The sequence below is a fragment of the Equus quagga genome, chromosome 6 (genome assembly GCF_021613505.1).
Source record: "Equus quagga isolate Etosha38 chromosome 6, UCLA_HA_Equagga_1.0, whole genome shotgun sequence".
Classification (NCBI taxonomy): Eukaryota; Metazoa; Chordata; class Mammalia; order Perissodactyla; family Equidae; genus Equus; species Equus quagga.
This window is the reverse complement of record NC_060272.1, coordinates 23,803,611-23,875,699: the sequence shown is the minus strand read 5'-3', so window position 1 is coordinate 23,875,699 and position 72,089 is coordinate 23,803,611. Positions and strand designations below refer to the sequence as shown.

Below are 72,089 nucleotides of genomic sequence, written 5' to 3'. Positions count from 1 at the left end.
ACTTTTCCCAGGCATTTGACAATCCTGTCTAATTTACTTTATACACATGCCCTGTTCCATCCAATATCTGGACGTCTCTCATATGAACAGGGAGAACTCATGTTGTAGGGGCATCTCATTTTTCAGTCATTTTTGACTTTCTGGGTCACCAGAGGTCAAATTTATAATAGCTAATAAATCCACAATACCCTATAATATTATTGTGATATAAGCAGTGACAAGGAGCTCTAGGCAAATATTTATAGTTTAACGAGAGATTTCTGGAAGCAATACTTTAACATAAATTATTGAATTTTTTGGTCTTATGATCTAAGATGTTGGGGAAAATATCTGGAGGCAGCGGACTTTTTCGACCTAATTCCAGTGTTCACCTTTACAGCTTATTTATTTTGTATACAGTAACATTGGCATGATATTCTTCACTTGGCGAGAAAGAGGTGTGGTAACAACTAGAGGCCACAGAGTGTTCTCAGTTTGCATCCTTCCTTCATTGATAAATGAGGAAAATGAGGTTCCATGGGGCAGTTTCATGCAATGGATACGTCTTAGGATGAACAACTTTCCAAATGATTATCCAGCTAAAAAAGTTCATCCAATAAGAAATCTAAAAGGAAAAAGTCTATCAGCCTTAAGTGACATTTTTAATCATTGTGTGACATTATATTTAGCACAAATGTTTTCCAGTTATAAATACATTTAATAAAAATGGAATGACAGAAAAAGAACCTGCACATGCAACTATAGCTAGCAGCTTTCCCCATAGAACACCTCAAGACCTAACAACTGTTGACTCTCTGACCTCTCAGAAAAACCCACTATAGGAGGGCTTCTGGCTCCTGTTGGTTTGGGGCGACTGCTGAAGCTGCAAATCTAACCGATGGTGGTTAAAGTTCATCCAGGCACCCGGCAGGCCAGATGAACTCACTGCATCCACTGACAGCCAATTAAATGCTATTTGACTAAATATTTGTATCTCTGTGCTTTTGCTATGAAAAAAAGTCATAAGCATTCTGATATCTACTATGGGTTCAGAAAATCAACAACTTGCTTAACGTTACACAGTTAGTATACAGTAAGGAAGACAAAAATCTTCCAATTTGAACTGCTACTGGCTTACTAACATACCCTACTGCTCTTCATTAGGTGCAGGGCACTTTTTGTGTCCTGAAATTTCTATTCCTTTCCTCTCTATTCCGAACACTCGGATTCTATTAGAAACTATGCCATCTACAAGCTGTTTGACTTTTGACATGTATCTGGATCTCAGTTTCATCATCTATAAACTATGTTAATCGAAATACGTATCTTACTTACATCTGTAAATATTTAAATCTCAAATATTCCTTTTCCTTCCTTCTCTTCATTATATTGGTAGATTTTCAAAATACCCATATCAGCCTCTCAATGTAACTATTGATCTACAAAAAATACAGGGAGCATTTTAAATATCACCACAGAGGGCAATCAGTGCAAGCCCCATCAGAAGATCCACATTCTTCATCAGATCTTTTGCAGGAAAAGACCAGGAGAGAGAGAGGCAAAGAGAGAGATAGAGTCAGACAGACAGACAGAAAGACAGAGAGAGAAAGGAGAGAGACAGAGACAGAGAAAAGAGAGAGAGTGCGCACTAGGAGAAGGAACATACAGATTAAAAGAGGCTTAAAATATTAACAAATTGTTATATCCGAACATTACTTGGATTTTAATTTGAAAAACAACAATACAAATTTGTGAGAAAATCAGGAAACTGAACTTTGGTTACTTGATGACATCAAGGAATTATTGCTAATTTTTGTGTGAGATAATTCCGTTGTTATACTTTAAAACACGAATCCATCTTAGAGATGCATGCTGAAATATTTGTGAGGAAATGAAGTGATGTGTGGTTTTTACTACAATATAAATCTGGAGGTTGAATAGGTAGGAGTATAGATGAAAAATTAACTATAAAAGTTATGAAAATCATGAAAGGTCATGAGTTATGGGTAAATGTGTAAAATTTTCAATAATACATGTTAAAATATGCTTACATCCTTAAAAGTAAAGTATTGTTAATAAAGATAATATGTGGAATTTTTACCCTAAACATGATTTCAATCTAGTTTAATAAATGATGAATCTGATTTATATATGCTAAAACAGACAGCTTAAAAAACAAAGTCCTTTGGCACAAATAAAGCATTCATATAAGTCGGCATTTTAAGTGTTTCAGATGTCATTGATCATATATCAAACATGCCTTTTTACATGTCCTATTTATTTTTCCCTTTGTTAATCTGTTTATTCTTAATTTTCTCCTCCTCTGAAAAGGCCAAGGAATCCTTTACTGCTTTTAGAATATAATCAGAGAACTTTTACTAACACAACTTCAGGATATAAAGTGTAATCACATATTCGTACTTAGCCAAACCAAGGAAAGCCTACATTCTTACATTCACATTCATTCATTAGAAATTCATAGATCCCTAGGAGACCTACAGGCTAGTACAGAAATGCAAACTGGTTTTGTTCTTTTTTTTTTTTTTTTTTGAGGAAGATTAGCCCTGAGCTAACATCTGCCACCAATCCTCCTCGTTTTGCTGAAGAAGATTAGCCCTAGGATAACATCCCTGCCCATCTTCCCCTATTTTACATCTGGGACGCCTGCCACAGCATGGCTTGATAAGCAGGGCATAGGTCCATGCCTGGGATCCTAACCGGCCACCCCCAGGCTGCCAAAGCAGAACGTGCAAACTTAATCACTGTGCCACGAAGCTGGCCCCTGGGTTTCATTCTTATTACTTAAATTCTGGCATAGTTTCCACAAATATTTTTCAGAGGAAAACGAAAACCTTCTATTTATAAATAACACTAAAGCTTCACTTTCATATAAAAATCCATCTAAAATCTTAATTTTTCTAATTTAATTTATTAACAGCTTTATTTATACATTTCATTTGGATATGGTTTCTTAGATGTAACAAATTGAAGAAATATGAATCAACAGATAACACTGATAAACAAAAATATGCCATTGATACCAATTACTTGTTCTGGTGGTTATACATTTTTTGTGGCAATAATATATTTTCAAATTTTCAGAAAGATGGCTTTACTCAATGTTTTAAAAATTATATATTAGATAGAAAATCTCCAAAATTATAAATTCTAATTAATCTATATTTTCTGAAACATATTGTCACGTTATTCTGTAATTTTCATATTAACATTATTGCTCATATTAATGGTAAGATGACAATATTCATGTTGGAAAATGTATTAGGGACTCATGTATATTAATTCCTAAAAGACAAGCCAGGCTAATGTTGCAACCATCCCATGGATTGCACCTGCTTGTCTTAAGGAATAATTATGATGGAAGACGTTTATAATTTATATGAAACTTATTCTGAAAGCGAAATTATTCACTTTTTTGTCTAGTAATTTACATATGCTTTTTATGCAGTTGAAAACCTCAAGAGTTTTCAAGAGGTATTGCTGCTTGCTCAGGAATACAATATTAATCATAAGATTTTTATGTTATTGACATACACTATGAGCTAAGAATTTTAACTAAAAACATGGAGAGAAATTGAGAGGACAGATGCTTACAAATTTGTATCATTTTCCATAAATTTTTAATTCAAGGAAACCTTAAATTAGGACCACATTAAGTCATAGGAAATATATCAAGTAATATCAGGTGTTTAGAATTGTTTAAAAATTATTGTTTATTTTTTAAAAGAAGTCCAAAATCTAGCTGTCAATGTATTCTAATATCTGATTTTTAGGCCTCAAAAGTATTCTAAAACAAGTCTTACATGATAGAATCCACTAGGAGTCACCTCTTTAGATTCATCCATTAAGACTGTACAACATCCGGGTTCATTGCCATGGCTATTGATGGGGGTTCAGGGCAGGCTGCCCCAAAATATGTCACTTTGGCATATTGATTATTTTGAATTAAAGTTACTTAAGAAATAGCCAATGCAAGAAGGATACTCCGACCCTCCTTTGTCCCCCTGAAAGCAGGAAACTTCACCCCATGTGAAGGGTACCCTCCCTACCCCTGGATGGTAAAAGGCAGCTAGGGAATTCAGGGTCCAGGGCTGAGAAGGCTGCATAAACAAACCTTGTTACTTCTCTAATTTACTAATTTACTACCCCAAGCCCAAACCTCTTCGTTTTGTCAATTCTTCACAAACTGTTTCCTTGTCTAAAAGATATAAAACTGCCTGCTTTAGTCACTTCTTTGAGCCTTATATGCTTGGGGCTTCTGCATGTACAAAATTAATTTTTTTTCTCCTGTTAATCTGTCTTATGTCAATTTTATTAGACTAATCAAAGAACCTAGAAGGGAAGAAGGGAAAAGTTTTCCTCCTCTACACTATTGTGTTGGGGGTATTGTGTTAGGGACATAATTGTCCAGCATTCACACACAACCTGATTAGCAAAAACATTAATCCTCAAAATGGTTTCTTCTCTGCCATAATTTGTTCCTAAGCCACTATCTGGTGTGTAATCACTTGGTATCATCTAATTAACAAGAGAAAAACACAACATTAGGTTTGAACAATGGAGAGAGCTTTTAGGCTAGAATACAGAGGAAGTAGATTTGAGTTCTGGAATCGTTATTGGGCAAACCGTTCAACCTTCCTGAGTCCTCACTTTTCTCTGTTGTCAAATAGTGATGAAAATATTCAACATTCATAACTTGACTGCTGATTTATTGAATTTTCATCCAACAAACATTTATTGATCCTTTATCATAAGCTGCTTATATATGATACTTGATTTTGGAGACACAATTTTCATTAAATTTTAAAGTTGAAAGAACTTATGTTAGAATAAGGCACTAAGACCAATAAATCATTATGCGCTGGTGTGATAAGCGCAATCACAGGGGTATGCGCAGTTTCTCTAAAGCAAAGGAAAAGCAGATGTAAATTTTATGGAAGGGAAAGAGAATGTCTCCCCAGGGGAGGTGATCCTTTTAGGTTTAGAAGGATATTTGAGCAGAAGAGTTACCTAGATAGAAACATGGCAAGAAGACTCAGACGAAGAGGAGAGCATGTGAAAAGACAAGAAACCTGTCCTTCAGAGCCTGAGTATTAAGTCCTAGCCTCGACTCAGCTTAGACATTTAGGTATATGTTTTTCTCAATTCCAAGGCACACATTTTTTTTCACATTTTTACATCAAGGAAATAAGGGTGCATTTTACAGTCAATGGTGTCTTGTAATCACCATCAGTCAGATGGTTATTGTTAGAAAGTTCAGTAAAAACTTCCATTGATATTTTCCATTAGGATCAAGCAAGAAGCAAGATCGATACATCTTAGATTTGGTGAAATACAAATAGAGATAGAGATGGAGATGGGAGAGGGAGATGGAAATGGGAGAGAGGGAGGAAGAGAGAGAATAGATATGTGTTGTCTCATGGTGAATTTCTATTGGATTTTCTACTATACTTTTCTTCCTTCTTGTTTACACTGGTTTACCTTTCAGCTACCATCCACAAATAACTTTTAACACATCCTGATGGACTCGTGTGCTATTTTCACCTTAAATTATTTATGGAGAAGAATTAAGTGTACTCTCAACAAAGTATTATGCTTCCCTGTAAAATAAATCATAAATTAACTTAAAATGCAAGCTAAAATTCTATTCCTTCCAGAATGGTGATTTACAAGGATATGTATAATCAACAATTGACACATCCCCTGATGCTCACTGTGCATCAAATGTTACATGGTTCCAATCCGGTTAAAAGCAAGGGCTCTGCTTTCCTAAAATACTCAACTCTAGAATTTATTCTACATTGAATTTGTAGCAGGATAAAATAGAACATAGGATATTCTGGATCTTCTATTGGTTCATAAATTGTTGGAAGACTATTTTTTAATGAGTAGAGGAAGGCTAATCAAGATTTCCTTTTAACTTACAGTCTTAAAATTATTGTCTTTTCTCATATTAGCTGAACTGTGAGTAAATAATTCACTACGTTTTAAGTATTTCTTTTTTTGTACGTTTCTCCAACAGACTGTGAACTCCCTGAAGGAGATGTCTTATCCTCCTTAATACTATTTGTTTCTGAAAATTGACAAAGGACTTTTCAACATATTAAGTGATTGGTAAATGATTGTTAAATGTTTAGTATATCAGAGAATTGAATTTCTGAAGATATAGACACACATAAGCAGTGTTACTTGATAAAGAGCAGGTTAGAAATTGAGGGACTCATAAGTTAAGACTGAGAATAAAGATATTTTTTCATTCATTTCACAAATAAAACTCATAAACACATATTAGCAGTATACATCTAATCAAACTACTTAATATGGAAAGTATCTAAAGATATCTGACTCAAATGGATGTAGCAGTCAAATACATAGATATTAAAATATAAAATTTCACAAACTTTAATTACAAAAAAGGATTGAAATAAGACAAAATTACAAAATATAGTGCATGAACCATTGATTATGTAGCTTGGGCAGTGTTCTCATGAACAATTATATATAAAACCTACTTGTATTATTCACATAACAATTTAATACAATGGAATACTACTCAGCCATAAAAAAGACAAAATTGTCCCATTTGCAACTACATGGATAGACTTTAAGGGTATTATGTTAAGTGAAATAAGCCAGACAGACAAAGACAATCACCACATGATTTCACTCATATGTGGAAGATAAACAAACACATGGATAAAGAGAACAGATTAGTGGTTACCAGAAGGGAAGAGCAGTGAGGACTGGGCAAAAGGGGTAAAGGGGCATATATATATGGTGATGGATAAAAATTAGACTATGGGAGGTGAGCATGATGCAGTCTATAGAGAAAGTGATAACTAATAATGTACACCCAAAATTACACAATGTTAGAAACCCCTATGACCTCAATGAAATAATTGAAAAGAAAAGTTTAAAATTCAAAAGAAAAGGATAAGGAAGTAACCTGATAATTTAATATTTATATTGAGGAAATGAAATAATTATATGTAATAATGAAGTACTTATATTTGAGGGGGATGCTAAGTGTCATGAATGCTAAGAAAAGTTCCTCTATAATTTGCACTCAAAAGCAAATGCAGGAACTGAGGTCGGATTAAGGATGAACTGTGGGTTTTGAGGATAAGCGTAGGAACTCCATATTAAAATCAGATGAGGCAAAATGTAAAATCTCTGCAGGATGCCTTCTTCTCGGTTAGGCAGTATCATCCAGCACTTTAGGAATATCACGTTAGAAAGAGTAAATAGTTATCACGCCTAAAGCAAATAATTTTTTGAACATTTCTCAAATTTGACCAGTGAATTTACCCAAATTTACTTCTTTTATAATCATTTTTTACTCAAATTGCATTATCTTTTTTAATATGAGTGCCATAGATTATTTTAAAATAATAAAACCTTTGCCTACTGACTCTGCTTCCTCTTAAAGAGTAAATTTCTGGGGCCAGTCTGGTGACCTAGTGGTTAAGTTCACGCACTCTGTATCAGTGGCCTGGGGTTCACAGGTTCGGATGCTGCGTGTAGACCCACACCCCGCCCATCAAGCCATGCTATGGTGGCATCCCACGTACAAAATAGAAGACGATTGCACAGATGTTAGCTCAGGGACAATCTTCCTCAAGTAAAAAGAGGAAGCTTGGCAACAGATGTTAGTTCACGGCCAACCTTCCTCACCAAAAAAAAAAGAAAGAGAGTAAATTTCTTTCTATAGTCTGCATGTATTGGCAGACATCCAGCTCTCATTTTGTATCACACAGTCAGAAGAATTTTCAAACAAACAAACAAACCAAAACTCATTTCAGAGTGTTTTATTTTGTGAAAGTATTCATCAGTCTCTCTTAACACTTACACTGCAAATTCAGGAAATCTGGAGGGCAGAGCACTTTAGAACCACCTATTGCTCAAGCAGACAAGGAAGGGCTTCTAGAAGTAATTACTCTAACAGCTGCCAGAAGGTTTCTGCAGCCTTTTAAGCGGGAACAGAGCAGCTTTAACGGCCATCTACAACCTGCCTGGTCAACCAATCAGGATTTACACGGCTACGAATTTCTCAAGGGTTTCTACTGGCAGAAGCCCTCTGGGTGACTGGAAGCATCCTTGGGCCCCCCAAAATACAGCTACTGTGGCCCCAGGATCTTCCTCTTCAGTACACTCAAGTGTGCCCTGGGTTATTCTGCATTCTGCAAGAATACGGCTGGGGGTGCAGGGAGTAAAACTTTAAACAGTAAAATAAAAATGTGTATGCAAATCCTTCCACTCAGGTCTTAGAAAATATCAAGGAAGAAATAAAACAGGCTTTGGGACTGTGTCTAAACATGCCATCTGAATATTGCCCCAATATGGAACCTTGGTACACATAAGCAAAGCAACATAAATATTTATAAACATCTAAACTCCCCAAATGTGGTAAAATCTGAATCACTGGATTTTCTCCCAGCAAAAAGTGTCTATTAACTAACATTTGGATATAATAATAATTGTTATTTGAAATGATGAGCAGATGTAGCAGATGATAATATTCATGTGAAAGTCAGTCAACAAATAGCCTAGCTGCTGGGAGATATAAATATTAGTACAATATAGTTGCTACCTACCATCAAGGAAATTCCAGCTTAGTGAGAACACAGGAAGAGTTTATTTGTGTCTATGTAGTGTCTTTTGAAACCGGCAGCAAAAAAGAAAAACAAGAAAAAGCACTGTTTTCCGGATGACATTCATGGTGAGTGCATTTTATTATGCTCTGATATTTGGAAACTGGATATTCCACATGTGGTATATACATTTATCATTTTCACTCACTCTCTGCTAGTACGTGTGTGTATGTGTGTGTGTGTAAACAAGGCCATCCATCTCCAAAGCTATGAGAGCAAAGTTATTATACAGCTTGCTGTCATGTGAAAAGTAGTATCTGTAAGTCAAATACACCAAAATTAACCTTTGTGGAATCAAACAAAATACCCATGGTCAAAATATTTTCTTCAAGAGGGAGAAAGTTTTTTCTCATATGTGACTTTCAAGGTTATAATCTTGGGCTTCAAAACTGCACTTTAACAAAAGTACTTGTTTAATAGAGGCATTTACAAAAAGTAAACATATTAAATATCAGAATTCGAAGTTAGTAAGATTGTGTGCTTAAAATACAAATTCAGGGATAACAGTAGTCATTTGAAATACACAAGCAAAAAGATATACATATGTGTATGTATGTATATATTTTAAGTAACAATAAAACCATAATATTTCTGATATACATTTGCATACATACTGAAAAAAATTAACATAATATGGTAGATCAATAATTTGAATTAATGGTATGCATATATAATGTCCTACATACATGATAAACTAAGTAATTTACATTAGAGTTTAATATCTCTAGTAACTTAAATTGACTGTCCTATATTTTTCTATAAAAGTAACCTTCACTTTCATATCTAAATATTAACTGTGGTGTTACAGACTTATTTTAAATATATCCAAATTATATATTCATCATGAAGACAGTTATAAGAATTGCTTTATAATTTCTTTAGTGTATCAAAATATTTCACATTCACACCTGACAATTTCCCTTACAATACCACTACAGGTTTTGATTATTTATGATGTTGTAAAGCTAAGATACAAGACTGTAGTTTCTCCTCTATTCTGTCCTCCAGATCTTTCAGAGCAACGTCCATGCATGAGTTTTATAAAATTCATCACTAGGAACTGCTGTCTGGCAAGCACTCCCATTTTCTTATTCCAGCAGCCAAAAAGAGCTGGCAAAATCTGCAAGCCAGCAACCACTTAATCTATGGCAGACTCCTGGTGCCATAAATCCATAACCAATCAGGATCAGCTGATAAGAAACGCAACCTGGCTAGAACGACGTCTATTCTGGGAAAAAACCTTGCTGCCATCCTATGTGGCCATCTCCAATTTTTTACTTTACAGCATAGACTCAAACTATGTTGGTGCCTGTGAAAATTAATAATATAAGAATAAAAAAAATAATATCTAACACTCATTTAGTGCTTACAACGTACTGGGATGTGTGCTGAACATTTTGCATGGATTATCTCATTTAATCCTCCCAAAAAATGTAGGGATTATCTGACGTAAATAAATTAACCAATACTTTAAGCAGTCACTAAAAGGCAGCGATGGGACTGGGATCCTGGGCAATGTTTATCGAAACCTTTGTTTTTAATCACTGCCCTATCTGTGGAAAAGTCCATCAAACGCAATTAAGAGCAACAAGGCAAGCCAAAAGGACTCATACCTCTGTGTTTGAAAACATGAAATGAATGTATTTTAATAAAGAATTACTGGATAAAAATCCAATGAAAAATATGTCTTAGTTTATACCTATTTTTTTCCTAAACAATGATTTGGAAGAAAAAAAAAACCACTATACACTTCAGAATTTTGTTCAATCTCCTTATATAAAGTATCTACCCCAAACACCATTTGGAAGAAACATTCTGCATTTTGATAATGCCTTCTGTTACAATGTTATTAAATTCACAAAAAAACCTCCAAAATACAATGTCCTTATAGTGCATTTATTGATATCAGAAATGTACAGCTATGAGTCACCTAAGAGGAATACGAGTACCCTAAGCATGACCTAACATGCATAAATTAACATGCATGTAACCAGAAATGCGGGATGCTTTCGCCACAGGCCAACTTTTTATATCCCCATAAAGTTAACCAACCTTTGGCTTGATTTTTTTCTGTCAGTGAACAGACAGGTTAAGACTACAGCTTAATAAGTTATCTACTGCTTACCTTGTCTAACAAAGTTCTTCAATAAACCAAGCTGACTTTTTTTATGATAATCCGTTTAGTACATGAAGGTCTTATGCAAATGACATGAAATGCTGGCAAAATAACATAGAACTTGTGCTTGTTAGTGTTTTATTTTTATTTCGTGCCATTCAGAACGTTAATTATCAAGTTAACTCACATTTTTGTTCACTCTAAAAATGTACACTGACCAGTGAATCAGAAAACTGGGAGACCTAATTCTCCAATAACCAGATGTGCACTTTGATTAAAACATGTACGCTGTCTAGGTCCTTTAAATTAGGTTGTAGGACTCCGTAATCCACAAGGTCTCTGCCAATTTTAAAATTTAATGAAACTACTTTCCATTTTTCTTCATTATTTCTCATACCCACAACTCCAAGAACACGCTCAAAAACTGACATTTATAAAAAGCTTCTAATTGTTTTTGCTTTTAGATGTGATAAAATCTATTTCTCTTGAAGTAAATCTTCAATAATTGACCAGATTTTAGGAACCTGATCTTTACATTTAGGACTACTGATCTGCTAAGTGACTCAGCAATTAAAAACTGATACAATTTCAAAAGGGTTTCTTCATTCAATCATAAAGCTGAACAGTTACCCAAAGATGAGCTAATGCACTTATTTCCATTTGGACCTCACCTAAACTATTACAGAAACAGAGATTTATAGCTTTGTTTAGAATTTTCCAGATATTTTCAAAAAGCATATTAAGCTTTTTTTTCCCCAAAGTAATTCAAAGTCTGGGTGACTTATTACCTCCATATGAGCTTAGAGAGTAATATAAGGCTAAATATTTTTGGCATAGTAATCATTTGTCCTGAAAACACTTGATAATAAATTGAGACACATTACCCTAAGTTGAAAACCTTGCAAATATAGCTTGTTTTTCTATCACTCTGCTCAACTGGATTATACATTTCAGAAAAAAAAAATCAGTCTATTCCTTTTATCAAGTATAAATGGAAACAAAATACCTGTTCATGCATGCATTTCTCCAGCTAAGTATGTCCTCACGCACTCACACCCAGGACAGCTTTGCACAATTTGGTTTATTTCTGTGATCCTAAATCTTACACACCTGCTGCTAGCAGGTGTCTGCAGGTGTTTTCCTACAAGAAGTTTATTGACAGTTTATTGCAGCAAGAGTACTTTCTCTGGTAGTGACAATTAGCTGCCAAACCACTGCAGGCTCAGTAACATAGGACGATGATGCTTCATGTGCCATGAATGCATAACTATTTATCATCGGTCAGGCAAAGATTAATCATGCTTCTGTGATATCTTTTCCATGGAAGAACTAGTTATCAAATTCTGGTTTCCACAGATATTGTCAGTGTACTGGAATCAATGCAGCTGTACTATGAGTCTCATGGACATTTAACTTCTGACAGCTGTGAATGCTTCTTTGTGAATGCAGACATTGCTCTTTGACTCAGAGTTTCTGGAAGAACTCCAAGATGCATTCTCAAGTGCTGCTGCAGGCTCTCCGAGTGCATATTAGGAGAAGGTGGTCAGAAACCTCATGAACTGCTAACGTGGACAGATACTGTTATTTTTTCTGTACGCATATTTATTTCAACATAATTATAAAGAGATTAAGTGATAGTCAATGATGAATCTAATATTTATAAACTTTCAATATTGGACAGTTACACTTATGTCAATTCAGTTCATGTATAATTTTACTTACATTGAGGAAATACTGACATATCCAAACACTCAAATATTTTCTTTGAGTTTTATGGAGGTATTCATGTAACATCCATAGCGAAATTGGACTATTTTGACTTGGCCAGTCAATAAAATTAAGGGCGGACACTTAAAGATAATAAAATAAAATGTAGCTATTTGTAATGGATGTTAGCCATTTGTGATTAATTTCATGAAACAAAGTGGTTTATCAATTATCAAGAAATTAATTTAGTCATGAGATTATTTCATTGTACGTATTATTTTGAAAAAGTTTAGGAAATGTGTCATGCCATTTTCAATTTTTAATTATTTATATAACAAGTTCATGTCACAAAGGGCTATGGGGTTGTATCCGTAAACTTATGCGTGAAAGGGGTGATATGATTCCTCCCCAAAGGAACCATTTTACTCTCTTACTGTTGACTTTTTAGGAGGTATATAATGCTTGCTTTGTTTCCTGGTTTATTAAATATAAAATAATTATAGTCAAAATTCCAAAAATAGAAAAAAACTATTATTAGAGACATATTCTACTTTAGGCAAAAGTATACTGTATGTATTCAAAAAGTACTGTTTTATGAATCTCCTGTATTCAAGTTACTGTGACAATAATTGCTGTAGTTAATGATGTCTTTGATGTCCTTAAGGTTCATCAATATAAAGACATTTCATTTAGAAATATTTTTCATGATTAACTTAAGATATATTTTATTATTGTAATACTTAAAAGAGCAGTAATATGTACTAGTAATTTGAAATGTATTTGTACTGTTGACTTTCTCAGAATACATTTGATATTGTAGAAATGATGAACCACTTAGAACATATCTTTATTGAAGCTAATTACTAAATATTGATATACATTATTTTCACTTTTCCCTTAAACAGAAATAAAAGTCCAAAAGTGTGTTTTTGAATTACCATGATGAAGTCAAAAGATGGATACTGAGAGTGCCTGTAATTCATATCATAGTCTGCATCTTCTATGCACTGTCTGCATGAAATGTGGAATATCAACAACTACCTTGAAACTCAGTTTTCCCATTTGTAAGAAAAAAATAACACCTCATGAAATTGTTGTAGTAATTACATATAAGAAGGAGACAATCTACATAAAATAGCTAGCAAAAAATAAATGATTATATGTATGTTGTATGTATGTATACTTTTTTTTACCTTTGATTTTGAATTATAAATGATGTATAAATTGCCTGTTGATGCTTGTGTCAACTGTGGCTGGTAAATCACATTATAAATTGAAAAAATCTGGGCAAACAGATGATTATTCTTTGAGACAAATCAATGTAGGCCTCCCTTTCTCTATTTCTAAATGCTACCATATCAATACTATAATGAAATACTTTTAAATGGAAATACTTAGAAATAAGGTCATGCATATCTTCATTCAAGTAAGCGGCAGTACAGTCATTGACAAAATCTGTCTACATAGCAGTCACTGCTCATATAATAGAGTAATTAAGGACACAGATTGATTGTACGATGAATTGTTCATCTTATCCTGATGATTCAAGTCCAAATTGGGTATGTGTTCATTAGGATATGTAACAATCAATTAAAATTGCAGCATACATTGTATACGTCTTATGACAATAACTACAAACCTAGTGTCACCATAAAGCTTCATTAGCTTGCTAGAACGTGTTTGATCACGGGAAAAAAAGTGCGTGATGTCATATTAAACAAAAAGGAGCTGCCACAGATCTGTTTTCCACAAATGGTAGACTATTAACAAGTTAGCACTTGATTATCAATATTTATTTAAAGAAAGATAGCTTTACCTTTTAGGATAAAGTGAATAATTTAAAGTCTACAATTTAACGAATATGTTATTTTTCTTGCAAGGAGATTACATTTTAATACTTATCATTTGATTAACCAGTGTGGTAGTCATATGATCCACTGAAGAGAAAGCGCGGTAACGTCTTCATACTTAAAATATGTAATCTACTCCAAGAGAGGTCTTCATAAATGCAAGTGCACAGCTGGTGCAAAGCCAGAGTCACGAACAGAGCTGAGATCTCTGAGATCCACTCTGCTGCCCTGGATCAGGTGGCTTCCTACTTATTTTGGACTTAAGCTCTCAAACAATTAATGCTCCTATTGAAGCTATATTGATTTTGCCCCTGGAAGAAGTATAATAGTGGAAATATTTGTCATTTTATTAATAATATTTTAAATACATTGATTAAAAACAAACAACATTTAATCTCAAAAGTTACAGTAATTCCTTGTAACTGAGACTGGTTACCAAGCTATTACACCTTTGTTTTAAAAAATATAAATATGATCTTATTTAAACTGAGATTTATTCAGATCTTCATGGAAATTAGAGGCCATATTTGCATTCTACAAATTCGTTAATTACAACTTGCTGTCCAAACTCTGTCCACTCTAATTGTACAAAATACCACTAAATTTCAAAATAGTCCTTTTGTATTCAAATAGTGGAGTGCAAGAGTTCAAGTGCAGTTTTATTACTGACTGACAGATTTCTCTGCACAAAAAGCCTATTCTAGATAATTCCTGAAGCAAAACACCCACTTAGGACTTTCTTTTCCAGTTCTACTAACATCCCACTGTGTAATCTAGAGTAAAGCACTTTGGAGAGTAATTCATCATGCATAAAAAGGCACTTATCTTCTAATAAAATTCTATTGATATAAAATAATTTACCTTTCCTTCTTTATAGGAGTGTAATGAGGATGTAATAAGGAATTCTGAAATGCCTGCAAAATGCCTTGAAATCTTTAAAGAATGGTAGAGGCCCTCAACTGAATGCAATTTAAAAGAATTGAATGGAGACCCTCAACAGAATGCAAATCACGCCTCTTGCCAAATGTGAATCATAATTGCCCTTATTTATTGAGGGTGTCATAATCACCATCATTACTTATGAGTGCAGCTGTTCCTAGTGATTGAATTTCCAAGGTATCCCAGAAATTGCACAAGAAACACAGTTTCAGCCTTCTAGGGACTTACAGTCTAGACCCACACTGTCCATATGGTAGCCACTAGCCACATGTGGCTATTTAAATTTAAATAAATTAAAATTTAAAAAATTGCAATTGTATTTCCTGTGTCACATCAACTACATTTTAACTGCTCAACAGTCACACAAACAAAGAGAACAGATTAGTGGTTACCAGAAGGGAAGAAAGTTGGGGGGTGGGCAAAAGGGGTAAGGGGGCACATGTATATGGTGACAGATAAAAATTAGGCTATTGGTTAATGACGATCATGCAGACAGAGATACTTCCATCACCACAGAAAGTCCTAGTGAAATGCACTCTTGGAGAGGCTTGGTCAATATATGCTACAAGAAATATTATTCAACTATAGAATTTATGCGAGTATTTTTATATATTATATTCCATTTATTTTGACTAGAGAATACAGATGATTTGTCAGAAAATCAAAATGTCTCTGAAATCACCCAACTAGCCTGATATGAATCAACTATATATCTCAAACATAACAGGGTCTACCGCAATTTAGGTACGAAATAAATATTTGTTGGATGAATAAATTCATAAATGACAAGTATTTCTTGTATATGCAAAGAGTTTTTTGGAGATCACTTTTCTCACTATTGAGGGGTAACAAGTAGAAAAAATTCTCAATAAGCAACGATAATCTAGTCCAGAAGAAAATGACAACTTTAAGCAGGAAATAGAACACTGTGCTAGATCAGGTGCTAGACAATGTAAGAGAATGTTTAGATACGCAAGTCTTCAATATTGGTTAGAGTGGAGAGAGAAGATTTTTTTGGAGAAGAAGGGTTTATGGTGAATCTCCAGAACAATAGATAAAAGAAAAGTGAAGAGACAGTTAGATGAAAGGACAGTGCAAACCAAAGTTTTGGAGTTGAGGGAAAGGCTGATTTATTTTGAGGGGTAGAGAGATTATGGGGGTCTCCTGTTGAGTGAAGAGTTCCGGTTGATAAAAGTTGAATAAAGTATCACCAATTCAGACATTTTTATACAAGCAGTGGTCCTTCTGAAAATTTTGTGACAAAACTGTGGTTTAGGGTGATAAATTGTTTTTCTTTGAAAAACCAGAAAGGGTACAGAAAATGTAAGCATAACACGATGCCTGTTAGAACTTGTTTCCTAAAAATGATTAGAGATATGCGAGAACCAAGAACCAACAGATCCCAAGAGACAAATCACAGCTCTCACAGAAGGATACATAGAGAAGCTAATCTAGCCATGTAATGAAACTGCCTCTTTTCCAGTGGAATTGTGCATATTTCAATGCAAGTATAAGCCAGATGGCAGCAGCCTTGGTTCTATCAGGGCCTGATGATAGTTTGTATATTTAAAATATGTCACAATTACACACTCATGCATCTTCCTGCAGATAGCCGTAAAGATTTGCTGCTGACAATTTCAAGTATAATCACTTGGCTTCTTCTTTGATCTCACCCTTCACCCATTAGAGTATCAAATAAAACTAATGTCGTCAGTACACAGCATGGTGTTCTACACAGTGAAGAAAAGGGAAGCTAGATTCTATTAATTACTAATCTATTAGTTAATATTGACTGCTAGAATTGAATGTCACATATAAGAGTTATGAAGAGAAACCATTTTAATGAATCAATTTACACTCATATATTTAGACACATATTTGGTGTCTCCATTGAAAGCAATGTATCATAAAAAAATAGATTTGAGAACTATGGGATAGAATTAATTTGGTGAAGTCATTTTCAACTCTTCATCACCTCTCCTATCATTCTTCCAAATATTATCCTTTTTTTCAAGTACTTTACAAATTTTTCTTTTTATTTTTTATTGGAAATGTACATGCAAATTGAAAATTTCAAGCAGTGAAAAATAGAATGCATGGTGAAAAATAAATTTCCATTCTACTCAGGACTCCCCAGTTTTCTCCCAAGTGGCACACATCACTACTGAATTTATGATTCCTTCCAGAAAGATTCTCTCCTTTTTTTTCTCTCTCTCTTTCTTTCTAAACAATGTATATAGATGATGCTATATACACTACTAATAATGACAGAACCATATTCCTATATACAATGTTATGAAAGGCAGAAGTGTATTCCAAGGTATAGAGGGATGTGTACCACTTTTCTTTTAGTCACACATGTAGGCTGTCCTTAGCCATTTGCAAATGCAAGCATTTGTTACAATGAATATATTCTTACATATTGTTCCATACATTGTATTTTGGTCCACTTGTAGGCTACCTTCTGAAAATATAATTGTTCAAAAGATACACGCATTTTAAATTTTAGTAGATATTTCCAAGTGGTCCTCCAAATAAGGATTTTTAATACATCATTCTGGCAAAAGAATATCAGAGTGTATTTACAAGGAACTGTATGAGGCGAGGAAGAAGACTGTCTATTTTACGTATATCTTTCTTTCATGCCTCTGAGAGCATATTTCTAAGACTGTAAATAACTAATTAAGTCTATAAGTGAGTAAATAATCTTGGTGAAATTAGTCGTTTAGCTGCCCATTTGGATTTGATAAATATCACTGCATAATATGTTTGGCTGTTGTAATTCCAAATGTATCAAACTGATAAAAAACATATGCTATACAGATATTTAGTCCAGGAATTGCAATAGAGAAACAACCATAAAGGATGACTCATGTTTTCCTTTCCAGGAGAAACTTTTCTCCTTTTAGGAATATGTGGTATTTATCATTTCACTTTCAAAGATAGTAAAAATATAATTTAGGTCTGAAAAATGTATCATTTACTAAATAAGGTTGTATAGACATTAATTATTACTATCATAAAAGTAATCTATTAGAGTTAATTTGGGGGGAGTCTGGAATCTAGCATCAGAATTCTATAATCTTAATGCACCAGTTAGGCTAACAAAAAGAAATGCAAGATCTACTAGCTTTAGATTTCAAAGATGCTGATTGGTCTTTATGAAATCTCATTATTATTACCAAAGAATTTCCTTGTTTATAATCTCTGTTAGGTTGCTTCATGAGGGACTATAATCCTCAATTTAGCATTTTAATATTCTAAAGAATTCCCACAGTGATGCAGAAATGTAATAGGATGAGATATTTTAAGAAATGCATTAATACAAGAATTTCTCCAAAGAGTCCACAAGGCACACAAACAATAATTCCAAGTAATAATATATATGAATTCACAAAAATACATGGTGAATTTCAAGTGACAATTATGCTAATTGTGGTTTGAGTTTAAATTTTAATAGGCAGGTATCAAATTGTGTCCCTAATTTGCACTAATTACTGCCAAATATATTGCCACATATGAAATGTATCTATGATGGTGCTAGACCATGAGCTAATTATAATATGCATAAATACATTCTCAAACATTTGGACAAAGATTCAAAGATTCTCAGCTTTTCATATCCAGCTAGATCAAATAATGTTTAATTTAGTATTAATGACCTTAATTCTGGAGAGATCTATCTGCTCAATCATTTCATTTTCTAGCTCCCAAGTGTGTTTACGCAATCCTGTGTGTTCATCTGGGTACTGCATGAATGCATGTATACATGCCACATGACTGTATATTGTTTAGTATAGACTAAAACATAGATGCGTTTGTTCTTGTGGATGAACGTCTTGGCTCAAATTCAATCCCTGTTACATGATTCATTTATTTCTTTTCTAGGCAAATAGTCAACATTCAAAGCAAATAGGAGTCTACAGATGAATAAATGAGGCTTTTCCTTATTATCCTGAGGTTTTCCTTCCCATGTTCTTATGTTCTAGTCTCTTCATGTCACAGTATTTTCTCAAAATTCACTTTCCTGCAGAGTAGTTTATAGAGACACCTAGTGGTAAATGGTAATGGTGGCTTCTCAGGCCATCCCTAATATTGAGTTCATGGTAGAAAGTTGTCATCATTTATTTATTTGATCCACAAGAGGTAAACCAGAATACTTTTAGCATCAGTGTATCTAACAAAACTATAACCTAAATTACTTGCAAATATGTTTAATACTTCTTAGCTTAACAAAATTTATTTTATGAGGGTAATAAGTATTTAAAATGAAAATAATACAAAATCAAAAATTAAACTAAAACTTGATATTAAATGCAATTGTTAAGATTTAGGAAAGTGATAAAATAATGAACTAAAATAGCTATATTTCACCTGCTTTGAGAAGTCCAATAATTGAGTAAGCCATTCCACACTCTTTCAGAAGTTCCATAGTTTATCAACATTGAAAATTATGTCTATGATAGAATTTAACATTTTTATGCCCAAAGTTTCTAACTGTAATTAATACGCAATTTTAAAATATGACACTTGAAAGCTTTCATTTTGAAAATATGAAACTGCTTTTATACTTCAAAAAATAAATTTTCTAAAATGCTTATATCATGTTAGAAGGTAATGACTAAATAAAAAACAAAGTAAAAAGTGAAGTTTAAGTTGTCTGTTTATATAATGTACCTGTAGCAGGTAGCTATCATTCCTAGGCCAAATGTTTCTAAATTTAACAAAAAGTTCTATTATAAGATTTCATTTTCATTATCTGATATTACAGATTACTTCTTTTCTCCCTTTGATGTACATACCCCAAATTTAAACAAAATAAACAAAATTGTTTCCAAACAAAGTATGAATGGCTTAACTAAAAAATATTTGCTAAACAGATTCAGAGGAAACTTCAAGAAATATTGCAAAACCTCAGAAGACTACGATATTCATCACCTCTAGAACACTCCTAATTCAGCATGCTAGAGGGAAGATACATTTGTGGCTATATATATCAGAATCTATATTAATCCTATGTTTAATCAGGATATTATAACCACAATATTATCCCAAATGTTACCAAGAAGATAATATCAATTATGTTTGAGACAATTCCAAAAGATACAACACAATTAATCCATAAGAAAATGGATAAAATATATTCAAGTAGTAAAACCACACAGTTATCAAAGGAACAGGCACATGTGTACTCAGCCTGCATCGGGCTACTTATGATGATCAACTTTTTTTCTATACGTGGGATGATCTAATATTACAAACATTGGAAATACAACTTACAAATGTAAAGACCCTCTTTTGGGGAGGGAAGTGTCTGGTTTCATGGAAAGAGCCAGGAGTACTTACTGTAGAGATGACGTTAGTGGAGTTTGGCAGGTGACTCTTCAAGAAACTCGTTTTCTATCCACACTGCATTTATTTAGGGGTTTCCAGCTTTTTAATACACATCAAATATATTCACATTCTCTCTGAAAGTCGTTCGCATTCCCTTGTATCGCCCAGACATACCTATAAAACTTAATTCTCAAAAAAAAAAAAAAATTAGAGCCCTTGTTTGCGGCTAGGAAGAACCACTCCCTCTTCCAGGGTCCTTCACAGTAAGTACATGAGACAGCAGCAGGGGCTGTATTATTCTAGACGGCAGGAGGGAGGCAGACGATCAGCACAGGGCTGGAATCATCTGTCCCTGACCGCCAACAAGCCTGGCACTGGTGGGGTTATTTCCACTCCTCCCTTTTTCAATCTGAGGATTGCACAGTCCCACGCTCGTGTTACGCACATGGTCCAAGACTCCTCTGTCTCCCACGAATGTGACATCCAAGGGGGGCTCTGGTTGCGCCGCCCGAGCCCAGAGACGCCTTCGCCCTCGGCTGCCATCTATTGGCCACGGAGCGCCCGCTTCGCCCCGGGCCCATCATGTCTGCTGCAGCTTGGCTCGCACCAGCCGCGCGACAATAAACAAGTGCACTGGACGGAGCAGATGTCTCAGAGACCCCTGCGATGCTTACCGTGTTGCCACCTCCTCAGCGCCCAGGAGGGAAGACGCGACTTTCTCTGAGTTTTTAAGAGCCACCGGGCTGCCGGGACACGCCACAGGCGTAGAACAACGCTGTTCCTGCCCCCCAGGCTCCCCAAAGGATGTCAAAGAGAGAGAGTTCCAAATAATGACGATCCTGCGCAGCATCTGGGGAAGGAATAGAGAAAAACCCCTGCAAACACCGAGAGCGATGAAACGGCCCAGAGGATGCAAGAGCCTTACAAATATTAATTAGGGGCCGCGGCGGCGGGCTCGGCTCGGGGACAGCGGCGGCTGGATCCCAGCGCGGTGGTCGCCGCTGCGCTGGGGGCGGAGGACGGCGCAGGAGCCGCAGCCGCCGCCGGAGCAGCCGAGGGGCCGGTGCCACCTTCGCTCGCCCCCTCACTACCATGTACAGTGTGCGCTGCAAGAAGAAGGCGGGCGATGCATGCACACCCCCGCGCCCCGCTCCCTCTGGCTCGTCCTCGGGCGTGCGCCACTGACCAGGGGGGAATGTGGTGAAGACGGCGAGGAGAGCCGAGGGGGGAGGGGAGGGCCGGCCGGCGCGAACCCAGGCCGGAGGGTGCGAGGAGCCGGAGGCGGCTGGAGGGGGCGGCGGCCGCTGCTGGCTTGGAGAAAGTTGCCCCCTATGCAGATGGCAACTGTAAGTACTCGCCTGGGGGGCGCGGCGAAGAGTGCCGGGGTCCCGGCGATCGCGCGGTGGCGCGGGTGGGAGCGAGTGTGCGAGTGAGCGTGAGTGTGAGCGGGTGCGAGCGCTCGGCGGGGCTGACCGTCACGTTGGCGCGGCCGGCGGGGCCAGGCAGCCCTCTCCTCGTCCCCCTCCTCGGGTTCCGCGCCTCCCCCCTCCAGGAGCTCCCTCCCCGCCCCGCCCGGCTCCGGTTCCCGGCCCCAACCGCGAGGCGCCTCTCCAGCCGGTCCTCCGCCGCCCCCTCCCCCTCCCTTCCCAGCCGCCGCTCGCGATCGCCCCCCTCTCTCCCCGCAACCCCGCTGCCCGCTCCGACTACCGCGGAGAGCGCCGGGGAGAGCCGTTTGGGGAGCCCCGGCACCCGCGGTCGCCTCCGCGGCGGCGGCCCCGGGCTGGCGGCGTCCGGGCGCCTCTTTTCTCCAGCCGCTCGGACCGCGCTGCTCGCCGCCTCCTTGCCCTGCCCGGGCATCAGACACCCAGTGCACACCCCAAAGAGCTATCTTTTGTAAGGCTGGCTATGATGAGTGGGCCCAGGAGATGTGAGACGGGGTAAGTCGGCCGTTTACTTTGCAAAAGAGGCTCCTCTGTGTGTGTGTCTGTGTGTGTGGCGGCGGGGTGGCTTTCTTCCCCTCTCCTCCCTCCCCTCCTTCCTCCCTTTTCCCTTCCTTCGCTATGGGCGGGGTGGGGGAGGGGGAGCCTCGCGTCCGGGAACTCCGGGTGCTCCTGCCTGGGCCGCCGTGGGAGCTTGTGTGCCGGGAGCCGCGGGGCTGGCCTGGGTGCTGGGCTCCAGCCTGCGCGGCCCCACGCCGCTGACTGCGGGCATGTGCAGGGCGACGACCCCGGGTCTCAATTCTTTGGGGGAAACGAATACAGTTCCCCCGCCTCCGCCCTCCAAAAGAAAAAATCTGATAATCTGAGAATGTGCAGCGCACCCGCGATTTACATCGGAGGTGCGTTTCCCAGTCAGAATGTCAGCCTTCCTCGGCTCATTCAACTTTATTTTCTCAAATTTTCGGGCTCCTTTGATGGCAAGGAGGAGGGGAAAGGGAGTGGGGTGAGAGGAAGCTCTTCGACCCTGGCTAAGCAGAACTGAATTAAAGTTGTAAACGCTCGAGTTTAATACTGGCTGGACACAATTTGCCAGGGGCTGTCGGAAGGGGTGGGAGGTGAATGGGGGCGGGGAAGCGGAGGGAGGGAGGGGGAGGGGACCCAACCCCCGCTGAATGGCTGTGCAGATTTGATCCAGTGGACAACCGAAATTTCAAGGTAAATATTTTGCTTTCCTAGGGGGTGTTTTGCCGCTTTTAAGCCGAGAGATGCTTGCCATTGCTTGGGGAGGTCGGGGATACTTGCGAGGTTTATACACTGTGATTCCGACTCGTCTCGACACGTCTGGGTGGCCACACGTGAATGATTCGCAGACACACTTGCACATGTGCGTGCGAATGCAGGGGTTCTTAATAACGCGGGCTGGAGTTGGCTTGGGGATCAAGATCGAGGTCTCCAGGCTTGAACCCGTGACTCAGAAACATCTTGGCTTTAGTTTTAGGTTGCGATTCGACATCAGCCTTCAGTGGTGGTGAGGCAAAGACAACGTTGACCAGAAAAAAGGCATTGGTTCCCCGAGCCCAGCGTTTCTACCAAATGTTCCCTCCCCCTCCCCCCAACCAACGCAAACGCACACACACTCACACACTCGCTCCATTTATGTCCTTTCCTTTATGAGTGCTGCTGTCGACCCGAAGTAGGAAGTCGAAGGAAGCCTTTAAGGGGACAAAAAGAAAGCAAGAAAGAAAAGGGGGGAGGGATCACATTGATTCTTTGAGGAGATGAAATTCGGATATTAAAGCACTGACCTATGTCACTTGCTGTTCTTCCTCCCTTCCACCTTTCTATTTTGCCCCTTCATCAGCCCAAGTACCCTTTCCCCGAGAATAGAAAGGGCGGTGGGGGGAGTAAAGCATTGACAATTAAATGCTATAAGCAACTCCAAAGATGGGGATGCTGGCGAAGTGGTAGTTCATCCAAATCTTGCTAATTCACTAGGGTTAGTTTTGCATACCATGTCAAACAGACGCGGAGCCCGAGGGAAGGGAGGCTTTGGCGCTGGTCCTTGGTTTACTTTCAGCTGATTCCGGCTAAGCGGTAGGAACGTCCTCTTTAAACTCCAGGTATCGGGAGGCGTTCCGGGATTGCGGATGCCTTCGCAGAGTTCTTTGTAATCCATCGTGCATAACTATTTCAATGGCTTAAAGATGCGGTTTGGTAGCGTCGCTGACATGATCAATGAAGAGAAGGGGACGTAGGGCGCTCTCAGGGAAGCGCTGCTAAGTGGCACCGTGCATGCAATTAGGACGCTGATGTGCTTAATAGCGTGGTAGTGGAGTCCACCATCAAAGCGAACGCGCTCTCCTTTTTCTCCATACTCAAAGCTCCTGAAGACAATTGGTGATTTAAGAGCTTCTTCTGGGTCCTTTTAATGCATTATCTTACATCCTTTTTGCCTCTGAAAAGTATTCCTTAGGTTCCCACCCTGGCATTTCCAGCGACGGTTTAGAATAGCCCAAGTATTGTGGCTCCTTGCTTTTCTGTGAAAATGGGAGAGCTTCACGGTGAACTGTTAACTGTGAAGAGGTTCTGCAAGAAAGGCAAAGGGGCTGGGTAGAGGTGAGGTGGGGAACCTTGTAAAATGGTGCTTCTTTTCTCTTAAATTAGAACCATGAAACTGAACTGACAGCCATGTTATGTATATTTATGGGTTGGTTTTGAAAAGGGGGGGAGCGAGGAAGAACACTAAAATGGGACTTTATCTAACCTGCCCTTATCTTGTAAAGAGCAGCATGTTCCTGTTGTTCTCATTAGAAAATGAAATCAACCCTTACATCAAAATGAATATCAGATTTTCATAAAGTCTGGAGAATGTTGATGTTCCACGGGGTGCGGTGGGGGGGGGGGGGGGTCATTCATATCCCCTCCTTCTGGATTTCAGAGAAATAGTAGTAGGGAAGAGACAGACTTTCTGACTGATCCCTTAAATTTTTGTCATATTCTGTTGTTTCCTTTTTTCCTCTCTCCCTTGCAGGAGGTAAAATGCACACTTGCTGCCCCCCAGTAACTTTGGAACAGGACCTTCACAGAAAAATGCATAGCTGGATGCTGCAGACTCTAGCGTTTGCTCTAACATCTCTCGTCCTTTCGTGTGCAGAAACCATCGATTATTATGGGGAAATCTGTGACAATGCATGTCCTTGTGAGGAAAAGGACGGCATTTTAACTGTGAGCTGTGAAAACCGGGGGATCATCAGCCTCTCTGAAATTAGCCCTCCTCGTTTCCCAATCTACCACCTCTTGTTGTCTGGAAACCTTTTGAACCGTCTCTATCCCAATGAGTTTGTCAATTACACTGGGGCTTCAATTTTGCATCTAGGTAGCAACGTTATCCAGGACATTGAGACCGGGGCTTTCCATGGGCTGCGGGGTTTAAGGAGATTGCATCTGAACAATAATAAACTGGAACTTCTGCGCGATGATACCTTCCTTGGCTTGGAGAGCCTGGAGTACCTACAGGTCGATTACAATTACATCAGTGTCATTGAACCCAATGCTTTTGGGAAACTGCATTTGTTGCAGGTGCTTATCCTCAATGACAATCTCTTGTCCAGTTTACCCAACAACCTTTTCCGTTTTGTGCCCTTAACACACTTGGACCTGCGGGGGAACCGGCTGAAACTTCTGCCCTATGTGGGGCTGTTGCAGCACATGGATAAAGTTGTGGAGTTACAGCTGGAGGAAAACCCCTGGAACTGCTCCTGTGAGCTGATCTCTCTCAAGGATTGGTTGGACAGCATCTCCTACTCGGCCCTGGTGGGGGATGTGGTTTGTGAGACCCCCTTCCGCTTACACGGCCGGGACTTGGACGAGGTGTCCAAGCAGGAACTTTGCCCAAGGAAACTTATTTCAGACTACGAGATGAGGCCGCAGACGCCTTTGAGCACCACGGGGTATTTACACACCACCCCAGCTTCGGTGAATTCCGTGGCCACTTCTTCCTCTGCTGTTTACAAACCTCCCTTGAAGTCCCCTAAGGGGACCCGCCAACCCAACAAGCCCAGGGCGCGCCCCACCTCTCGGCAGCCCTCCAAGGACTTGGGCTACAGTAACTATGGCCCCAGCATCGCCTACCAGACCAAATCTCCGGTGCCTTTGGAGTGTCCCACCGCGTGCACTTGCAACCTGCAAATCTCCGATCTGGGCCTCAACGTCAACTGCCAGGAGCGCAAGATCGAGAGCATCGCAGAGCTGCAGCCCAAGCCCTACAACCCCAAGAAAATGTATCTGACAGAGAACTACATCGCCGTCGTGCGCAGGAGCGACTTCCTGGAGGCCACCGGGCTGGACCTCCTACACCTGGGCAACAACCGCATCTCGATGATCCAGGACCGCGCTTTCGGGGATCTCACCAACCTGAGGCGCCTCTACCTAAATGGCAACAGGATCGAGAGGCTGAACCCGGAGTTGTTCTATGGCCTGCAGAGCCTGCAATATCTCTTCCTCCAGTACAATCTCATTCGCGAGATTCAGTCTGGGACTTTCGATCCGGTCCCAAACCTCCAGCTGCTATTCCTGAATAACAACCTCCTGCAAAGCATGCCCTCAGGCGTCTTCTCAGGCCTGACCCTCCTCAGGCTAAACCTGAGGAGTAACCACTTCACCTCCTTGCCGGTGAGTGGAGTTCTGGACCAGCTGAAGTCACTTATCCAAATAGACCTGCACGACAACCCATGGGATTGCACCTGCGACGTGGTGGGCATGAAGCTGTGGGTCGAGCAGCTCAAAGTGGGTGTCTTGGTGGACGAGGTCATCTGCAAGGCGCCCAAGAAGTTCGCTGAGACGGATATGCGCTCCATCAAGTCGGAGCTGCTGTGCCCAGACTACTCGGACGTGGTGGTTTCCACGCCCACTCCCTCCTCCATCCAGGTCCCAGAGAGGACCAGCTCGGTGACCCCCGCGGTGCGTCTGAACAGCACCGGCGCCCCCGCGGGCTTGGGCGCGGGCGGAGGTGCGTCGTCGGTGCCCTTGTCGGTGCTGATCCTCAGCCTGCTGCTGGTTTTCATCATGTCCGTCTTCGTGGCCGCCGGGCTCTTCGTGCTGGTCATGAAGCGCAGGAAGAAGAACCAGAGTGACCACACCAGCACCAACAATTCCGACGTGAGCTCCTTCAACATGCAGTACAGCGTGTACGGCGGCGGCGGCGGCTCGGGCGGCCACCCGCACGCGCACGTGCACCACCGCGGGCCCGCGCTGCCCAAGGTGAAGACGCCCGCGGGCCACGTGTACGAGTACATCCCCCATCCACTGGGCCACATGTGCAAAAACCCCATCTACCGCTCCCGAGAGGGCAACTCCGTGGAGGATTACAAAGACCTGCACGAGCTCAAGGTCACCTACAGCAGCAACCACCACCTGCAGCAACAGCCGCCGCCGCCGCCGCCACCGCAGCCCCAGCAGCAGCCCCCGCCGCCGCAGCTGCAGCTGCAGCCGGGGGAGGAGGAGAGGCGGGAAAGCCACCACTTGCGGAGCCCCGCCTATAGCGTCAGCACCATCGAGCCCCGGGAGGACCTACTGTCGCCGGTGCAGGACGCCGACCGCTTTTACAGGGGCATTTTAGAACCAGACAAACACTGCTCCACCACCCCCGCCGGCAATAGCCTCCCGGAATATCCCAAATTCCCGTGCAGCCCCGCTGCTTACACTTTCTCCCCCAACTATGACCTGAGACGCCCCCATCAGTATTTGCACCCGGGGGCAGGGGACAGCAGGCTGCGGGAACCGGTGCTCTACAGCCCCCCCAGTGCTGTCTTTGTAGAACCCAACCGGAACGAATATCTGGAGTTAAAAGCAAAACTAAACGTTGAGCCGGACTACCTCGAAGTGCTGGAAAAACAGACCACATTTAGCCAGTTCTAAAAGCAAAGAAACTCCCTTGGAGCTTTTGCATTTAAAACAAACAAGCAAGCAGACACACACGGTGAACACATTTGATTAATTGTGTTGTTTCAACGTTTAGGGTGAAGTGCCTTGGCACGAGATTCTCAGCTTCGGCGGAAGATACTGAAAGGGTGTGCAATTTCCTTTTAATTTTACACGTGGGGAAACATTTGTGTAAACTGGGCACATCACTTTCTCTTCTGGCGTGTGGGGGAGGAGAGGAGAAGGGCTTTATGGAGAACAATTTGCTGCGCGGATGATTATTAAAGGTCGCAGTCATATTTGTAGTGGTTGAAAGTGCTAAGTAGGGAGGAAGATGGCAGCCCATAGATTCTACTCTTCCTCTTTTGCTCCCTTCCCCCCCTTCTTCTTCTCCCCCTTTAAGCCATGGGTGGGTCTAAATGGCTTTTGTGGAGAGATTAGCACACCCCAACTTTAATAGAAAGTTTGTTCTCTCTCTCTTTCTCCCTCTCCTCCCCCGCCCCTTTCTCTGCCTCCCTGCCTCCCTCCTCTCTCATTCCTTTCCTTTCTTTTTAAAGGATGTGTTTGTATGCATTCTGGACATTTGAATTAAAAAACGAAAGTATTGTGATCTTGAAAAGGATCACCATAGATGTGGACAAATCATTAAAACTACAGAGCTATATGATCCATAATTGATTAGTCAAAATAACTTATTGATGAAATATACAAATATTTTATTGTAGCACCTATTTTTATATGCACATTTAGCATTTCTCTTTCCTTCACTATTTAGCCTATGATTTTCACAGAGGTGTCACACTATATTAGGAGCTGCATTTCCAAAACTGAAGTGATATCAGGAAAGCATTTTAAATAATTAAAAATATGAAAAACTTAATGGTAAAATCTTAAAGCCAATGCAACCCACCCAGTTGGATCTGTAATTTAAATTAAAAAAAAAAACAAAACTGTATTCCAATGCTTAAAACAAAAAAATTGAGGGCAATTAATTGGGCCATTCATTCGAGGGAGAATCGTGTGCAAGTTTCTGTTTTTATTAGAGAAGATTTAAAAGTATTTTTATTAGTCAACCAAAATGATGTATTGATTTGACTACTATTGTAGCCGGTTTTTGATTGTTTAACCAAACCCAGTTGCATTTGTACAGATCCACGTGTACTGGCACCTCAGAAGACCAAATGATGGACTGTACAAATCTCTATACAATGTCTGTCTCTCTGGGCAGCAAGCAATGATGATAACCACAAACAGGATCTCTGTAAGATGGGGCTACTGTTGTTACAGTCTCATATGTATTCCAGCACATGTAATTTTTTAAATAGTTTCTGAATAAACACTTGATAACTATGTCAAATATGAGGGACTGAAGTAATGATTACTTAAGGTGCAAAAAGATTAACCATGTGTGGTTGACTGAATCTCCCTTATTAACAATTTAGGGCATAATAGCTAACTTTTATGCTTGATAAAAAAATTTTCCCCTAATTATCAAATTTTAAAAGTATATATTATATATATATATAATATTACACCTTTGTTGGTTCAGGGAAATACGTTTTTCTAAATGTGTCATTTAATGTGTTTATTAATGAAATTTCATTTGTGTACTTCCTTTCCTTACTGAAGTATTCATCTAATACATGGAGCATGGTAAGTAATATATTGAATATTCATTTTTCTCTCAATACTATGTATTTTGTCATGTCAGTATTATTTATTCAGTCTACAGTTTTCCATAGTTTCCATATTTTAACTTGTGTAAAACTATCTTCAACAATTATGGGTATTTTATCGGAAGTTGATCTGTATCCTAAATGTGCGAGATGTTAGTGGATATAAGCTGTTCACCTCTGAATAAGGATTGCCAGTGAATTTGGTTAGTATTAAGGGTAGGAAATCTGAAACTTAAAGAGCCATGTGCTTCATTGCTATTGGTGGATCTCCCCATAATCTCACCTGGAATGTGTACAATATCAAGGGCTGTTCATGAACTTTATATTTAAGGAACACTTTCCGTGGCATTCTGCCACAAAGAGGCAGCATTCACCCGTAAGTAAAGTGACAGTAACTGCTTGAATTCAGATTGAACAGGTGGTAACAGTTTCCCTGAGGAATTAAAAAAAAAAAATAGTAATGCTACATGGGCCAAGCAAAGTAAGCTATCCCTCATTCTGTGCAACATTTTCTCTTCCAAAAATTTTTTTCAAAGAGGAAAGAAAGAAACTTAATAATGCCATGATGTTGTCATGAAACAAGATGTATCTCTTACTATTCATCTACCTCCTTCATATTAGACCCAAGATTAGAAAAGAAATAGAAATGCTAGCATTTGACTTCACAATTGGGGCTGCTGTTAATTTTTCTTCACAATGTAAGTTATTTTTCTTTTAAAAAGACAAAATCACTTCCCCAATATGATTATATGTAAATATGACAGTTGTATAAATTATAAAATATTAATGCAAAGTGGAATCCTCCATGTAACTAAGTTTTATTTCTTAATTGATGCATAAAAAGTAAGAGATGAGAATTACATGAAATGAAAGATGTAGTTTTGGACAATATAAGTAGCTTCCAAAGAAAGTTTCTTGATATATTTTTCAAAAATTTACAAAATAATAATATTATTTTCAAACCAGTCCTATTTCACATAATCTTGTCACACTCTCTTTAGGTGGCCCATTTATAACTCTACTCTTCCTAATGTGTTCAACAGTTTTTTAATCTTAAAAATAACCATTATATGAGTTATGAAAAGAGATTACTTCTAACTTTTAAATTATATTTTTCCCAACTGTATTAAGGGATAAAAGTGACTTCATCCTTGCTCTAATAAACTTGAAATTTTTTTAACATGTAGAATTATGAAATTGTATAGAATTGAAAATGAATTTTTCTCTCCTTATACATGGTTTCCTGCCAATACATTAAATATACAAAGGAACATAAGTTGTGTGGTTCCGAATATTGATTTTTAGTTTTTCAGTTGTTCACTGAATAAATAAATTGGATATATCAGAGGTATATGATTAAATTAAGGAACCCTGCAAATTCTCTCCATAGAATTTTGGAGAACAACAATATGTAATGTTTCAGGCATCAATTAAAGTTTGGATGCAAACTAAGCTTACTCTTTGTGCTTGTTCTATTTGATATATTGCATAATCTTATACAAATATATTTCCAGGTAGATATTGCAAAATTTTCTTTTTATCTCTATATATGCCTATGGTGTAAATACTTAAATTATCTCAGAGAAAGTAAGTACATTCCATGTAAATGTAGATAATTTGTATGTTAATATTCAAAATAATTTACAGCTAAACTATTGATTGAAGTTATGAGCTAATCAACTTTAGCATAAATTTCACACTTGGAACACATCTTTTGTTTAGGCAAGATTACCAACTTTACACATGTAATGTAGAAAATTTTGGTATCCAGATCTGTCCCTCACCACTGTTCCCTCAACCTCGAGAGGAAAAGCAGTCTAGTGTATAATGAAAATATCCACACATAATATAGAAAAACGTTAAACTTAATCTAAGATACCAGTGTCTTGCCCTACATTAGTAATTCTATCCTTGGTAATAAGCATATTATTCAGATTAAATATATATAATTTTCTTTTCCTATTCAGTTTTTTCTGACTCTCTTCCTTTTTCTTTACATCTCCCCCTTTCCTCCTTCCTTCTCGCTTCTTCTTTCTCTTCATTATTCTTCAGTAGAGCAAGGGAACGAGTAAGAATAGTTCAGTCCTTGTCTGAAATGCCAGAAACTGGCTACTTAATTTCAAGAGCTCAATGGATTGTTCCCAAAGTCATGCAACTCCAAATTAATGAAAATAAAGCAGACCACAACTATGCTTCTGATTCATTTGGAAATACGCTCTTGTTGAACTTTTCAGATGGCTCCTGATTAAGATATTTGCAGGAGTGGCAAAATATTTGGTATAACTAATTTTAAGAATAAATTTTACTCTGAAAAAGAGGAATTAAGAACAACAAAAGAAGCAATTTAAATGCTAGAAGACAGAAGCATTTAATTAATTGATTTTCAAAAGGAATAAAATGTTGTGAAAGTGGTAATCAAATTAACTGTTTAACTTACAGATAATGTTCCTCAAACCTCTTGAAGTTCTCTATTGTTTTGCAATACAAATATATGACAAAATTAAAGTAGTTGGATGGATATTAGTCCTGTACATAAAAATAATTATCTAACATCTATATCCAAAAGAACCTCGTATCACCTAATATTGCATTTGCCAACTGTGCACTTTATCATTAATTTTATTTTAATTTAATTTAATGCCTTTCTATAACTATCCATATATATTTCCTCAATATATGTAGCATGTATATGGCATACAAAAATATGTATTATCAAAGAGAGCATTGCATACTCAATTTTCTTCTAGAGTTCTTTTAAAATTTATTTCAAATTATATTTTCATGTTCTATGGTTTAGGAATGTTAGAGTGAGGAAAAGAAAAGAATTTTATGCAATATAATAGTTGAGTGTGACAATAAATACAATACTCTTTTCTTCCCTTGTTCATAGCAGACCATTTGGCTTATAAGATATACGTCAAACATTTTTCATGGTAACTCTATCAGTATTATAAAATGAATAGTTTTTATACCCATTTTTTAAAAGAACAAAGTTTAAACTTAATTTAGTTTAAGAGTAATTTAGATTACTTATGAAAAGTACTTTGGAAGCTCAAAACATACATATTTCATAGAGAATTGAGGTAATGGAAATATAGAATAATTTGACTTTCTCATTTTCTATTTACTGTCAAACTAAAAATGCGATGATATATTGCATAATGATAAGTATATCAGACATTTTTATTAGACACTAGAAAAACCATTTTATAGAAGAAAAGTAATAAAATATGTTAAATGGAAGTCTTTCACAGAGTTTTTTTCATAATTAGGTATCTTTGTCAGTGAATATGAAGGAATATTATATATTTCTACTATAAAATAAATGTATACTGTTTCAAAATTACACACATGTAATTCTAAATGTGGAAATTATGAAACAATGTTTTCAAGGATAGATTTTTTTTAATTTAACATAAAGAAATGAAACTGTGGCTTTATCAAATTGAAAGCTCATTAGTATCTTGGTCTACTTTTTTTTTTTTTTTTTTTGAGGAAGATTAGCCCTGAGCTAACTACTGCCAATCCTCCTCTTTTTGCTGAGGAAGACTAACCCTGAGCTAACATCCATGCCCATCGTCCTCTACTTTATACGTGAGACACCTACCACAGCATGGTGCTTGCCAAGTGGTACCATGTCCACACCCGGGATATGAACAGGAGAATGCTGGGCCACCAAAAAGCGGAATGTGCTAACTTAACTGCTGTGCCACCAGGCCAGCCCCTATCTTGGTCTATTTTTGACAAACTTATTTGCAGATCATTACATTTTAAGAAATATTTTCAACATATCACAATATAAATTCAATTCAAATTGTATTGTACTAGTTCAATATAGAATTATATGTATGGATGTAGCAAAATTGTGTTGCTTTTCAGTGTTCTGGAATATGCATATTTTAGGTTTTCTTACAAATTTATTCTACCACCAATAATAACCTCTAGCATTTCCAGCTAACACCTTTTTTAAGAATCTTCATGTATGGTTCATTAAAAAAAACCCTTAATATTGGATATTGAAACCAAAACTTACTGTTTATTTTCAATTTGTGATTAGGTACATGCCTATTTAAGTAAAACATGAAGGATGGCAGTAACTCCATGTTAAGTGATTAAGAAAGTTCTTTGTCAGATACTACAATAGAGACTTTGACCAGTGTGTTTTATCTATGAGAGATTCATCAGGTTCATGTAGACTAAAATTTCAAATATTAAATATAAAAACTGATATGCAAAAATGAATACTTGATCAGTAAATATCTTATACTTGTAGCCATCTATCTACATAAATTATCTGTACAAAAGTCGTGCTTTTTAACATTACAATAGAATGTTTTTCCTATTTTTAAGTCTAAAGTCGAAAAGGGCATTTCACTTCTAGAAATCCTAATAATACTGCAAAATTTATAGCTATCAAGTTTACTTAAATCCTATTTTAACATTGACTTTAGATCTCTGTTCCCAAGTGTAAAGTTCGTGGTACGTGTGTTTGTTTATATTACTGAAATCTGCCCTTATTAAAGTCCCCTTAAAGCATACAAATATACATAATACTTTTCCTTCATGTTTTTCTTTTTATTTGACATGTAGGTAGCAAATATGAAAATAAACAGTTATGAACTAGCACTTGTTAAATTGTAAATTAAATTTCATTTCACTCTAACAGTATCCCTCAATTTCATAATTATTCCAAATTTTTAAAGCTAGTGAATGGTGTATTTACATAGAAGCCTCTATATGTGATCAATCAGATCAGAAATTACTCATATATGTCAGAGAATATTCAAAATCATTCACCATACCATCATTTTAACTTGTTCGATCAGTACAATGATCTTTTTGTTAGCTGGTTATGGATAAAGACCTTCAAGTCTTAGATGAAAATTAAGTATCTCATTAGAAATTTTAATAAAAAAATGCAAAAGATCAATATTGAGTATTTGGATTCTAAATTTACAGTATCTTCTACAAAGCTAACAAAATCGTATATACAGAAAACACTTACAAAGGGTCTTTGTTTAAAATTATACATTTTATGAAATTGCTAATTTCATATGGCTTGCATAATCTTTTGACTTTAAAGTTAATGAAGAACTCTTTCTTCATTTGAGAATTTTTATCTGAGAGACGATATTTTTTGCATAGGATGCCCTTGAGTCATCTTGTTGTCCCACTATGTCTTTGGCCTACACTTTCATTTAAAAGCTCTGTGCCCAATTTTAAACATAGTGAAAATAGTCTCTATTATTATGTTTAATCTTTGCAACTCAAATCGTTTTCCTACCCCCCAAAGAATTGAAAAGAAAAAGTTGGTGTATTTTCCCCATTTGCTTTAATGAATTTTAAATGTATCCTCAGTCAAATAAACAACATTCCCTCATATTGTTAAATTAAAAATATAATTAACCCGCATCATTCCTACTGTAACAATTCAAGTACTATGTAAGCATGACTTAATGTGAATGTGAAAATGTGGCTATTAGATTGTCACTATGGACTTATCACTCATTAATAATCACCTTCAATACACGGCATCTAAATAAAAAGTAAAAATTTCTTTGAATGTGAATGTAATTAAAATTTCACACTTCGATTAACTGGGTAGCTCATATAGTTTAGAAAGTTCCACTATTGTATGCTTATAAACACTAAAGCTATGCTTGCCAAGTGGCAATCCACAGGCTAAATTCTGAAAAAATCCATGTTTTGTTTGATCAGAACAATTCTATTTCCTTTTATAAAATAATAAATTTGAATTTGAGTGCCTTTAGGCTGAATAAGCACCCCCCTCCATATTATCTTAACCTAGCAGCTTCATATAATATTATATTGTCTGATGGACCATGAGGGCATTTGCACTTTCTACCATATTTAAATAAAATTTGTTCCTTTAATATTAAAATTTATGTATCATAATCATGGGCTTTCAGGCATTGTTCTCAAGGAGCTCAGATTTATTAATGCTTTATATATAATATATGAAGTAGCAGATTCCATGTAGGTTTATATTATAAGGAAGTCAAAACTAAATATAGGAAAAAATCGGAATGAATAATTTTACAACCAGAGGAAATTGGTTTACTGTATATGAATGTTCTATTGGAGATGTAGTTGTAAGCGTTAAAGATTTACGGTGACTTGGAGTCTCCCAGAGCAGGTTTTGTAAACTGCTCTGACTCTAACAGGAGGCCCTGGACGTCCTAAGGAAGGGGAGCTGGAGTAGTAACTTAAGAAGTATGTTCTTATCGAAGGAAATTATAATCACAGCTCACAACAGAAGCTTTTCCCAGAATATCTAACTGCTGATGTACTTGAAAACAGTGCAAAATGTCAATTCAGTGAAAATATGTCAAACATCACATATTAAGAGAATCACTTCCAGGATGGAAGATATAACTTGGAAAATCTGATTCAATAGATTTAGGACCAAAAATTTTTTTAAATGGGGAGACAAAATTACCAAGACAATTTTTTCAGTGTGTTAAACAAACTAATGAGTAGAAGAAAGATATTCTTCAGTATTCCTGACTGTGCTAGTGTAAGTCATTTGTAAATTGATGTATGTCTTGAAGAAGTAATGTATAGCTAGAAGAAATAAGAGCGAATGTCACGTGATTCCTAAACTCTCCAAATCTGTTTAAGATCTTTTTTTATTTTTTTAAGACTAAACACCGACATACTTTCTAAAGAAATTTTGGATTTTATCTTCTCTATGATTTTTTTTAACAAAATGTGAATTCGCTTTGCTATATAAATATACTGTCAGCTGGATTTTTATTTTTACTGATGACTTGGTTTAGCGATCATGTAATCTTAACTTTGTCCTTCATTGAAAGTTTAATAAGCTGTGCCTGAAATAATGAAATAATAGTTGCACACTATTTGTTGTTATTTTATACCAAATGGTAGCCAGTCTCAACAAAGCAGAAAGATGATTCTAATATTCCCAATTGTGTTCCCTTTTCCTTTACAGATGGTGTGTCCTTTGGCAACTTTCTTTGTGTTTCTGCCTTATTTTCAATTTGTAAAAATTAAAACAATGTGCTTGGTTTATGAAGAGCTTAAAGAAATTTAGATTTTGATTTTCTCTACTGGGTGTATGTCAACTCTGAGTCTTTGTAAAATTAGCAACATAGTAATTAATTATCATTGCTATATACCTATGAAAGTTATGAGTATGCCGTTCAGATGAAAACATCTCTCTCTATACACATATGTACACATACACACACATGTATATCACAGTAGTTTGAAATGTATTTTTCAATTTCTTCATTAACCGTGTTTGTTATGTTACAAAATTATATGGTCACTTGTAGATACTTTAAATCTAAAAGTACAACCTCTTTGAAAAGGAAATAACTTAGTGTAGTTTATTTAACTTTACCGTACATATTCTTAACCTTCAAAATGATAACATTGAACTTTCAGTATATTTAAAAAATGTATGATCAGTATTTATTTCTCGAAAAATTGAATGCTGTTTCTAAATTAGCTGGTAATCTTTTTTCTTACATTTGCTCATTTTGTTTGCATTTAACACATTTTGGAATTCTGTGTGAGATAATTTCTGTTTTTTGGTTTTAATCCAAACAACCCTGGAAATACTTAATTTTTATTAGATAAGATTCCATAATAAATTCTATACAAAGATGTGTCAATAATATATACTATGTATAACATTTAAGTATAGTTGGCTTATTTTTTTGCAAAGTTAATTACAAAAAGTAGACTAAGCATGTGATATATCATTCATAATTTTAATATTCTAAACTAAGCAACTACTCTCCTACATAATGATTAATAATATAGACAGTGGTAATTTCCTTTCATCTGCTGTGCTATAAATTTAGTTGATAATCCAATAATGGAATTATTTCTATTCTCAATATTTTCAAATATCATTACAACTGTTATTTACTAGTCTCAGTAAAAATGAGTTCCTCTTCAAATGCTTAAAGGAATTTCTATAGATTGTTATAAACAGAGAACTCTAATATCTGGAATTTAAAATGTAGCAATGACAAATCCACTATAAACAACGTAATTAAATCATTACCTTCTCTATTAAGAAGAGAACAGAAACTCAAGTACGTTAAAATAACGTCTCAAAACGTTGAAAGTGTAGTAAACTGACAGTCATACGTAATAAAAAGGTCTTAGTAATATCACCTTACAACATTTATATTGTTCTATACAAACGTTATGTTTCTATTCAGTGCAACAGAAAATTAAATAATCCAGAATTATTTTTATCACAAGTTTTCTCTCTAATTAACTTGCCAAAATTCATCTAGATAAAGGTATAGTAGGAAAAAGATCCATTTGGAATAACCGCTGTATCTGTCACCAGATCCTAGAACTGTACGTTGTACTTAGCAGGCACTCCTCTACTGAATTAACAAACGTGTTTATAGATGTCTGCAGACTAAGGTGAATTCAGTGAATACTATAAACTTCCTAAGTTGCCGGTCACTACACCATTTACCTTGGCGTAAACTTCAAAGATGGCTGAAGTATCCACAAGAATGTTAGGTGACTGCTTAATATTTTGGTATGTAAATGTATATTAGAAAACCATCAAAGATGCTGTTCTTGAATTTTAAATATATCTATAATAAACACAGGAAATATTTTCCTAGTAGCTTCACTTTTAGTCCACTTTTCTGAAAAAAAATCTCAGATCATTAAGGAAAAATGGAAATAAAACTTGAACACTTAAACATAAAACTCATTTCAATTTTTAACTTTTATTATTAATTTTGCTTTGTTGGTGTAATTAGCTGTTTTTTAAATAGTTAAGGAAAGTCATGATTGCTGTTTTGTACTTACATTACTGTTCAGAGCCTGGCCTATACCAGATACTGGTGAACTTTTCAGGCATTTCACAGATGGGCTCCTGGTCTTTTAAGCCTGGTGAGGTGTTTATCTATTTAAAAAGCTTTTCTGGGCACCATGTGCTTTCCCTTGGGTGTGAGAAAAATCAGTTCATCCTTTTAATGAGAATGTTACCTCCAGGGAAAAAGTAATCCAGAAGGAATGATACATTCCTCAGGGCAGTTGCCTACACAGGGACACATTTTTCTCTGGGGCTGACTGCATGTATATTTCAGTGGGAGAGTTTAAATATTTTAAAATATCATTGCATTTAGTCATAAGGCACCGTGAACACAGGATACAGTATTTTTTGACTATATATTGACATATTTTTCTAAGCTTTTTTATACATCAATTATAATTTAAGGAATTTTATTTCTTGTTAAAATTTTAGCTGTCTTCATATTTGAGATACAATAAAATAGATCATTACTAATATGTACTTTACATATTTTGCTAAACTGAACATAACAAGAGGTTTAAAAGAAGTGGCTTTATCATTTCACGAATGAACCCCAAACAGCACAACTTTACAAGTCTTTAAACTGTCTTGTTACAAAAATATAAATTCTTTCTCTCCATCCCAACATATTTCATTTTTATCTTGATGGACACTTGGATGATGCAGTGTTTACTTCTTATGGTCCCTTCAAATATTTTGGAGAGTTTATGACATAAGAGTGTGAAGATTTTTGACTTTGTAGCCACATATTTTAGTTCCTCAATGTTATATTTAATATTCATATATTTCAAAATTCTGATCACTAACCATTTTTGCCCATTAAAGATTATTGGAATAGAACTACATAATGTTTTGGATTTTTAATATTTAGCTATTTTTTCTTTTACAAACTGATAATTTTCTTTCCAAAATAAGAAACAAGTAGATATTAAATATAGAATATTAAAACATTGAGATATCTTGATTTTGTGCTTTTGTTTGTAAAACATACACATTCATAACCATCAACTATAGTAAATAATTTTTTGTCTCATAAGATATATCAATATTATCAAAATATTTCAATAGAAATCTGATGACAAATATGAGAAATGTATTTTATTTTAAGAATACTAGCCTCATGTAGAATAATGAAGAATAAAAATCAAAGTACCTTTTCAAAATATTTAAAATAATAAAAATGAAAGTTAGATGTTGGTGTTTGAGAAAGATCTTTTCCTCCTGCTATTTCCTCTCATTTCTTAATAGCAAATCAGTTTCCTGTTATTAATATTCATTAAAATTGCTTAATTTGAATTGCTATTTATTATGTAAAAATAAAATCACTATTTGTTATTTAAAATAAAAATCACAGCTTTACTGATTCATAAGTAAATTTGATGTAGCTATTTCTTTGTGCATTCAGACATTTAAAGTAAAATTAATTAAGATCAGCTATTTTTGAAATGAATTTCCTAAAAATAGAAATATAAAACCTATTATATTTATTGAAACTTAAGCCGTTTTATCGTATGCTAGAACAAAGTAAACACTTTTAAAGAGAAAAAATGAATCTTTTTTCAAAAATTTGAATCTCTTTAAACGTTTGAACTGTGATTCTATAAACAATACTGACATGCAGATTTCTGTTTTCTTGTCTTTTTAAATGGGAATGTGGGTATTCAGATGCATGATTTAAATACTGTCTTAACAGTTTAAACTACGTTATTTTTTGTGGAATTGGAAAAAAATAACATAACATCTAAACAGCTAATTGAGAAAATTTAAGGTCTTCATGTTGATATAATATTATCTCGCAATATATCATCAGTATGCACATTTTTATAAAGTAACTTGAAAAAATACAACCATATACATACTGGCAGATATTGAATATTTGTATTAAAGTTAAATAATGTGTAGATATTTTATTCAAATTTTATATGGTTAAATTTCTATTTGTGAATTTTTTTAAATAAAATTACCTTAAAGGTTAGTCTATTATATGTGCTATGAATAATACTAAAGGCAACATTACTTACAATGCCAGAGAATGAAGACAAACATAGTTCAAAAACAATTAGTAACTTTTATTTAAAAATAATTCGAGAAAATTCGTTATATGGCAAATTTTAACCTCAGTCTGATCTCTAGGTGTTTCGCACGGTGATCCAATTACTAGTATGTATTTTCACATACTCTTTGTATTCACTTATTTGAACTAATGCCAATGTCTGACATACATGCTAAAGATAACCCCTTTAATAATGTTATTTCAAAATAGCAAAAAAAGAAAAGGTGAGACAATTATTTGTGCATACTCTGTGCCATAGCTATGACAAATTTGTAAATATCACAATGGGAGGAGCAATGTTTGGTTTAGTTTTGCTCCCAATTTATTGTGTTTACTACTAACAAAGATTCCTCTCCATTTGAAAATCTTTCTGTGAAACAGGAAATTTCCCATGTGGATGGACTGGGGCTACAATGAAACCAAGGGAAATAAGAATGTGGTTATGGTCAAACTAAGAAAACTTTTCCAATAAAAAACCTTAAGTTAGTTTTAGGGAGTTCTGAATTTAGTATCTACCAGGTAGTAAATAAATATATACATAAATATGATAATCACATAAGAATTTTGAATAAATAGTTTTAAACTAATTCTTAATCCCACGACATCATAATCTGTTGTGACATTGCTATTAGATTCCCTATTCAAAATATTAGAAGCATTGGACAAAATTCCATTTGATGTGATTTTCTTCAAATGAATCATGCTGTTATTGCTGCTGCTATGTTTTCCCCTTAAAATCGTTCTGTAATTGAAATGCTGTGTAGGTCTTATCATCTAGAACTGTTGTTGCACTGGATTATGGGTGCTATGAAGAAAATCTCCATAAAATAAAGTTTCTTATACCAAATATTTATTCAGTCATGAACTCTAAATATATATATTAACATATATATCTATACACCTATATAGATATATCTATACACATATATATGACATACATGTCTTCTCATATTTGGGTAGTACAATTGTTTTATAACTGGAATGGCACTATGTATTAACTAGGATTTGGAATTTGAGGTCTTACATTTTCTCCTTTAACTTTTTTTTGTTTTCCTAATGGATATAGAATTTTGGTGCAAAAGTTCCTGTATAGTGAATTATTCACAAGAACCAGATTCATGTTTTTACATTATTGTTAGACTATATTTCATGATATATTATTATGGTTCCTATTGTTTCATTGAATGTGGTTCGTGGATCTTTAAAACATTTACCTCTGTGCTGAGATAACCCTATTCTTTTCATTCACTGTATATAAAAGTGTCTTTGGCTGACAATTTTTTGTAATGCAATGAGCCAGGTAGCGTTGGTAACTGAATCAAATACAGTGCAAGGATATGGCATCTGTCTATGTATGTAAATCAAAGATTTCGAAATTGATTATTGATCTTTTTACATGTTGACAATATTCAACTCAGTGAAACATTGTATACTTTGATCACTCTAGTTGATTTACATTACTTTGAGTACTGAAAAATTTTTACGTTTACATTGTTCTAGTTCTTAAATTTAGGCATTCACTCAGTTGGCTTGGACTTTGCTAGGAAAACTGTGAAGGAGGTAACTCATATGTCCTTTTCAGTTTTCTTCTCTATTTTGGTTTTCCTTTTAACTTGCAGTTCACTAAGAAAGTTACAATCATGTCGCTTCCAATTTATTTTTTCTAAAGTGTTAATTAGTTCATGACATTGTCCTTCATGAGACTGATGTGATGATGAAGGTGCCTCAGAGATGAAAAAGAATTTCAAAGCTGTTAAACATACCTCTACCTATGAAACCCCATGCTCTGTGACAACAATGATAGTAGGAGGGGACACACCCAGGAAACCAAACTCGGCACCAAAGACAGAAAGTATGCAGATTAGCCCACTCATCTTGTTGGGGGCCATGCCTGCCAATCACATAGACAATGTAGTCACCTAAGAGAATAGCTCACTTGCCTTTTTATGGTTTATATTTTCCATCTTGCATAAAAACACGTTGAAGGGTACAGTTGGGACTTAATCAAGAAAAGATATTTTAATCACCAAATCTAATTATTTCTAACTATTATGTCAATGTTTTTAAAAAAACTTTGTTTTAAACTGCATTTGCCACATTTTTCATGTGGGATATTAGTGGAAAAATTGGAGTGCATTTGCATCACTTATTAGTTTTTCATATATGCAACTAAATTTACTCTGACATTAGTCTATAGTTTTAAAAATTGTCAAAGAGAATATACACAGTTTTTTGGTCATTAATTGGCTGATATAGCAATTATGTATATTTATTTAATAAATTACAAACTTGGTTGAAATACATTTTGGTATTATACTATTCAGTTATAATTTATTTACTGGTACAATGAAATCTTTTATTTCTACCTCTTCAAATATAATGCAATTTTGTGAAAGCTATATTCAAATGAAGAAATAATTCTTTCCTTTAAAATTTTCCTTTTAATTCTAATTTGACTAGCTTCTGAAGTACAAGCATAACCATTCAATAGTCGTATGGTTCTGTGATTCTTTCTGAAATAAAACAGAAAGATTTTGTGCTTATCCTTTTTAAATTTAATCTAAACAACAGTAATGCTTTTAGTCGTACAATTGGGATGTATAAAAATAAAACTCAAATTGAGGGCATTAAATAACTTTGCTATAAGATAATCTAACAAGTATGATAAAATGGTTAAGGACTCCTTATATTTTCACTATTTCGAGACCATTAACATCTTTTAACCGTGTTAAAACACTCCAACGGATAAACGATAAACAGGAATTTGCCTGGTCAGCAATTATAAACTGGTGCAGTAAGCTTATCTTTTGTGTCTGGAGACATAAGAGAGTTGAAGAAACAAATGATGTTTCCTTTCAGCGTGTATTTTAGGTTATGATATGTGTACGTATGTTTGTGTTATGCCAGGTTTACAGGAGCGCTTGCTTGTTTAATTCATTTTTGTTGGTTTCTTTTTTGTTTTATATATTGCGAGCTGTCGTGAACATTTTCATTATAAGCTGCATACACAAGAACATGCTGAAGATTTGAAGGAAGGGTAGGACAATCTTTTAGCAATCCTTTTATCCCAGCCATCACGAGCAGAAAATGATGCCAAGAAGACTTGTGAGCTATAATCTCTGTTGGTCATGTTCTCAAGACAGAGTGGGGCTTACCGGTGTTCCAGTGGTAGGGTCTACTTTGTTAACTGCACACATTTCTGATTTGGGGGATGATGGACAAAATATTAGCGATATCTGTTCATCTTCAAATATCATGGACAAATATACCAATTTTTCAAAAGAGAGTTCTGGTCCAGAAAAAATTCAATAAGATTTTGAGTGAGTAAACATAGCTAATACATGTCTGCCTTAAATAGAGATTTTTTAAATCTCTTCCTTTGTATTCTTTTTACAAATGATGTAAAGCTAGGTGTCGTGTACTTGAGATAAAGACAAAGGCAAAGCCATGTGAAATATTGACCTCTCACTGTGAGCTAATCTCCCTCTTCCACTCGTTTTGCCTTATTTGACATAGTATATTTCTAGTGTGCCACAGCAGGACTATTTTTGATGTTCTTTCTTGGAATAGTTATTTATTTGCATAATCTCATTTTCTCTACTACTTATCTAAAAAGAGAAATGTTTAAATTATTGAAGTATTCCAAAATACTCCCTATTATAAAATTCCAGATAATTATTTGACTTTATACAGATTATGCTCTTGTGGATAATGATCCAGTATATAAAATGTTTTTTTTTCTTGCTATGCATTCCAGTGCCTTACTTGCTATGTTCTATTTTAGTTTCCCTTTTCCTTGATATTTTGCTTAATGAAGAGGTCTTTTTTTTTTTCTGAGGAAGATTAGCCCTGAGCTAACTGCTGCCAATCCTCCTCTTTTTGCTGAGACAGACTGGCCTTGAGCTAACATCTGTGCCCATCTTCCTCTATTTTATATGTGGGACGTGTGCCACAGGATGGCTTGACAAGCAGTGCACAGGTCTGTGCCTGAGATACGAGCCAGCGAACCCCAGGCCATCAAAGCCGAGGGCACCAACTTAACCGCTATGCCACAGGGCCGGCCCCCGCAAGAGGTCATTTTTATTACAGGATTTACGTGACAATCTGAAAGTCATTACTAGGTTGAAAAATGGAAAAATCAATTTTTTGAATCATGAATTTTTTTTTTAAAGATTGACACCTGAGCTGACATCTGTTGCCAATCTTCTTTTTCTTCTTCTTCTTCTTCTTTTCCCCAAAGTCCCCCAGTACATAGCTGTGTATTCTAGTTGTGAGTGCCTCTGGTTGTGTTATGTGGAACGCAGCCTCAGCCTGGCCTGATGAGTGGTGCCATGTCAGCACCCAGGATCCGAACCAGCAAAACCCTGGGCCCCTGAAGCAGAGTGTGCGAACTTAACTACTCGGCCATGGGGCTGGCCCATGAATTACTTTTAAAAATTTTTGCTTTGTTTAATTTATTTGTGAGTGTTTGTAAAACTAAAATTTTGAAAATCAGGAAATTTTATTCTGCATTTTATTGCTTTGAGTACTCTTGAAGAGTTGAAACAATACTTAGGGAAATAATGTACAAGGTGTCATGTACAAATGAAGGTTGCATTATACATTAAGCAAGAATAATTCGTGTGTGTGTTTTACCCTTTGTTCTTTTCTGTAATTTTATGAACCAAACCTCCTAAAATTAGTTAAGTTTGGACTACAAATGGCTATTCATTTGGATAATTGATTTTTAAAACTATACTAAACCAGGAGCTACTTAAGAGTATACACCTTGACAATTTCAATAATCTGAGTCACTCAAAGATCTCACCTTGGAATAACCACCTAAGAATCACTGCAGTTCAGTGTTTTTGAACCCAAGCATTTTTCTCCTTCTGCCCTTGGAAGCTCCCCCTCTCCTCACTCTCCATTCTCAAGGATGCTCCCTCGCATTCTTCTTTCACTTCTGTGGAGCCATTGGTGGCAAAATGGAGTTAACAGGAAAAAAAAAAAAAAAAAAAAAAAGGAGAGTAAAGAGAAAGAAATGGAGAAGGGAACCCTTCTACCATTGTTTGCACCAGCCCTGCGACTCTGCACATGCCTGCAGCTTTCCAGGGCCTGCTCCATTTCTTCATTCACGATTCCCAGAAAGTGCCCCAGGTGGGAGGGCAAAGCGCTGGGCCTAGTTTCTGTGAAGATGTTTCTTTGATATTTCCTCCTGACATGCGAATGGTTTTTATTTGTCTGTCTTTGTGTTTGATTTTAGTCCATGCATTGGGAACTTAGTTTGTGTGTGTTGGTTTTTACTACTCTCTGGCTGTATGAAAAAGAGATGGGCAGGTGAAGAAGAAAAGAGAAACATTTAACCCCATCTTTGTTTCCCTAACACTACCAACAATAGATAGATGGATGGGTAGATAGGTAGATAGACAGAGGACTGTGGATTTGTTTTGGCTGGGGAAGACACTGTGTAGTTGTAGCACTAGTCTATTATTCAGTGGACTAGGGAGGAAACAACCCTGATTAGAAGTAAAGAATAGTGGCAGGGGAAAGCATTAGTAAAAGGAAAGAAATCGGGCAAATAGTAGTTGGCCTAAGATGTGTTGTCTTCAGGAGTCTTATTTTATTCTCTATTATCTGGAGCTGCTGATCTTCCCTACTCCCTGAGCTGAATATTCATCTCCAGAATTTTCATCTCCACTCCTCAGTATTCAGCCCATCTTACCCACCTTGAATTCCTTCTGCAGGCCTTGAAAGGCATAATTGCTTTCTTAGAATTCGAGAAATCCCTTGTGCCTTTACATTTGGAGAAGGCAAAGTTAATAACCTGTAATCTGACTGGAAATATGAACCTGGTAACTTAGATTTTTGAATTATTTTGAACCTTGTCATATATGGTTCTCTGTTATATTCACATGGTGTAATAAATACTTAAGGGGCATTATTTATTAGATTATCTTTGTTGACAGTTATAAAAGTATGTTTTGTTTTCTTTTAAAGATTGGCACCTCAGCTAACATCTGTTGCTAGTCTTGTTTTTTTTTTTTATTCTTCCTCTTTCTTCTTTTTCTCCCCAAAGCCCCCGGATATGTAGTCGTATATTCTAGTTGTGAGTGCCTCTGGTGGTGCTATGTGGGATGCCGCCTCAGCATGGCCTGATGAGCTGTGCTGTGTCTGCGCCCAGGATCTGACCCAGGGAAACCCTGGGCCACCAAAGCAGAGCTTGTGAACTTAACCACTCGGCCATAGGCCAGCCCCCTAAAAGTATGTTTTCACAGTTTCATTTATATCAGAGAAAAGTTCAACTTCAAAAAGGGACTATGAATGATAATGTTTTAAAATAACCTGTTTGTAAATTCATTTTTGTGTATTTCTTGACTAATTCACAGCATTGCATTTAATCCAATTTATTAGTGGCAGAAATATACTGTAAGAATATATCCATGTAGAACTAAAATTGGTAATGCTTTTTATTTAGTATTTGAAATGCTGAGGTGTTGGAAAAAAATCCTTGATGTCCAGGTAAAGTAAATGATATATTTAAGAATGTACATCCTTGAAGATATTCTGTCATTGTAAAAAGGCATAGCCACAACATTTTATGCAGCTATATGTAGATTCCAACAGAGCCATGGGACACTTGCAATAGGTATCTTTATCTTTTTAAAAGCACACTATGAATAATTTGTGTGAATTATTTTCTTTTCAGACGAATGCATATAAATATAAAGAATACTATATCTCTGAGAATGGCTTTTTAAAAAATTGATTTAATTTTAAAATGAGGGCTATATTGTTAAGCATTCATTAAAACAAGATGTACGTCATCAGTCTTTAAGAAATCATCATGGCCTTGGACATTTCTGGTTAGGGAACATTAGCTTCATTTGGACATCCTTACTATCTAATGGCTTAGTGAAGTCATAAATAAGGCAACTCGCCCTTAATAACTGAGCTGGACTGTGAATGGATTTCTAACTAATTATTTAATAATACCATGAAATTATATTGTTTCTATCATGTGAATGAGTCAGAGAATTTTTATATGAACATTTTTCAGCCTGATTTGAAGCAGAATATTTATGCCCACAAAATGACAGCAGCAGACATATTTTGCTGAGAAGACAGAATTGCTGCATTTTCGAAAAATCACTGTATGAAGACGACGAGGCAAAGAGAAAAAGTAGCAGATAGTGAAATGCCTTTTGAAAGTGAGAAGAGAGCCACCAATGGCAGCAAACCGTGGAAGGCAATAAACCGTGACATGTCAGGTGACTGTCATTCTGACCATTTTCAGAAGAAGCAGCATGATAATGCAGAGGGAATGTTATGTTCAATGATACTCATTACTCTTACTGTTAAAAATAAGAAGGGCTTGGGGCTGGCCTGGTGGTGTAGTGGTTAAGTTCCTCCACTTGGCTTCCGTGGCCTGGGGTTTGCAGGTTCAGATTCCAGACGCGGACGTAGCACTGCTCGTCAAGTCACACTGTGGAACATCCCACGTAAAATAGAAGATTGGCACAGATGTTAGCTCCGTGACAATTTTCCTCACACACACACAAAACATCCAAGTCTTCATATTCAGCTGGGAAATGAGGTGGGTGTGGGGTAAATCAACCAGAGACATTATATTCGTCACTTGACAACTGACAGTAGTCCTTGCTAGAAATTGGCCAATTTTGATTGACCTTTTAATAGAGTGGCCAGATTTTATATTCTTTTTCATTTTTAAATAATCAAATGAAAGAATATCGCTTGTCTTATTGGATTAATACTCATTCATACAATACCAAGGAGAAACTCTACAGGTAATTCATATTAAAAGACGATGAAACAGAACCAGTCATTACTCTCAATACAATAGCTATCTGGACAGAGAAACGTACAGGAAAACAGATAATTTCAATATACCAGTATATAAATTTATAATCTCTTATCATCACTTTAATTTGTAAATTTGACCAGAAGGTTACTTTTAAAATATTGATCAAATATTGATTTGAAGATGATTACTTTGAATTATTTTTATTTTAACGATTCTGTTAATCACATTTATATCAGTAGATATTGCTGAAAACGTTATACATATATTTCCGAATTTTCTTCCCATCCCCAATTTGAATTAATTTTTACTAAAAGTTTGAGTAGCTTGATTAGTTCTACTACTAAAACCATTAAAGAAACCCTGTTTTTATTTATTTATTTGAATCCATTATTTATCATAGGAATCATGGCTTTTGTGCACATTTTAATTTTCTTTCTTTTGCACATAAAGGATTCAATTGATTTGGAATGTGGTGTGTTTGGGTACTCAAAAAGTGATTCTGCAAACAGAAATGATGGTAGAAATTGTAACCTGGACCTCATGCTAAGTTAACTACTCTCTGGGTATCAACTAGTTAAGTGGAAGAAATTAGTGTCTGTGAGGCGCCAGAGTAAAAATGCTCACTCTTCTCTTTCTCTTCTCCTTTTCCTTCTTCTCCCGCACCCACTAAGTGATTACAGAGAATTAACTGATTCCAGTTACAGGAACAGTTTACAACCAGATAAAACTTCACCACTTGATAGATCAGCCTTACTTAAAATGATTTACTAATATTTTACTGCAGCTAAACTATTCAGACTAAAGATATTCCAGGTTCTTTGGAATGTTTTCTTTGTCATTTCAGATGTGTCTCTGACTTTAGCTACATAAGTATAGCAGGGACATTTTTTTAAACAAAATTTACCAAAAAGTATTTGTTTGGTCAAATATAATGATTATATTATTCAATTCAATGAACATTAAGATATTAGAAAATTGTCAATTCCCTCCAAACCTGAGAAAAGCTTAGAATTTCAGATTTGTAAATTTGTAGAGATTCAGCCTGAATCTGTATCAAAATTCATAATGGTTAAAATTCAAGTCATCCTGGGAATTTCATGTAATAATAGAAGGTGAACAACTCAAAATGTATTAACGCAATTGACAGAATTTTAGAATTGTCCTCTGTACCTGTGTGGCATTCTAGAAAGAGATGAACTGCCTATATAAAATATTCAATATTGCAATTTTGACTAAAGTCAAGTTAAAATAAACATATTTTATGAGAATCATGAGTTACAAGGAACTGTGCTATTTATCTTTTTTGAGAGTTTTTATCCAAAATTGTGTATGTTTATAGTAAGTGCAGACTACAATATTCATGTAGATATAATTAGAACACTTTACTTTCTTTTGCCAAAAAAATGTTCACTCTCTTAACTCCCCCTGAAAATACTACACATTAATGCACTTGTTGGCAGTGAAAATCAGTAGAGTAAAATAAAGTGATATTGAGGCAAGAGAAATTTTATATTTATTAATATTCATGTATACTCAAAGTCTTATTTCCTTTGGATTTGGACAATTTCTTTTTATGAGATAAAAGAAAATGTGTCATAAAGTTAATTTCCACATCTAAATTTCGTAATTGTTGGTCCTTGAAAAATAAGATTTTTTTTTAATAGGAAATTTATCTATAGTAGTAAAGGCTTAAAACTTTCATTGCGACTAATTTTTGGAAAGTCAGCAAGGAAGAAAATGATTATAGTACAGCAGCAAAAAAAATACTGTATAAGTTTAGTCAATATATAATGCAATATGATGTAGCTTACTTATTTTAGGATTAATATAATACACCCCTTCCTACAAAGGGGAAACAAGAGGAATAAGTAGAGGAAAAAAATTAATCAAAACAAAATTGTCAGTTTACAAGCATCTAGATTCCAAATTTTACGTAGATTTGTGCTTGAAACCTTCAGGTTTTATTTTAATACCCAGTATTTGGTAGTCATGATATACTTTGGAAATAAGCCTTGATATAAATCAATACATTATTACATACGTAATATGAGCCAGGCACTTAGTACAGCCATGAAAAATTCTAGCATTGTCTATTCTCCTAGTGTATACAGCCATTGTTTTTCAAACTGTACTCTATATGTGGTTATGAATGCCTTGTCGATTTCTGCATGCACGAGCTCTCCTAATTCTGTAAGCAATCTATTCTCACTCTGCAGCGGGAAAATGACTCATGGAGAAGTTACCTTTCTCACAGTCACCCAGTAAGTGATGAAGTCTGGATTAAGAGTTGATCCCCTCTGACTCCAAATGCCTTTTCTTATCCCATGAATGCTAAAACTTAAAAATATGTAGAAAAGTAGATGTATGAAAAGATAATTGTGGGATCTCTTATAGAAATGGAAAGGGAGTTTGTGAGAATACAAATGAGGGAAGATACGCTACATTGGGACTGGAAAAGGTATCATGGAAGAGATAGTATCCTCAAATGCTTCAAAAATAAAGTTAAGATTTTGACAGGGAAAAGTAGGAATTTCTGATGAGCAGTAGCAGCCAAGGCATGGAAGCCATAAAACCCAGGGACAGACCTAGGAGGTGGAAGCAGTCCTGTTTAACATTAGTATTAGTATTCGTTCAGTGGCATAATTGGCAGAACATTCTGGAAAATCAAGTTTTTTTCCAAAAATGAAGAGCCTTAAAGCAATGTTGGGGAATTTCCAGACAATGGGGAGCAATTGAAAGTTTCTGAGGAGGAATCTGACATAACTAAAATTTTCATTTAGAAAATATAACTCGTTGAAGAGGATGGACTGGCTAAAAAAGGAGAAACACTGGAGAAAAGAACATTGGTTGGCTAGGCATTTCAGTAACCCAAGTGTGAAATAGAGAAAAAGAGACACAGTGGAAAAGGAAATGAAGGAGCATTTAATAAAGACTGCCTTGAATCTTACTGAGTGTGTGCAACTCTACCAAAGATAGAGAATGAAGCGTGGTAAATATTTTTACGTGTTATTTTTTTTAGTTCTTACATAATAAACTATTAACTATTAACAATTCATTACTATGAATTGCAGATGAGCACAGTGGATTTTAAAAATACCTTTCAGATATGCTTGTAGTTTTCATCACGAGTAAAGACATAACTGATTTTTTCAAGTGCTTTCCTATGATGGAAAAAGTAAATTAAAAAATAAGTATTTTCCAGTGAATATAAAGTACACTAAATATGTTCAGTACGAGAGTCACTTTGATAAACACTTCTGTTGGTTTTGTGCGTGTATGTGTGTGTGCCCATGTGTGTCATGGTATATTTCATCTTCCTGTTTGTAGTAATTAGCTTAATTACTTGAATCTCCCGGTCCTCCAGTTGTATTAATCTGAGCAGGATTCCCATTTTTCGTATGGGACAAATTGTTTCTAAATTTCTCTAAGGCTGTCAAAAGTATTAACATACATCTTTGGGTTAGCACGATTCCTTTGGTGTTCTTTTGGGATTGGGGAATTTAATAATTTCATTCCACAGAAGACATCAGGTAACATAATCCACGTTTTTCTAGTAATATAATAGACTTCCTGCATCAAACTTTCAGAAACTAATTTCCTAGAGCATATTTTATAGTCTAAGTTGGATGGGCCCTTACTTCAATTGCTCCTTTTCCTGAAGAGGAAATGAACACACAGTAGCATAATTTGTTCACAGTGCCAGAGGTGAGATTTTCATTGCAGGGTGCTCTTTCGCATTTCTATTACTCCTGAAGCATTTCTTAATCTCTTGTGCAACTAGTGTGTTACAAATGAAACAACAGTAGGATCAAGATTCAGCACCTGAAAATGAAGCTGCCTCTGCAAAGACCTTATGATGTCTTGTAGGAGATGACTGCTCCAATAGCTTTGCTCTGGCCAGCTGGCCCCACCTTAACTCCTCACTTGGAAGAGAGCCACACATGCAACGTTTCCTTTCTACGTGCATGTATAGATGTGCCCCCGGGCACTCATCCTTAGAGAGGAAGTAAAATTTAAAAAGGAATATAAATTTTCCCAGGCTTCTATATGAGCCTCAAACTGAGGCAGAAAAGACGGCAAACTCTGGGATGATTAGAAATGTTTAGAATCTGAATTTCTGGAACATCTACCTAAAATTTGAAGCACAATGTAAGTGTTGTCATAGTTTCTTGGGAAAGAAAATAATTATGAGCTAAAAAGTTTTTCATTTTTCGTTGAAAAAAATGTGTGGCTTGGAACAGGACTTGCAAATCCAGAAGAGGCGTTGTCCAGATCAAGTCTGCTTTTTCCTTGGCTGTAACCTTAATGTTTCTCTCTCTTCTCCTTTCTCTTGTATGTATCTTTTTACCCTTTCTACTGGATTTCTACTTCCAGTCTATAAACATGCTCACATCCCATTTACATGAATTTAAAAAAAGAGTTATTTTTTTCTAATGAGTCCTCTAGCTGCTGTGTCTCTTCTCTTCTCTCTCTTCTCCTCCTAATTAAACCTTATTTTTAAACCATGATCTGCCCTTCACTACTTAACTCTTATCAAGTGATTTGATTTTTTCCCTAACCCATGTCAATTGGATTTATGATTCTACAACTGTTTTGACAATGCCGCTGCTAATGTTAGTAGTAATGGCCTATTTTTTTAACCCAGTAAACATATGTTCTATTTAGTGGACTTCCCTGTTGCATTTGACAGAGTTAATTGCTCCCGTATTTCAGGAACATGTCTGGTTAGCTTCCACCTACCTCTTATGACTCATCTTGCATCTGTTTGATCATTTCTTCTGTCTCCATATTGAATACCGCTGATCCCTCTTTCCCTTAAGCCTGGTGTTTTCCAGATGTCTAAATTCAATCTCCTAATATGTCTTTTCTCCTCAATTTTATGATTCTAAATCCTTCGAGTCACCCAGGAAGCTTATTAAAACTCAAAATGCTTTGGAGACCCCCCACCATCATTCTGATTCATCTGGTCTGTAGCTCCCGCCATATGAAAGACAACCCTATATACCCTCTTTGGTATATGTAGACTACTACTGCTGAAAATTGACAAGGAGGAAGGTAAAGTAAAATCAGCTCATACCAGAAGTATTCATTCACTCTTCTCTTTCCTCATTTGCTGCCATTTTATCTTTTGGATATTTCTCAAGTCATTTCTTTTTGTCCCTGATAGTACTTGTTCAAATTTAGCTCACAAATTGGTTTTTTAATTGTGGTAAAATACACATAACATAAAATTTACCATTCAGCCACTTTTAAGTATATAGTTCTCTGGCATTAAGTACAGTCACATTGTTGTGCAACCATCACCACCATCTGTTTTCAGAACATTTTTCATCTTCTCAAACTTAAACTCTATACCTGTTAAACAGTAATTCTCTATTTTTATTTTCCCCAGCCCCTGACAACCACCGTTCTACTTTCTGTTTCTATGAATTTGACTATTCTAGGTACCTCACATAAGTAGAATCATACAACATTTGTGCTTTTGTGACAGGTTTATTTCACTTAGCATAATGTTTTCAAGGTTCATCCATGCTGTAACTGTGTCAGAATTTCCTTTCTTTTTAAGGCTAAATATTTCCATTGTGTGTGTATATATGTGAAACACATTTTGTTAATCCATTCATCTATTGACAGATGCTTGGTTTGCTTCCACCTTTTGACTACAATGAGTAATGCTGCTGTGAACAGTGTCAATGAAAACAATCCATAACCAATCTATAAATGAAAATTTGGGAGAGTTTATTCTGAGGTAAAATGTGAGGACCATGGCCCAGGGCCTTTCTCCCCAAAGGAAGAAAGGGCACCGAAGAAGTGGGGTGCACAGAATGGTTATATACCCCCAAACAGGATGTTTCACATATGATTGAAATGTCCCTTTTACAATAGTCGTGAGATTGCTCTGTTGGCACAGCGATTGATGGAAACAGCAGGTAGGTCTGCTGTCTTAGTGAACACAGCAGGGTGGCAGGTCTATTGTCTCAAGCTGTGTGGTCACAGGTGAGCACAGCAATCAGTTCCTAGCCTAAAGAAAGATGCTTATCCTTAAGGAAATGCCAATGTGGGGGGGGTGGGGAGTTGCACCTTTATCTTAAGGCCATTTGTTCTTGCCATAGGAAATGTTTAAAGCAGATATACAACGCGTCCTCAATGGCCACAGTCAGGCCCTTTTGGAAAAAGCAAAGTCAGGCCGAATTAGGTTTACACCAAATAGCTTCCTCATATACTCCAATATATACTATTGCTTGCCATTTCTATTTGTCAACATAGATATAAAAATATATGTTTGAGTCTCTGCTTTCAATTATTTTGGGCATATACCTAGAGGAGGGATTGCTGCATCATATGCTAATTCTATTTTTAATTTTTGAGGAAATGCCATCCTGTTTTCCATATCAGCTACACCATTTTACATTCCCACTAGCAATCCACAAGGTTCCAATTTCTCAACATCCTCACCATTTTTATTTTCTTTTTGTTTTATTTTGTTTTTGATAGTAGCCATCTTATTGGGTGTGAAGTGCTATCTCATTGTGGTTTTGACTTGCATCTCCCTAATAATTACTGATGTTGAATATATTTTCGCATGCTTATGGATCATATGTATATTTCCTTTCCAGAAATGTCTATTCAAGTCTTTTGTCACTTTTTTAATTGAGTTTTTTAAATTGTGGAGTTATAGAAATTCTTCATATATTCTAGATACTAATCTCATACTAGATATCTGTTTTGCAAATATTTTCTCCCATTCCATGATTGTCTCTTTACTTTGTTGGTAGTGTCCTATGATACACAAATTTTTTATTTTGATGTAGTCCAGTGTATTTTTTTTCTTTTATTGCCTGTGCTTTTAGTGTCATATCCAAGAAATCATTGCCACATACAATTTCTTCTAAGAGTTGTATAGTTTTAGCTCCTACCTTTAGGTCTCTGATCCATTTTGAGTTATTTTTTATATATGGCATAAAGTAAGGGTCCAACTTCAACAATCATTTTTTGACATGTTGTTGTAATATTGTCTAACTGCATTCATTATTCCACATTTTTATTAGAGTAATTTGTATAAGTTGTAAATCTGGTCATGCCATTTTCATGATTAAAACCTCTTTGATGTATCCCCTTTTCCTAAGGGAAAAAGGCTAAGTTCGTTAAGATGGTAAATAAGATGTTCATTGTTCCGGCCCTTGCCTCACTCTCGACACCCTCTGGAACATCATTAACACATAATATGCAGTTTATTGCCTCCCTACCCTTTTTCCTAGAATGCCATCCCTCTCTTCTAGTTCATACTGTACACAGGATGTCTTTCCACTCTCTAAGGACGGTATTCAGACGGAGTCCATTTCATGTTCACCATTAAATCCGATGCCTATCTCTTACAATGACTTTATCAGTTACTATATAACAATAATATTTGTCACTTTTCCATGCTAGATCATGAGCTTTCTTAGGGAGAGGACTATGTTTTATTCACCTCTCTATCCCCTATGCCTTAGCATAATTTTAGGTTTAATGTTAAATTAGTGGCTAAGTGGAAACTTGAGGAGCATGTAGTTTTTGAGATGAGCTGAGGTGAAGGAGGTTAGACAAGGAGGTAATTGAGGAACTATGGACAAGGCAGGGCGGGACTCTCTTAGAAAGGGCCAAGTTTAAGAGGAAAGACAGCATTTGAGAGTGGTTCAATGTGAGTGAGGAATCTGGATAAAGGCAAGAGAATGGACATATATGTGGGATCAGAAAGGCTTTGAGGGAGGTCATTTGACTTTGGAGGTCAAGAACATCCAGGAAAATAAAGTATTTCTTTCTGGGCTAAATGTCACACAGAAAAATTGCTCAAAAAGAGGCCTAGCCACCTCCCCAGAAGGAAACAAAAGTCACTGTCAGTAGCAGTTGGTCAACAGCAGCCACGGACGTATTACCCATAAGAGAATGAAATTATGACCATAGGGGAAAAACAAGTCCTGACGCAGCCTTTGAAGTACCTGGAAGAAAGGACTTGCTGCCATCATTTGGCCACTCACCAACCATTTGGATTGGGGCTCGTTCCTTATTATAACATACAGATTAGGTTTAAAATAATAGAGGAAAAGAAGTACTTATGGTGGATAGTCTTGGTTTTGCGAGTGATTTAATCCAGTACTAATCTCAGGCTACAGTTATTTTGGAAAAATCTCTCTGTTCTGGAAACTCTGAACCAAGAATTCTTCTGATAAACCAATTTAAACGTAATGCCACAATTCAGATTATATTTTTTTTCTGACTTATTGAAATGGTAGATGTTTTGTGTTGCTCTGTTTATGCTGAAGACTTGAAATAATTATCTACTTCACTTAAAATATTTTGCAATACAATACACATTAGTTTTGTTTTGATTTGTTTTTTTAGTTTGACTTTGAAATTTTATATCTAGGAATATCAACTCCTCCTATATCTTTCTTGATATAAAAATATACTTGATAAAAGTATACTTTTCCTGTATAGTTGGGTCAGACTATAGAACCTACAATTGTCTATTATACTTATAGTCTGGTTCCAAAATGAACTAAAGTAGTGAAAAATAGAAAAATCATGCTATGGCCTTCATCATAAATTTGACAGGAACAAAAGAATCATGTAAGATAATATTATTGCATATTAGGTCAATATCCAATCTTCCTTCATTTATCAACTCCTATAAAAATGCCATTCTTCCTTGGCTACCTCCTTTGTACTTGGCTTCTGACTTGGAAGGTCTTCAGAAAATCATGTCACTGTATCATTAGCAGTCTTCTGAAAACAGAATTATAGCACTGATATTTCTAACATATTAGTAACAATAATATTCACAATAATATCACTATATCTGTAAGTCCTTTAACTTTTTTAGTGATTTAAATCAGCAATATTTACTTAGTAAGTATTTATTTTAGTTATTGTGAAATTACAGTGTCATATTTTAAAGATTGCTCGTGCATTCATGCCTATATCCCTTTTTTCAAAGGACATTACTTGGTTCTTGCAATGTTTCAGGCAGTGAATTAGGAATTAGGAAAAAGAAATAAGCGGCCAGGGGCCAGCCCTGTGGCCAAGTGGTTAAGTTCACATGCTCAGCTTCTGTGGCTTAGGGTTTCACTGGTTCGGATCCTGGGTGCAGACATGGTACCACCCACCAGGCCATGCTGAGGCAGCGGCCCACATGGCACAGCTAGAAGGACCTACAACTAGAATGTACAGCTATGTACTGGGAGGCTTTGGGGAGGAGGACAAAAGAAGAAGAAGAAGGTTGGCAACAGATGTTAGCTCAGGTGCCAATTTTAAAAAAAAAGAAAGAAAGAAGTGGCTATTTGAGACCCTAGAAAGCTTACCTAATAATACTATGACAGATGTAAGGAAAAAACATTTTTTTTCTTTTTGGTTAATAACATGGCAACGTAATCTACCAGGGGTAAAGAAAAAAGGAGAGAAAAGAAGGCAAAAGGAACTATGTGGAATAGCTGTCTTCTGAGCTGCATCTTGAATAAATAGTGAATCTTAGTAGTTTGGGACTTTTGCACTAGTTTTATGCTTTCTATGACCTTAATCTAAGTTTCTTTCTTCCTCTCTCTATCTCTCTCTCTCTTTTTTAATTTTGGGGATGTCAGTTATATTCTTTTAGTCTCTTTATTTCCAGGCTGAAAAATCATATAATTATTTTAGTGTCTCATCATTGAGTACTCCATCTATTGAATTATTCTAATTCCTTTCTTTAAAATTCCTTTAAGTGGGTCTTATTTTTAGTTCTGTCTAGAAATACATTGTTAAAAAATGTTCAAATTTTAGGGTATCGGTTGAAGAAACAGATGTCACAATCAAGTACAGTAAAAGAGTAGAACCTGTTATGAGCTGCCTGATCTCTACAGGTTGATGGTCTTGGAAGATCTGGACCAACTGTAATTAAAGTCACCTCCATAAATCTGTGCTCACCTACCAATTTCTATGTTTGTCTGTTGAACATAATTCCATTGCGATGCCTCCCATAAGATATTCTGAAATTTAATAATTTAAATAATGCAAAGTTATTTTTATGTTATATGCTTTTAGCATATTACCTATGTATCAATGCAGAATGTTGAATGATACTATGCAAAACTAACATACATTACATGCCAAGATTTTGTAATTTAGTTTTACTTGCAGATGACAGAGCAGAAGAAGAGTATCGTAACAATTTTAAGAATGCTGTATTATTAAGCAAATTTATTATACAGTCTTTCATATCTTACAGGTAAGTGACCTAAAGGCATTGAGCATTTCTCACATGCTAGAAAACAAGCTAGATGCTTTGCAAAACTACTTCATTTTATCCTTACAAAAAATAATCTGGAAAATTATCTATTATCCTTATTTTATAAGAAAGGAAACTGAGACTTAGAGAAGTTAAACAACCAGAGAATCAAGGTCATGATGCAAACTAAGTTTGTTTGGTTGTAAACCTCATAATGCTTCTACTATATCACAAAACACCCAGTTAGAAAAATTGACTTTTCCAATTAATATGAAACTACCAAACATACTGTACATGTGAGAAATATTTAGATTTAAATTTTTAGATTTAAGTAACTTGGGAATATTTCTGAAACAGTAGTAAACATGATGAAATCTTTCAATTTTGTTCTAGAAAACCCTATTGTATCTCGTGATATCTGGTAACATAATGCTAACTCAATAAATATTGAAGTAGAATACTAATTCTAATTGGCAGATATTTTCATAGAATACCAGTTAAATATTTTTCATAGGAGTGATGTCCCATATACTTTATAGTTTAAGTAATATTGACTGTGATAGACTGAACAAGGCTCTCTCCAACCCCACCAAAGATATCTACATCCTAATTCCTGGAACTTGGAACCTGTGGATGAATTATTTCACACAGTAAAAGAGACATCAAGTTAAAATGCTTGAGATGGGGAGATTATCCTGAATTATCTAGGTGGGCTCTAACTGTAATCACAGAGGTCCTGACAAAAGGGAGGAACGAAGTATCAAAGGAGGAATAAGGCACTGTAAGGAGAGAGGAAGGGATTGGAGGGATGTAGTGAAAGAATGCTGGCAGCTCTGGATTCTGGAGGAGGCAAGAAATGGATTCTGCCCTGGAACCTCCAGCAGGAGCTGGCTCTATCAACAACTTGATTTTAGCTCATAAAGATTCCTTTTGGACTTCTGATAGCCAGAACTGTAAGAGAATAAATTGGTGTTGTGCTGTTACAGTAGCCATAGGAAATGAAGACATATTGGAAATATTATTTAATTTCTAATTGCTTTCTGATATTAAATATTGGATATTCTCAATAAGTTAATTGCTTTCTGATATTAAATATTGGATATTCTCAATAAGTTAATTCAAATTCCAACTGTTTTGTTGTCATTTAAAATAAACGGAGTTGAGAACTAAAAGAAACTAGAAAAAATAACTAGAATCCTTTATATTTAATTAATGCTATTGTAAAAGACAAATTATGCTACTGCCAAGTACCAATCCCAAGGTTTGGAGGTAACTTAAATGGAACTATTTGTTGGAATAGTTACCCAGTGTATTGAAGAATTCTGATTTTAAAATATAACTTGTATTTACTAGAAGGAGTCCAAAAAGGATCTTGGCAACTATAAACCATATGTTTAAATTTTTGCTGGGAAAACTTAAAGAATATATAAAATAATTGAATAGAAACATAAAAATTGGTTTCCTAAGAATAAATTGTTTTTTATTAAATAGAATTATTTGAAAAGGTAGGTAACATTATCATTTGATATCTGCTATGATAATATAATTTCAATTTACAATCCTTTTTTTCCCGAAGATTTGCCCTGAGCTATCATCTGTTGCCAATCTTCCTCTTTTTGCTTGAGGAAGATTGTCCCTGAGCTAACACCTGTGCCAGTCTTCCTCTATTGGTATGTGGATCACCGCCATAGCACAGCAGCCAACAAGTGGTGGAGCTCCATGCCCAGCAACCCAACCCGTACCATCGAAGCTGAGTACACGGAACTTAACCACTAGGCAATGGGGCCGGCCCCTAAAATTCTTTTTTTTGCGATGTTTCTAAAAGCTGTCTCACTAGTAATAAGTCACCCTGTGAGTGAGAAAAAAAATTTTTTTAAATATGTTTTGTTTTTAGAATGGACAACTTACAGTAAGGAAGGAAATAGAGATTGTTAAGAGATATGGAGCACTCTAGCTATCATAGAGGTGGTGAGGAAATGACTTATACATCATCTACAGGAAGAGGTATACAATGAAAGGTTCACATTTGAAGACAAATACTGAGTACTGAAACACAAAATCAACAGGTCAAAATTAAAAAAATAATAAAGAAAGGCAAAGTAAATTCTACCAGGCAATACACAGCGTCAGGACCATTATAAATTTAAAAATACTCTTTACTATAACTGAATTATTAATTGAACTGATTTGAGAAATATTGGAAGATGTAAGGAAAAGTATTGTCTCAATATATAAAACCCATTAATAAGTGGAAAATAATCAAGAAATTTTTTCTTTAACAAGAGTAAAGTGGTTAAAAGTACCAAAGAGCCCCACTAAAACTAAACACAACCGAAATAATTGAACCTGCAAACAGTGAATTATTATTACATGTACAGAGTAAGTCAGGGAGGAAATGGCCCAAGTGTTTATTAGGAAAAATATGTATCTGTCCATTTACAATCTATATCCCATTAACTTCTTATTTAATTTACTTTGATTTGTAGTTATTTTTCTGCATTGTATGGTGATTTTGAGATATATATTTATATCCTTTACATGGCAAATTCAAATGATTAATACAGAGAGCTGCTTCTTGAAAAGACTGCATCACACAATACCTCATCAATTCTCTTAAAAAAACTAGGCAGTAACTCTATTGAAAGGGTTAAAAAAAGGGAAGAAAATTAGAAAAGGTGGTGCCAGAGGAGCTTCTTGACAAGCCACTCAATCATCTTCAATTTCTCTGTGGGATCATAATAAAAGTAAGATCTCCAAAATCAAGAAGGGTGATTCGTATTAGGTAAAGTTTGTAAATAAGGTTGTCATCCATTTGACACCTCTGAGCAATTGCCAGACATTGGTTAATAGTATTAAGGGGTATGAAAGCAGCAATTCAGGAACTGACCATCATCCTGAGTTATAAAGCACTGTTAAATTACGTTTAACAGTAGAGCACTTTTTAATTTTGAATTTTTAAAGAATATTTATAACATCTTACAACAAAATATATTTAGGCAATAATACCTAAAAACAATTTGAGAAACATCAGAGCGAAGAATTTGTTTATTTTTCTATGAGGAAAACTAGTAACTTAAATATTTAAAATTTATTTGTAAGTGAGATTTAATTTTCTATGTTTTGCAAAAGGTAAAAATATAAGAATGATTAAAACACATTCATTCAACAAATATGTATATTTCACCTATAATACATTAAGCACTCTGCTAGGTATGGGAGTTTAGGAATTAATAACCATCTAAACAGAGAGCTTGTGATCCTAGGATCCCAATCTAATGGGATCTTAGAGTCTATTAATATATCAATACAACTTAAAATAATTATTGTATTGATATCTGCATTCCTTGTCTTTTTTGAATGGCATTGTTTCTAGCAAAATGCACACAAATAAATTTGAAAACATTTAAACCACTTTTGAATGTAAGTATAATTTAGCTAATAATTATTGAGTGGTTGCCAAGTGCCAATCACCATACTAAGCATTTAAATTCACTATACAGTTCTAACTATGAAATAAGAAAACAACTCAATAACAAAAAGAGATTTATTTTCCTCATTTACCGTTTAACCTCTTGGAGACAGTAAATGATTTTCTCAAGTTCACAAAGAAATTAATTGGCAGAGCCAATACAGGAACCCACATGTGCCCATCCCAAACATTCTGCCTTTAAATACTTTATTATATTGATGTCAAATTTTATTTTATGTTTTTATCATCCAGCCTACATAATTGTTTACTTTAAACTGCTACCTTTCTGAAACATAAAATTCCATTTTATACTGAGGGAGGCAGTAGAATTGATGAACCGTCAATAAGGATTATTCCAAAAAATATTTTCCCCTCAAGTGTGTATAAATTAATACTGCTCTTTTCTGTGTCATCAGTTCTCCTTGTGATCAAGGACATAAGTTAAAAGTAGTCTGCCTCATGTTATATTGAGGTTATGGCTCTTGGACAGTGCAAAGTTAACTATGCTGGAGATCAAACTCAAGACTTTAAATATATTAACACCATGCTCAAACCTACAGGATTTTTTTTTAATATAAACATGCACTAAAAATGAAGAGATAAAGAGTTGCTTCCAAAGATAACCTAATCTGATTCTACTTGAATTAATCATGAAATGTATATAGTTCAGGATGCTCAAAAAGTTATCTGATCTCTTCATAAAACAAGGATAAAGTGTGTGGGGCACACACATATACAGCATCATCATCCATGGGTCATCATTTTCCTTCTGCCAACATGGTACTCCTTGATAATATTTTTTAAATGCCATAAAGATATATTTTGGGAATCTGCATAATTTCTACATCAGATGTCTACATAAAGGAAAGGTTGGTACATTTTTAAAGCTCTTAAAATTTGAACTCATTTAAATAAGTATATTTTATTCAAGACTGTAATGTTGGCTGAAAATGCAAAAAAAGTCAGATATTTTTAGTGATTTAAATATTCATGATTTAAAATTAAATGTTCAGTTTAATTGCTTTATACTCCATAGGGATTTTAATAATCTGTACTTTGCTTAGTATAAAACAGTCACAAAGACAAGAGTGTGAATACTTCTTGGTCCTCTGTATCCAAATAATTCACAATCTTGCTAGAAAGTATTTGTGCCTCTAAACAGTCAATGAATTATAATAGAAAACATTGAAGTTTTTCTTAATCTGTTAGAGAACCACCATACAGAAGATTTCCAAACCTTTACATTTTATCTCGAATGTTTGATTTGAACCATTCTGAAAGCAAACTAGTTCTATAATTTACTACCTATTCTGTTAGAGAGAATGTGTGGTTTTCTTTCTTTAAAACTTTAAGAAATTTTCTTTATTTTTTTAATATCCTTCCCTACATTATTGTTCTTTCCTCTTAGCCAGTTTTTTGAGCTTCTGGAATTTACATGAAGTATTTATATATTCTGTCATGACTTGTCTGTCTCTTCCCACACCTGTCACTTGTCTGGTTAAGTGAACAGATGACTTTGTCTTCTCCGTCACCTTCCAGAACACCATCAAATTCTCCTAGAATAACTTAGTGGCTTTTCATCAGTCTGAACCGCGTACTGTTCTTCACTCAGCTGCTTTCCCCAAATTTTCTCTTTTACCACCTATTTCCATTTTCGTGTTCTCTGCATGCAGTCTATTCTTTCTATAAAGACATTACTTACTCCCTGAAAATGGCTCAGGTCTTAATAATTTAAAATCCTCCTTCTTTTCTTCTAAAATTGAAACTTTGAAACTAACAGAAATAAGATTCTCTTGAAAAACAATATTCTATCTCTAATTCACCTGAGAAAAGGAAGGAGAGAAAGAGGGAATTCAGGGCAGAGAGATTTCTTCTATGATTTGATATAAGAACAAAAGAACAAGAATCTAAAATAAATATATATTCATTTATTATTATTGATCCTTGTTATATTTATGTGTATATATAGCTTCTTGAAAAAGGACACGAGTTAAAACATCAAAACATAAGCAATACATTTTCTGCTCCAATTAGAACTAAAGTTATATATAATATTAGCACTTTTCTTCTTCAAATGTATATTTCCTGCTCATTTCTTTTAATGATTGTTTTTCAATTTAAAATATAACATTTTCTGTCTTTCCTGGTTTTCTTTTTATTTTATCATAAACTGTATTTAATAAAAAACTGTTTCCAAGTGATTAAGTAGTTAAGGAAAGGGTTTCAAACAAAAATCATAGGAGTAGACCAACCAGAATTTAGAACTATCATTTTCCTCTGGCATTATTCATATTTAGCTTTGCTAGAATCATCACAAGTAATAACTTATGGATCAAAGGTTTTACAAATAGTATTCTTAGACTAATCTTCATGATCAAAATACAAATATATAAATTTCTAATATGCATTACCAGAACAAAAATCATTCCAAAACTAGAAACTTACTTTCTAATGATTTTATCATTTTTACTGGACTAAATTACTAAAACAACATAAATCGATGTTTAAATATTTTATTAACTTTATATGTAATATGAGACTATTAAAAATGATTTCCATATAATTAAAATTTATAATCTTGTGGATATTTTTACATATAGATAGACATTATACCATAATTATAATTTTGTAAAGTGTATTGAACTTGTATATGAGAGAAATAGATATTTGACCAGATTTAGAAAATATCATTTTACGTCTGCGCCAAGAACTTTCCTAAAGTATTTAATTAAACTATCAACACTAGACATGTTTTGCAATTAGACAAACATGGTTTGCACTTTGAATTGCTCATAATCTACTAGAAAAATATTTTTTTATTAATTCTGCCATAGCGTTGACTCTCTTCCCTCAGTTTCCATGACATACATCACCTGATTAAATATGAGATAAATGTTTTTGGCATACGGTCAATTGCCAAAGGAATTAGCAATGATTATATTTCTTCCTGCCAGTGGAAGATGAAATAAGATACAAATAAGAAGGGAAAGAAGATGGAATGCTGATAGATTTCAGTCGTAAGAGAACATTTGCCATTGATATGGCCACTAGAATAGTAACAGATGGCTAACATGTATAGTGGAAATCTATGAGTATCAGTAATGCACAATGCTGAGTACTTGTGAGCTAAATATTTTTGGCATCAGGGTCAATTTCTTCTGTTGATCCCCTATTTTAATGTGTTGCTATTTCATCCTAAAAATGATGGATGTTCACATCAGGAGCTCAGTTGATCTGGCAGAGAAAGAACTAAGCTGCCACGTGTTGGAGTACCACATTAAAGCAACAAGTTAAAAATGAAAGAGTTAAGCCTTTAGTCACTGCAATGGTATAAATAAGAATCTAAAACCGGAGGAAGAGCCGACTCCCTGGATCCATTTTTCTCCAGAGTGGCATATAGGCTGAAGGTCAAGTGAATCATTGTAGATGTGGGCATCATCCCACTGTTGAGGGAGCCTGATAAAAACACTTTGGCAGTTTTATGGAGCTTGAATGGGGTAGGGGAGGGCAAGGGGGAAGGGCTATGAGTGGGGCGGTTGGTGGCAGGAGTGTCTTAGAGATACCCTCTCCTTCCCCCTTAAGGAGGCCTCAGCAGAGGTGCCTGAAGAGGACCTCTGCCCAAGGACCCAGATAAATAGACCTAGGAATGCATGCACAGAGGCTAGGAAGGCAAATATGCCATGAGATGACTGGCAGAGAGCCTGGGTCCTTCATTGCAACTCCTCTCAGAGACTGCAAAGCACTGGCTGTGCACCAAGCCTGTTGTGGCGGGGGGGAAGTCCGACAGGTAAAGCCTTTGTCATTGCCTGTGTTTGGGCCTGAAAACATCACACACAAGTTTTTAACCAGGAGCTGGGGACTCCTCAGGTTGTGTTGTGTTCCCTACCACATTAATTATGAGAATCACTGTGGAGAATCATGTTAGCATTCTAGAAAAACGTGGTTGAAAAATGTGGTAGAAAAATAGCCTGCTTGAGAAGCTTCTCTAAATAATTCTTTACAACTGTGGGTCAAGACTCTATCCTTACAGGTAAAAAGAGAGCAACTAAATAGAAAGTTGAAAATATTGACTAAGTTGCATATTTTTGTGTTCCTGGATGCATAGGCCTGTCCTTCAGTCCTCTGGAAAATCCAGGTCTCAGTAATCACTGCACATTGCCTCCCAATTCTTTTAAAAAGGGAGAAAAGGAAGAGAGAAAGGAAACATAGCAAGGGAATGTGAAAGTGGATTAGGAAGGCTGCTTAGTGATAATATTAAAATTATGTAATAAACTGTTTCAAGTTTATCTTAAGAGAGGACAGAAAGAGCCATGTCATGCTGTATTAGACAGGTCTTCATCCAAGGATAGATGATAGTGTGAAGAGGCTTCTGTATTGATAAAAATAAACGTCAAATGAATGCCCCTGAATGCAAGAAAGGTAGTGTAGAATTGCTTTTGTCCCCCTTTTATAATAATTTTATGAGGTTGAGGGGAAATTCATTAAACACAGTTTCGATTATCTCTTACCTTCAAGCTCTGTGCCATTTTATAGTTGAGTGATAGTTGGAGAATCATTCATCCAGACAAAAAAATCCTACAGAATGAGAATAATTGTAAATGTTTATTGTATATGTATGTTTATAATTGCATGTCCTGGTTCCAATGGCTCCACACTTGGGATGAATAAAACAGAAGAAAGGAGCTGCTGGCTCCTGCTGGAGGGATGTGGATTCTAGGAGAAAGGAGCCAGTAAGGCTGCCAGGGCATCCTTTGAGGCAGGCCAATGCAAACGTGAATGAAAAACTCTGTTTTGAGGGAGTAGGGGCATGGCAATCGTCTGTAACAGCCAGTGCGGTTCAATCTCCCTTTAAAGGACGTTGCCCACCTGCATCCCACTGTTGCCTAGGTGAATGACTCAGGGTTGGGAAGCAGTTTGTCTTCCCTGGGGAGTCCCCAGTGACAGATGTTACTAAGTTACAGAGAAAAGGCAACCAGAAATGAAATGAGCCTGAGGGATTTTTTAAAAATAATGCTTCCACAGAAAACGGGGTAAAATATGAATTAATTTCGTATCATATTCATAATAATTGGGACAACACATGTAGACTCACCTGCACTGTAACATAAATACATACTTAAAATTATTTAAAACCATTTTTTATGAAATAATTTAAATGGTTTTAAAAGATTAAAACATATCTTGTAATTAGTTTGACAGTCAGGGCTTCATGCTATGGAAGTGAATCTTTACATCATGGTCTGAAAAGCTACAATTTCAATATATTTGGTCTTTGTCAGATCAGCATTATGAAGAACTTCAAGAGATCAACACTGAGATTTTATAGATTTATATGCTTATGCACCCTTAAGCACTTTCGCTAGAGTCTCAGTCCTGCTTGCTACAGAAACGAGTATCTGCCTGCACTTAGCCATTCTGTAAGTTTTAATCTCAAAACAGTGCATGTAATATAATTTAAGCTTTTCTCTCTATATTTTACTTTCTTTTTGTACTCTGTGTTATGCAAAGTTCGAGTACCTTGTATATGAGGTAAAAATATGAAACAAGTCATATATGCTAGTCAGTGGCTTGAACTTTTTTTTGAAGAATTTACTTGTGTAATGTACAGAGAGATTTCTAAAGTGTAAGAGACACAAAATGATATGTAGAAAATTGTATGCAGTTATATTACAGAAATTGGCAGAGCTTAGGAACTCAAAAATTCCAGGAATGATTCTAAACCTGAGTAAAACAGGTGCATGAGACATACCAAAATAAATTTCAAATTGGTGAATGACTTAAATTTTAAGTGTAAAATCATTAACATAACAGAGGGACACATAAGTAAGTATTGCCCTGGTTTTTCTAAGCATGGCTCCAAAAGAAAATAGTCTGAAGAAAATAAATTACAAATAAACAAAAAATATTTTTATATATCTGAGAAATGATAAACTAAATTTAAAGGCGGATCAAGGAACACTTGATTCCAACAAACATTAATGGTAAAGTGCGTTTCCTTAATGAGTGAAAAATTTTTGCAAATCAGTAAAAAATGGGCATCTCAATAACAAAATACATAAATTATATGAATAGGCTATTCCTGAAACAGGATATATGAAACCATTTCAAACTTAATTGTCCAAAGAAAGTAAAGTAAACAATAGAAATATCATTTCTTCTTCTTATAATAGTACCAGATATTAAAAATTACGTATACAATACTGGGTCTGGTTCAAGTAACAGCTCGTGTTCTCATACAGATATTGAAACATGAGTAGCAAGATAAGTGAAAAAAGTTTGCACATCCTTGTATGTACAATTTTAAGAACATATTTTAAAAATATAAATAAAATATAGAAAAAAGCTTAATTCTAATGATTTTCTCATCTTAATGTTATGTACTGTACCAAAGAATTGCAAATATCTTGAACAAATTTGGGGTAATTTGTTTAAAAAAGTGATGGTATTTCAGAATAATAAGAATTTTAAAATGATGTAGCAGATTAACACACTTTACATTGAGTATTAAATTTACTTTATGTACATTTTTAGTTAAGAAACATTACAAAAGATTATGATTAAGATCATAAATTCTTTATCGATATATAACACATTAAACATTTTCAGTGTTTTTTATGGGTAGTAAACTTATGCTGATTTTTATTCTTTGTCTTACACTTTTTCTACAACAAATTTTCCTTATAAAATAAAATGTATTTAATTCCAAACCACAACAAAAGTATTTAGTGTGGACTATCCTTATGAATATTTTTAAATGTATTAAATAAATATCAATTGAATTGCTGATTTAAAATCACATGGTGCCACAAAAACAGACACACAGATCAATGGAACAAAATTGAGAGCCCAGAAGTAAACCCACACGTTTATAGACAGCTAATATTTGACAAGGGAGCCAAGAGCATACGATGGAGAAAGGAGAGTCTCTTCAATAAACGGTGTAGGGAAAACTGGACAGCCACATGCAAAAGAATGAAAGTAGACCATTCCCTTACACCATGCACAAAAATCAACTCAAAATGGATTAAAGACTTGAATGTAAGACCCGAAAGATTGAGACTTCTAGAAGAAAACATAGGCAGTACGCTCTATGACATTGGTCTGAGCAGCATATTTTCAAGTCCCATGTCTGACCGGGCAAGGGAAACGAAAGAAAAAATGAACAAATGGGACTACATCAAACTAAAAAGCTTCTTCACAGCAAAGGAAACCATCAACAGAACAAAAAGACAACCTAACAATTGGGAGAAGATATTTGCAAACCATATAATCAGATAAGGGGTTAATATCCAAAATATACAAAGAACTCATACAGCTCAACAACAAAAAAACCAAGAATCCAATTAGAAAATGGGCAAAAGATCTGAACAGAGATTTCTCCAAAGAAGATATACAGATGGCCAACAGGCATATGAAGAGATGCTCAACATCATTAGCTATCAGGGAAATGCAAATCAAAACTACAATGAGGTATCCCCTCACTCCGGTCAAAATGGCTATAATTAATATGACAGGAAACAACAAATGTTGGAGAGGGTGTGGAGAGAAGGGATCCCTTGTTCACTGCTGGTGGCAGTGCAAACTGGTGCAGCCACTGTGGAAAGCAGTATGGAGTATCCTCAGAAAATTAAGGATAGATCTACCATATGATCCAGCTATTCCACTGCTGGGTATTTGTCCAAAGAACTTGAAAACACAAGGCATAAAGACACTTGCACCCCTATGTTCATTGCGGCATTATACACAGTAGCCAAGACTTGGAAGCAACCTAGGTGCCCATCAATGGACGAATGGATAAAGAAGATGCGGTATTTATACACGATGGACTACTACTCAGCCATAAGAAATGACGAAATCCAGCCATTTGTGACAACATGGATGAACCTTGAGGGTATTATGCTGAGTGAAATAAGTCAGAGGGAGAAAGTCAAATACCATATGATCCCACTCATAAGTAGAAGATAAAAATGACAAAAAAACCCCACAAAAACACAGCATTGGAGATTGGACTGGTGATTACCATTGGGGAAACAGGGCGAAAGGGGTGATTAGGGTCACATGTGAGGGGATGCACTATAATTAGTGTTCGGGTGGTGAACATGATGTAATGTAAACAGAATTCGAAATATGATGTACATCTGAAAAAAAAATTAAAATTAAAAAAAAATCACATGGTGCCAGATAATAATTTTTAAAATTATGTAACAGGAGAAACATTACACTTAGAATTTAACTTTTTTTAAACTCTAGGCAATTGATAACCATTAAATGACAATGAAAATAACTAATACATGAAAACTCATCACATCGATTACAATAAGTATATGTATACAACAATTGCAAAGAACACACATGCTATCATTCTTCAACTGAAAAATGAACATGAGTCTGCCACAAGTGTTGGTCATCTGAGTAGGACAATTTTCCTGGCAGAGATAATTATGGAGATTAGCTATCCTTGATAGCTAGTTATCAAAAGTGACACTGGCTTTGAGTGTATAAATGGGAAGGAGAAAATAAAGAAGTACCTGTTAAGATAAATTATAATCACATAATAAAAGAGGATAGATTATTGAGTTTATTGAAATAAACCAGATGAGATAGTGTGATTTCAATATAATGCTTTAGTTTGAATATTAATCATATTTTACCATTTATAAAAATATTTTCTTGAAACTCATCTTTTCCCCATGAGTGAAAGGTAAAGACTGAAATGTATTATTCTAACAACACAAGTTTTTAAATCATTTACTATTTCTCAAACTTGTATAAGACATTGTGTAAAAGTTTTTTAAATAAATCAAAAAAGAAGAAATAAGTGCTTGTTTAAGAAAAAATACCAGGGTCCAGCCCCATGGCCAAGTGGTTAAGTTCACGTGCTCTGCTTTGGCGGCCCGGGATTTGCTGGTGCGGATCCTGGGTGCAGACCTACACACCGGTGGCTCATCAAGCCATGCTGCAGAGGCATCCCACATAGCAGAACTAGAGTGACCTACAATTGGACTATACAACTGTGTACTGGGACTTTGGGTAGGGGAAAAAAAGAGGAAGATTGGCAACAGATGTTAGCTCAAAGTCAATCTTCCCACAAAAAAAAAAAAAGAAAGAAAGAAAGAAAGAAAAAAACCTCATTGCGTACCAAAACCTTGAAAAGTGTTTCTTAATGTACTTTTGGTCTACTTGTCATGGTAAGAAATATTTTAAATAATGTACTCATTCATACATTCATTCATTTATATCAAAAACATTATACTTTAGAGAATATAAAAATTTCTTCTCTGGCTATTTATGCTGATGTAATGTAAACATGTCATTCTTTATCTGATTGCTGGGTACATGGAAATCCAAGTTTGGCCAGGAGAATACCCATTTTACATCTGTTGGAATAGTCTGGACCATATAATTTAGCATTTACCCTTTTCGTTTTCATTTTTTAACTACCTTAGTACAATAGCTGCGTTAAAATAAACCGCACTGGGTTTGATAGGACTCCACTTTGTAAAACTAGCTTCTTCCCTGGTCTTTTCTAGTAATCCCACTTCGAAATTTAGTTTTATTTGGAAGATTACCTGGAATCACAATCCTCTCCTTATATGACCACTTTCATAGAAATGATACCAACACTTCAGTTTGAAATATGGCCTGTTTAGTTGTTCACTGGTAAGACAAAGTGTGGACATGTAGAAAGAAAAAATATTTTTTAGTAATAATTTTTAATCAAATATGTTATAAAGTAATCAATATAAGTAATAAATATTTGATATAAATATTTATAGTTATATTTTATTTTTCAAACTTTGATTTTCAAAACTTTGCTGGTTGATGATAAATTATGTAGTCAACCTTACCTATTACCATCATACCAAAGACTGACTTCTTATTGTACCCAAAGTTCTGTGTTAATAAATATCTCTCATAAATCTCTGAATACTCTTCAACAATTAAATATAAAAATTTCCTTAACTCTTCCTATTATCAAGCTTTGTAAAGTTATTGGCATAATGTTACATGTAATTAAAACTCAAAATAACTTATGTATTCAAATTCTTCTAATTTGCT

The 72,089-nt window shown here is 35.6% G+C and overlaps 1 protein-coding gene across 1 annotated transcript; it reads left to right on the top strand.

Annotated features, from left to right (window-relative positions):
* The first annotated feature begins 22,314 nt into the window (after positions 1 to 22,314).
* On the top strand, positions 22,315 to 28,339 carry SLITRK5 (SLIT and NTRK like family member 5). The gene is made up of 2 exons (XM_046664967.1): positions 22,315 to 22,531; positions 25,065 to 28,339. The coding sequence occupies exon 2, from the start codon at positions 25,073 to 25,075 to the stop codon at positions 27,947 to 27,949; it is 2,877 nt and encodes a 958-aa protein (XP_046520923.1). The 5' UTR covers positions 22,315 to 22,531; positions 25,065 to 25,072; the 3' UTR covers positions 27,950 to 28,339.
* The last annotated feature ends 43,750 nt before the right edge of the window (positions 28,340 to 72,089 follow it).

Coding starts and splice junctions, on each gene's coding strand:
- SLITRK5 (XM_046664967.1), top strand. CDS start 25,073: ATGCACACTTGCTGCCCCCCAGTAACTTTGGAACAGGACCTTCACAGA.